Raw genomic sequence first — 72,089 nt, forward strand, 5'->3', positions numbered from 1 at the left:
GCCACTTTGGGGCCAGTGAGCCAGGCACTGGGCCCCACGCCTGCGATCACAAGTTCAACTATATCGGCAACAGTTGAAAGAACAGTTCAGACAGGGAGCGTCATACTCCTTCTCCCATCATTCCCCCTCTGCATCCGACATCACTGTCAGGGGACGCAATGACGTCATTACTTGGCGTTCGCTGTGCTGAGCTGAGGAGAGGTGAACATTTGTATTTTTTTTTAATGTTGGTGCATTATAATGTATTGAGGCCTATGAGGAGAGAATTATACTAGAGAGGCCTATGTGGGTATATTATTGTCATGATCTCAGTGCGGGTTTGACTCGCACACGTGGGGTTAATGTCTGGAACCAGTGCTGATGACTGGCATTTCTGGGGTTAAAGGTTGTGATCCCAGTGCACTCTCTTACCTGCACACCTGGGGCTATGATTGTGGCCTCTCCCTGGTTCTGGGGGAGGCTTCTTATAGCCTCAGGACGCTCCCATCCCTGTCAGTTATACTTTCGCCCTTGGCATTGTTTGGTGACCCCTGAGTGTGTTAGTGCTGTGTTTTGGTTGCTTGATTCTCTGTGTATGACTCGGTCTGTTCTCTGGATATTGCTTGTTGGATTCTGCTTGCTACCTTCTATGTCTGTTTGGTTTTGACTTCTGCTTGGCCCTGACTATCCGTTCTGTCTCATCCCTGGTACTTTACTGATATCTCTGTGTATGACCTCCGTTATGCCAGACTCTGAGTATTTCTGTATAGTGTCCTGCCATTTCTGAAAGCAGGACGCTAAGCCCCACCCCCTTGCAGTCACATGACCGTAGGTCCTGTGACTGCTTGCTAAACTTCAGCGTCCACAGGTCCTGTGTATCTGTACTTTCCGGCTGTACCTGACCCCGGGCCCCCCTACAGTGCGGGTGAGTCCCTGCTCAGCGGAGGCTGCACGCTGGCGCTGACAGGATCCTGACAATTATGCTATATAGAGTCTGCCTATGTGGAGTGCATTATGCTATATAGTCTGCCTACCGGGAATGCTTTATGCTATGTAGAGTCTGCATAAGGGGAGTGCATTACACTATAAAGGCCTATGGGAAGTGCATAATACTATATAGAGTGCCTATGGGGAGTGTATTATACTATAAAGACCTAAGGGGAGTGCATTATACTATATAAAGTCTGCCTATGGGAAATGAATAATACTATATAGAGTCTGCCTAAGGGGAGTGCATTATACTATATAGAGTCTGCCTATAGGGAGTGCATTATACTGTATACAGTCTACCTATGGGGGTGCATTATACTATAAAGTGTCTGACTATAGTGAGTGTATTATACTATATATATTCAGCCTATCCCCATAGTGCATTATACTATATATAGTCTGGCTATGGGTAGTGCATTATACTGTATAGAGTGCACTGTGTGAGATTCTGCAGTGTCCACTGCTAAGACAGGAAGCGCTTCCTATCTTAGCAGTGGCCATTGCAGAGTCTCACACAGTGTGCTTCCACAAAGATCTCCTCTATCCAGATGACTGATGAAGGTCAGGTATTGACCGAAACTTCTCATTTTCTGGAATTTCTTCATTCAATAAATAAGTTCTTGAACACACCTATATGAGTGCCAAGTATTTCTACATCACAGTTGACAGATTTGGTTATCCTACTTGTGCACCACCAGAATTCCAGAAGTCCCGTGTCTTTCTAATTACTTTATAGTGTATAGAGTCTGCCTATGGGGAGTCTATTATACTAGAGTCTGCCTATGGGGAGTGAATTATATTATGTATAATCTGCCTATGATGAGTGTATTATATTATAGAGGCCTATGGGGGTGCATTATACTATATAGAGTCTGCCTATAAGGGATCCATTATACTATAGAGGCCTATGGGGAGTGCATTATACTTTATAAAGTTTGGATATGAGGAGTGTATTACACTATATAGAGTCTGACTATTGGGAGTGTATTATACTATATAAAGTCTGACTATTGGGAGTGTATTATACTATATAGAGTCTGACTATTGGGAGTGTATTATACTATATAGAGTCTGACTATGGGGGGTGCATTATACAATATAGATCCTGCCTATGGGGAGTGCATTACACTGTATAGAATCTGCCTATGGGGCTGCATTATAATATATAGGAGTCTGCCTATTGGGAGTGTATTATACTATATAGAATCTCACTATGGGGAGTGCATTATACTATAGAGACTTATGGGGAGTGCATTATACTATATGAAGGCCTATGTGGAGTGCATTCTACTATATGGAGGTCTATGGGAAGTGCATTATACTATATATTGGCCTATGGGGTTTGCATTATACTATATGGAGGACTATGGGGAATGTATTATACTATTTAGGCTATTTAGGGGGCCACCCTACAGTGAGGAAGCTATCATACAGTGGGGTAGCTATTGTGGGGTCTTTGTACAATGTGGGAGCCATCATACAGTGTTGGAGCCATCAAACAGCTTGGGGTCTACTAAGGGGTCAATATACTGTGTGGGGGCTACTATACAGTGAGGGTACATTATACTATCTATAAGAGACCATCATACTGTGTATAGGGGAGCTGTACAGGGGGAGACTCGGGACATTAATAAATGTTAAGTGAGTACTTATTGTTATAGGGGAACTTAGGTTATTGTGAATATCCAAGGTGCACACAGGGGGCATTATAATTTTCTAGGGGGGGATGTGGGCACTGTTTTCTAGGGCACTTACACATGTCATTACTATAGTCTAGAGGTTTATCAGCTAGAGGGCACAGAGAACCACACAGCAGGTGCAGTAATAGGGACACATACGGCAGCAGTATTGGGGTATCAGCAGGATGAGGAGTTTGTGCCGGTTGGGGATAGATGGGGACGGTGCAGGAAATGTGAGAAGTTAGATATGTCTTTCTTGTATTCTCTGCAGATGAGTCCTGGCTGGAGAAGTCGTTATGCCAGTCTGGGCCAGATGGAAAAGACGTGAAAAAGTGAACGACTCCATCAGAAAGAGCATCAGCGGTAAGTCACCATCTATAACTGTGTAGTAATCCCTTACATGTTCTGCAGCACTGGTATCTACCATTATATGGTCACCATATGGCGGTAATATCAATGTTGGTCTTTGTATGGAGATTATTTACAGTAACAGCGTGGTCATCTGCTGAGGTTCTCCTGCATCCACTATTAGGGGGCATCACCATAGTTGCAATCAGGGTCACCTGGATAGGGGCCACTCAGACATCTTCCCCCTGAACCATAAACCCCTAGCTATGTCTCTTGTTCTGAACTATTCGACAAAATCTGCATATTTACAAGAAAATGAATGGGAATTCTGGAGAGTGCTAGGTTCTCTACTTGTATAGTATTTTTGTAATCACCATTTCTTATAGTGAAGAGTGACTAAAACTACAGTAGTTTCTTCTTGGCAGAGTTTGTCCACCTTTCCTGGCAATTTTTTTTTTCTCACTTAAGTGTATATATTTTTGTCTAAAAGTCATTTTTGCAATTGGTTTCCATTAAAAATGTACCGTTTGCCATCTGTAGCCTCCGTGTAGCACTGGTTTCTTTTTGGTTGCAGAATGAGTTAACTGAGAATCTATCAGTAAGCCCGCTATGACAATCTGATAGGGAGTTTGAAACTCTGTTTTGTCTTTTTCTGAGCTCTTTTCAGCTGATTTAGGAACACAGACCACATCAACATTGAATGTGCAGGGAAACCAAGAATGTGTAAAAGCCAAACTCTACAACATTTTTAACGAAACCCTTGAAGGTCAGAGTGGCCACACTTCCCATTTCCCATGGGCCATTTGTAAAACTGGTGTCTTCAGGTATCCTGGGGGGTCCCTCATGCACCAGGACCCTGTTTCGACCCAATACCTAAAAGCCATATCCGTCCCAAATAATCACTCACCATGTTAATATCCTGATAGTGGACGAGCGTCTCCTGCAGGCCGCAGTACAAGATGATAATGATGGGGTGGGTCAGATAACAAGCGTAGCTGATCTTAGATAGGAAGCTCCATGCCCCGCACGACAGCATTGTGTTTAAGTGACCTGGAGAGAGAACGTGATGCCTCACACCTCATTATGTGGACTCGGTGTTGTGCATTTGTCAAGAGGTCATAAGTCATAAAAATGTGTATTTGTAAAATCTCTACTCAGTAGTGGTCCCTGGATGTGCACATGTGGGCCGCAGGACTTAGGATTGCACTACTGTCATAATAATAGAACCATATACTTTATAATACCGCCATCCAGTGAGTGCGGTGTACTGCCTGCTCAATATCACTATCAAGTACAGGACCCATTTAATCCATCTGCTTAATGATCATCCACCAACTTTCTATCATAAAATCAGCTGTAAGTTTCTCAGTGATTTGTGCCTCTTCTGTGAGATGACAAATGGTTCAATGATTGTCTTTATTTGGACCACTTTTGATAAGAATTAACCACTGTTTACTGGGAACATCCAACAGACCTGCCATATACTAGAAACGCCCCACAACACCTGCCATATACCAAGAACACCCCACAAGACCTGCCGTATACCAAGAACACCCCACAAGACCTGCCATATACCAGGAACACAGCACAAGACCTGCCGCATACAGGGAACACCCCACAAGACCTGCCGTATACCAAGAACACCCCACAAGACCTGCCATATACCAGGAACACAGCACAAGACCTGCCGCATACAGGGAACACCCCACAAGACCTGCCGTATACCGGGAACACCCCACAGTACCTGCAGTATACCAGGAACACAGCACAAGACCTGCCGTATTCCAGAAACACCCCACAACACCTGCTGTATACCGGGAACACCCCACAACACCTGCCGTATACCGGGAACACCCCTGATAGGAACTGAAGGAGTTAAATTGAGTTCTGTCTATGTTGCATTCTCTTGTTTAAAACCTTATCTGTTCTTCGAGGAGATGTCTCAGACATCTCCCTTGTGAACCAAGGTCAAATACCTCTGCTTTTTCGCCTAAATGACTTTCTTTGTCTAAAACAAGTTGTAAAATCATTTGTACTGCGCATGTCTGTAAAATGTTTAAATTCTTTACTATAAAAGACGGAAGCCTAACTGATAAGCCAGAGGCGTCTTGGAGGCATCCTGAGTTGTACCATACAGCTGGTGTCTGTGTAGTTCTTCTCCACGGAGCTGATTTAATTAGAGACATATGATGCTTCACACCCAAGAACATCGGTCCTTCAGATGAAAGAGTAATCTGAGGGATCCCGACAGTTTCCTGGCGCCCGAAACAGGGACCTGATATAGGCACCTCTCCAAGACTACCCGATCTACAGACCACACCAGTTACTGATGAAATTGTGAACAGCAGACCTAAACACCTGGCCAGGTAAGAGATCAATTTTTCTCTTCTCTGCTCTTCATAATCTATCATTATAACTAAGGTCCGTATAAAGGGGAATCTAGTAGAGGAGGGGGCCGTAAAATCAGGTCCATATAAGAACTCTGAGGAAATCGGGTGTGACACGCATATGTAATTTCTGCTCGAATGAGAGGTTACTGTAGGTTCTGTGTGTGCACAGCTATTTTTAGAAAAAGAGCTGATGCAAATCAAAATGGGAGAGGTCTGACATTATGGAATATAAGGCTGGGTGAACAGTTCATACTGCGCAGCCCGGACGGACAAGTTTTTCACAATAGACGATTCCGCACTAGGAATAGAGGAGGTTGTTGAATGGCTACTTTGATTTGAAAGGTTGTGGAAAGTAGACAAATAAGCTGCACAGTAGGTATTCGTTCAAAGAGTGGTGATATTGCCTAACTGGGTCATGTGACAGCGTCCTTTCGGGGAGGTCACCGCCTAAGCTTAAATCAACACCCTTTACGAATAAACCTTGTGACAGATAAGAGTGTGACCGAATGAGCACAGGACCGTGAAATGAGCCTGTGACAGGATATGACTGAAGAACCCCGATAGATGGACACTTTATTTACAATCCTGTGTGTTGTGGGAGTATTTCTGTTCGGATGCTACATAGCATATAAGTACACGAAACACGTAGTACACCGAGGAACAGACACTCCATTTAGCCTGTTAGCACCTTAGGAAGAAGGTAACGAGGTATAGTAGAGCCTAGTCTTGAGCTTACCCAATACACCACCTAAGGCAGGGGACTAACAGGAAGACAACAAGAGAGACAGGATAAGAATAAAAGATAAGATGGGGAACAGTCAGGGAAAGACACCTGAAGAAGGAAATCGGTTATGTGATATAATTGAGGATAGATATGGAAGTAGTGTAGCAAAGAACCTGGAAAAAGTATTAATCAAATCCAAAGTGCAAGATAGGCAGGCTGTGTGAATCCTTGTATATATGTCTATGAGAACCTCTGAATAAGATGAGAGATGAGTAATTGAGTATAAAAAAAAAAAAAAAAAAAAAAATCAGTGAATGAGCACGTATGAATGAATCATCACACATCATTTTTGTGTCAAGAGATTTGTGACCTTTCTAGTTGTGGTGGAATCCCGGACAGATGCGTTATAGATATTTCAAATCTACATCTGAGACCGAATGAATTGAGTAATGATATAGTTCGTGTTATATGTGGCATTACATTGTAAAGTTTCCTGAATGCATGTGGCCAGAAAAAGGGCAAGGCATGGTTAATCTCATTATACAGTTATCTGCCCTTACAGTGAAATCCCGTGATTTTGAGTTTCTTTGTAGAAATTGATTTTGATAAGTCTAAAGAACTACAGAATTCTGTGAAGGACGACGCTGCATTCTGATGGGAGGGGGGAATGATACCGTTGCGTAGTTTTTCTTCTCCCTTCGCTCTTATCTCTGCTGAGTGTGAGCTGTGCTCAAAATTCTCTGTAATTCTATCCGTAAGGAACGCGCTGAAAGATTTGTGCATTTTAAAGCAACAGTACTTAATTGAAGATTGGAAGTTAAAAGTAAGATATGGTGCCTAATTTAGAAGGGAATTGTAAGTGATTGCTTGGTCATTAATGTGTTTGAACCTGCTTCTAGTTGTGTGATTGATTTGTATAGCAAATTGTGTCAAATTACAAGAGACAGAGAAGGAAGGAAGCAGTAAAACAAGTGGGACAAATATTGAAAAAGGCAAAAATACCAGAGTGTGAATGTTTGGATGTACAAAAAGGCACAGACAAGGGAAGAAAATAGCAAGTGAATAAATGATGCTTGAGAATGTGCAGCAGTGTGGAAGGTGTATTATGAATGTTTGATTGACAAAGTGTAACCAGAGACCCAGACAAAACAGATGGACTTGTAAACACTGTGGTCAGACTCAGACAAACCCAGACTGAATAGCTACTTGTGTGACCTGTGCTACTGACCTAAGCGAATTGCACTAAATCCTATCCAGACAAGATCATAAGAAGCTGACATAATAGTGTGGATAGTGGGTAGTGGGACATTGGCCCTTGAGGAGTAAGCTGACAGTAGACATCAGACGGCCAACCCCATCAGGACCTAGAAGTGTGACTAGAATAAGAAAGATGCAGGTGTATTATCCCTGGAGCCCCTCTGACCAGCTAGCTTTGCTGAAGCAGCTGCCTGCCCCTGAAGACCAACCATTCCCGTTTTACAGACACATAAAGGAAGTACAGCAGACATATAAGTGTACCTGGGCAGACCTAGAGAGGTTGATGAGTTTAAAGGCAGGTGACGCACTAGATCATATAATTAAGACACATACAGATGTGACAAAGAATCAGGCTTGGGGCATGGATGATAAATCTGCACAATCTGGGGAGACGTACTGTGAGTCACTAAGACAATGGGTTGCAGTGGAACAATCAGAGCAGTCTGTACTCCTGACTAATGTGACACAGCAAAGAGGAGAGAGTGTAGAGATGTACTTTGGACGGTTACAGCTGAAATGGGCAGACATGGGGTACATTTGCATAAACCCACTTGATGTTAGAATACTGGTGAATGCATTCATTGACGGTATGATCAAAGACTTACGAGACGCAGTACAGACAGCCAGACCTGAATGGAGACATGTAGATCCGAAAGACCTCCTTAAGGTAGCTAAAGAAATTGAGCAAACAAGGATAATAAAATGACCTGTCATGTATGCTGGAGCACAAGGAAAAAAGTGGATACGTAATAGGGAAGGCATGAGAGATGACACTGACGTTTCTTTTGACAATCTATTCCCCACATGACATCCATGCCATACTCCTACAAGTTCAACCAAAACATCTGTCTAGGGCCAGACAGCTCCGACTTGAGTGTGCTCTACTAATTCCTGAGTATGTCACTCCTCAAAAGATGTAACGTTCTGAATCCAGCCACCCTCCTGCCTATGGATTCAGAAAAGGGGGAATTGGTGACCGTATTAGCGAGTGAGGAAGGATACTTTGACATGACGCATGAACATGACTGCATAGAACTGATGAGTCAGGAGACAGTTGGGTTTGCACACATTCATGAAAAACCTGTTCCTAATGCAGACTTTGAGTTTCTTTTTTGTAGATGGCCCCAGATACCACCAGGATGGACGATTCTACACTGGATATGCAGTAGTATCCTCACATGAGGTAATCCGAGCGGAACCACTCTCTCCTCACATGTCGGCGCAGGAGGCAGAGTTGAAGGCACTCACTGAGGCGTGTAGAGCCGCTGCAGGTAAAGTCGCTAATATTTTCACAGATTCGAAGCCCATTAAAAATGCAGAGCTGGTGAAACAATTGATGGAGGCATTGATGTTACCAGTCCAGGTTGGCATTGTCAAGGTAAAAGCACACACAAAGGTGACTCCGTGGAGGTAGAGGGCAATAGAAGGGCGAACAAGGCTGCTAAAATAGCACAAGGCGGCCTAGAGAGAGCAGTGGACGGTGGCGGGGAGTCAGCGTATTCCAGCCACATTGGGTCTAGATGTCCTGAAATCCCTCCAGCAAAAGGCTGCCCAAACAGAGAAGGTACACCGGGGGAGACTGGGAGCTGAGCTGAACTCAAATGGAGTATGGGAGAATAAGGATAAAATGTGCCCACCAAAGTCCCTGTTCCCAATCATGGCGCAAGCAGCACATGGCCCCAATCACACCTCAAAAAGTCACATGTGTGCCATGGTAGATGCCTTCTGGATCGCTCCTGGCTTCAGTTGCGCAGCCGCGAAACTTGTACAATCATGCCTCATCTGTGCACAGCACAACCCAGGTAAAACAGTAAAAGTCCCTAAGAAAGCGACACCTAGGCCTCTCTACCCGTTTCAGAGACGGCAGATTGACGACATACAGCTACCAAGGTAGGAGTGTATGCAAATATCCTAGTATGTGTAGATCTCTTCTCTGGATGGCCAGAGGCCTACCCGGTGAAAACGGCTACAGCTCGAGCCACTGCAAAGAAACTGGTGATGGAACTAGTACCACGATTCGGTGTCCCTGAAACAATTGAATCAGACAGAGGTACACACTTTACTGCTGAGGTAATGCAAAATGTCATGCAAATGATAGGTGTAGAACAAGCATTTCATACACCCTACCACCCACAGAGTTCAGGGAAGGTAGAAAGAATGAACGGGACACTAAAATTGAAAATACAGAAAACCATGGAGCAGACCCATAAACTATGGCCAGAGTGTCTCCCATTAGCATTATTCTCAGTAAGGTACACACCCACGGGGAAAACTAAACTGTCACCCTTCGAGATACTGTTTGGAAGACCACCGAACACAGGGTTGTACTACCCACAGGTCTTAACACTCAATGTGGATAATTTGACAAGTTATGTAATCCAGTTGCAAAAGCATTTAACTCAAATGCATTCTCTAGTTTTCTCTTCCATTCCAGATCCAGATAGTGTGGAAGGAATCACTGTCTACAACCTGGTGATTACGTATATGTCAAGAAACACTCCAGAAAGACCCTTGAACCCCGATATCAAGGACCTTACCAAGTACTCCTAACAACGCCTACTTCTGTTAAGTTGGAAGGACGACCAACCTGGATCCACGCATCGCATTGCAAACTAGCCACAGGAGTTAACAAAGCATAAGAGTGCATAATGTTTTGGTTTGGTTTTGTTGCATTATCTGTAATAATGGTAGCTGCGTGGGACAATCTAAATTCTCCAATGTCCTTGAATAATAAGTTTATACAACATCATGAAAAATTACTGAATGATTGGTCAAATCATTTGCTGGATCTGCACACATTCACCAGTATCAGCCACTAGTATTCCGTTCCTTGTTATTCCTGTGCCACCCGAGGAATTATTTGCCTGGACCAGTTGTTCTGATACACTTGCTAATAATGCCACAAATAATGTGAAGTTATGGAACACAACTGTTGGTATACCTATTGTGGGATGGGTAGGATACCCTTGGTGGCAGGGTAATCTTTCAGGAAGTAATACATACCTTCAATATCTGGCATATAAAGGGGGGGCTTGGGTACCCAGGAATAGAACTCGATTAACCTACCTGGGGCAAATTCCAATGTATAGCCTACAAGTTAGTTTTAGTGTAACTTCTCACTCTACTGACGCCTTTAAGCCAATACTGCTAGAAAGAAGGTTGCATAATACGTCCTGGGAGTATTCCAATTTATTTCCCCAGGGCAATAATGAAACTTGTTTTAATATTTCAGGTAATATACCTTGCAACGAGTCATCTGGATATGAGAAAGGAACTCCCACCTGTGGAAATCCCGATGTAGGGTATTGTAGCCCTTTAGGACAACTTCCAAATTGGTGTATGCTTCAGAATGTATCTGCGTTCATAGATTTAGTTCATAGACTGGTATTACAACATTCAGCCCTATGGGACCTACCTAGTGACATGTACTGGATATGTGGAGACAATGCATATAAATGGTTGCCAGTAGGGGTAAGAGGTACTTGTACTCTGGGACGTTTGACTCCGGCTACCTTTATCGTTCCAAACCAACAATTAGATATGAAGGCAATACCCAAACATACATTATACAAAAGAGCTGCTGACAATACACCTCGCCTCTCTGGGAGACCACATATAGTGCAGATGAGTGTGGCCAATAAAATTGTCAGCTCTATTTTTATTTATCCTATGATCACTCAAATGTGGGATAAATTAGTCAGGGCTACAGATTACTTAGATGACCAAATATGGGATATATTGGATATATTGAACACCACCGTTGCTGTCCAAAATCATTGTTGTCTGTATCTTCGTAATATATGTGCTATTGAAACTTGTTTTTTGGTGTATCTCTGTATGCAAGAAAAGATGTAGAAATAGATAAGGAAGTTTGACTGTAAACAACAAGAATTTAACTATTATTCCTTTGAGTCCTAGATTGACATCTCATTTCTGGCATGAAGGAGCGTACTCTTGCAATGATGGACGTGGCTTCAGTATCTGGGGGATGGAGAAGGTAGAAGACCTGTCTCCCTTGGGCAACCCGTCGGCCTGGGATAGTACCTGGTGAACGAGCCACTATCCGCTGTCGTTGCAGGATCCAGTGTTCCAGATTGTGGAAAATGAAGATGTCAAAGGGGGGAATGATAGGAACTGAAGGAGTTAAATTGAGTTCTGTCTATGTTGCATTCTCTTGTTTAAAACCTTATCTGTTCTTCGAGGAGATGTCTCAGACATCTCCCTTGTGAACCAAGGTCAAATACCTCTGCTTTTTCGCCTAAATGACTTTCTTTGTCTAAAACAAGTTGTAAAATCATTTGTACTGCGCATGTCTGTAAAATGTTTAAATTCTTTACTATAAAAGACGGAAGCCTAACTGATAAGCCAGAGGCGTCTTGGAGGCATCCTGAGTTGTACCATACAGCTGGTGTCTGTGTAGTTCTTCTCCACGGAGCTGATTTAATTAGAGATATATGATGCTTCACACCCAAGAACATCGGTCCTTCAGATGAAAGAGTAATCTGAGGGATCCCGACACCCCACAACACCTGCCGTATACCGGGAACACCCCACAACACTTGCCATGTACCAGAAACACCCCACAAGACCTGCCGTATGCCAGGAACACCCCACAACACCTGCCGTATACCAGAAACACCCCACAAGACCTGCCGTATACCAGGAACACCCCACAACACCTGCCGTATACCAAGAACACCCCACAAGACCCGCCGTATACCGGGAACACCCCACAAGACCTGCCGCATACAGGAAACACCCCACAAGACCTGCCGTATACCTGGAACACCCCACAGCACCTGCAGTATACCAGGAACACAGCACAAGACCTGCCGTATTCCAGAAACACCCCACAAGACCTGCTGTATACCAAGAACACCCCACACAACCTACCATACACCGGGAACACCCCACAGGACCTGCCGTATACCAAGAACACCCCACACGACCTACCGTACACCGGGAACACCCCACAGGACCTGCCGTATACCAAGAACACCCCACACGACCTACCGTACACCGGGAACACCCCACAGGACCTGCCGTATACCAAGAACACCCCACACGACCAGCCGTACACTGGGAACACCCCACAGGACCTGCCGTATACCAAGAACACCCCACACGACCTGCCGTATACCGGGAACACCCCACAGCACCTGCAGTATACCGGGAACACAGCACAAGACCTGCCGTATTCCAGAAACACCCCACAAGACCTGCCGTATTCCAGAAACACCCCACAAGACCTGCCGTATACCAAGAACACCCCACACAACCTACCATACACCGGGAACACCCCACAGGACCTGCCGTATACCAAGAACACCCCACACGACCTACCGTACACCGGGAACACCCCACAGGACCTGCCGTATACCAAGAACACCCCACACGACCTACCGTACACCGGGAACACCCCACAGGACCTGCCGTATACCAAGAACACCCCACACGACCAGCCGTACACTGGGAACACCCCACAGGACCTGCCGTATACCAAGAACACCCCACACGACCTGCCGTATACCGGGAACACCCCACAGCACCTGCAGTATACCGGGAACACAGCACAAGACCTGCCGTATTCCAGAAACACCCCACAAGACCTGCCGTATTCCAGAAACACCCCACAAGACCTGCCGTATACCAAGAACACCCCACACAACCTACCATACACCGGGAACACCCCACAGGACCTGCCGTATACCAAGAACACCCCACACGACCTACCATACACCGGGAACACCCCACAGGACCTGCCGTATACCAAGAACACCCCACATGACCTACCGTACACCGGGAACACCCCACAGGACCTGCCGTATACCAAGAACACCCCACACGACCAGCCGTACACTGGGAACACCCCACAGGACCTGCCGTATACCAAGAACACCCCACACGACCTGCCGTATACCGGGAACACCCCACAGCACCTGCAGTATACCGGGAACACAGCACAAGACCTGCCGTATTCCAGAAACACCCCACAAGACCTGCCGTATACCAAGAACACCCCACACAACCTGCCGTATACCGGGAACACCCCACAGCACCTGCCGTATACCAAGAACACCCCACACGACCAGCCGTACACTGGGAACACCCCACAGGACCTGCCGTATACCAAGAACACCCCACACGACCTGCCGTATACCGGGAACACCCCACAGCACCTGCAGTATACCGGGAACACAGCACAAGACCTGCCGTATTCCAGAAACACCCCACAAGACCTGCCGTATACCAAGAACACCCCACACGACCTGCCGTATACCGGGAACACCCCACAGCACCTGCAGTATACCAGGAACACAGCACAAGACCTGCCGTATTCCAGAAACACCCCACAAGACCTGCCGTATACCAAGAACACCCCACACAACCTACCATACACCGGGAACACCCCACAGGACCTGCCGTATACCAAGAACACCCCACACGACCTACCGTACACCGGGAACACCCCACAGGACCTGCCGTATACCAAGAACACCCCACACGACCTACCGTACACCGGGAACACCCCACAGGACCTGCCGTATACCAAGAACACCCCACACGACCAGCCGTACACTGGGAACACCCCACAGGACCTGCCGTATACCAAGAACACCCCACACGACCTGCCGTATACCGGGAACACCCCACAGCACCTGCAGTATACCGGGAACACAGCACAAGACCTGCCGTATTCCAGAAACACCCCACAGGACCTGCCGTATACCAAGAACACTCCACAAGACCTGCCGTACACCGGGAACACCCCACAGGACCTGCTGTATATCAAGAACACCCCACACGACCTGCCGTATACCAGGAACACCACACAACACCTGCCGTATACGGGAAACACCCCTCAAGACCTGCCGTATACCGGGAACACCCCACAACACCTGCCATATACGGGGAACACCCCTCAAGACCTGCCGTGTACTCTCAAGAGCTGACATTTTCTGGGAACATGCCAACAAACCTACCATAGGGCAGTTGCCTCTTTTTCCCCAGTGATCATTATCCATCTCTCACCACACCATTACCGGTCACACCGGGGCCGTCACCCACCACTGAATAGACCGTGTTCCTCCTGGTGCAGGGATGCATCCTCCCAGTCTGTATATTTCCATAATCAGACAGTTTTATGAAGGAATCAGCTGAAAAGATTTTACAGTCTTAAATTCGCCTCCTTTACCTCCATATTCTTCATGGCATAGAACGAGGATCAAACCCAGAGCCACGGCCCATAAAGAGCGATGAAGACCCTGGTAAAGTGCAGCCATGATGGAGTAAGAACCAGGAGCGTCATCCAGAACAAAGGCCAGTGTTATAACTGTGAGCATGATGACCAGCGCAGATATCCATCCCAACACAGCCTGTGCCTATGGAAAAACATCATATAAGAGGACAAAAAGTAAGAATTGTGTCTCTTTATTAGATTGGTGTTCCCTAAGCCCACCAGGGACCCACACTCCAGATTTATGGTTCCCTAAGCCCACCAGGGACCCACACTCCAGATTTATGGTTCCCTAAGCCCAACAGGGACCCAAACTCCAGATTTATGGTTCCCTAAGCCCACCAGGGACCCACACTCCAGATTTGTGGTTCCCTAAGCCCACCAGGGACCCACACTCCAGATTTGTGGTTCCCTAAGCCCACCAGGGACCCACACTCCAGATTTATGGTTCCCTAAGCACACCAGGGACCCATACTCCAGATTTATGGTTCCCTAAGCCCACCAGGGACCCACACTCCAGATTTGTGGTTCCCTAAGCCCACCAGGGACCCACACTCCAGATTTATGGTTCCCTAAGCACACCAGGGACCCACACTCCAGATTTATGGTTCCCTAAGCCCACCAGGGACCCACACTCCAGATTTATGGTTTCCTAAGCCGACCAGGGACCCACACTCCAGATTTATGGTTCCCTAAGCCCACCAGGGGCCCACACTCCAGATCTATGGTGATGTCCATTTTGAGGGCATAATTAACATCCCCGGAGAATACAGTGCTGATGATTGGAGTCGTCACTGTGCGGAAAAGCAATGAAGGAATGAATGCAATGGCCCCTTCATTCTCAGGATCAGTGGGCACCGAGGGATTAGGGCCCCCCATGATCATAGTGATGGCATATCCTAACCATAACCCATCACATAATGAGATGCGAATGTGCCATAATAGCTAGGTTAATATCGGATCCGTCTTGTAAATCACAGCCTGTCCTTTCTGTGACAGCACACCAGGCAAAACTGAATTTTAAGTGCATCAAACAACAAATTGACAGATCGTGTAGAGCGGAAGATTGATGATGTCTCAATGTCGTCTTCTTAATAGTTTGAGAACTATTTTTCTGTGTATTTTATGCAAGATGTCACAGTGTGTAGGAGTTAGAAAAGTAAGTCCTTGAATAAAATTTGCAATAACGACTTACCCTGGTCTTAATATAAGGAGATTGTTTTTTGACAATCATAATAGCGAGAATCATTCCAACTAAGAAAGGTCCATATCTGCAGTAGGGTTTAGTGTAATATTCCACCCAATAATTCATCCGAGACTGGCTGCGAAGAAAGGCAAGAAGTATGTGATTAGATGAAGTCTCCTGTGAAAATATAGGAATCATCTATGGATCAGACTTCTAGATTTCTTTCTTATCTGTGTCATATATGTCTATAGTTCTACTGGTCTGTTTCAAATCTATTTATCATCTATCTCATATCTATCTGTAATCTTATATATATATATATATATATATATATATATATATATATATAGACAAAAAAGAGCACAGCAGCAGTGCGCATGAATCTAGGCCATGTGAAAACACAGAAAAACATTAAAAACATTACATTTAGATTATACTCCTCAAAAAGATTTTTTGAGGTATGCCCATCAACCATGGCAAGATGACCTCCCGCTGATGGGTCCCTGCAGGTGGCCGTAATCAGGTCTACCTTCCCATAAATTGTAGGTTTAGCCTGGGAGTGACAGGAGTGTCCATAATTGTAGGCTGGTAGCCCAAGCGAGGCATATACAGTAGAGCAGGGACCCATCAGAGGGAGGCCACCTTGCCATGGTTGATGGGCATACATGAATTGGCCAATTTGTGTGCTAAGAACCTTCATTTTCATCTATTACTGTAAGTTTAAAAAATTTTCTTTTTTTTTTTAAATCTTTTTGAGGAGTATAATCTAAATTGAATGTTTTAAATGTTTTTCTGTGTTTTCACATGGCCTAGATTCATGCACATGTGCTGCTGTGCTCTTTTTTGTCTATATAATGCAGTTTGGCAGCTTGCACTTGTTAAGAGGTGCTGGTCAGGTTTTTCTATATATACAGTACAGACCAAAGGTTTGGACACACCTTCTCATTCAAAGAGTTTTCTTTATTTTGATGACTATGAAAATTGTAGATTCTCTCTGAAGGCATCAAAACTATGAATTAACACATGTGAAATTATATAATTAACATAAAACTGGGAAACAACTGAAAATATGTCTTATATTCTAGGTTCTTCAAAGTAGCCACCTTTTGCTTTGATTACTGCTTTGCACACTCTTGGCATTCTCTTGATGAGCTTCAAGAGGTAGTCACCGGAAATGGTCTTCCAACAGTCTTGAAGGAGTTCCCAGAGATGCTTAGCACTTGTTGGCCCTTTTGCCTTCACTTTGCAGTCCAGCTCACCCCAAACCATCTCGATTGGGTTCAGGTCTGGTGACTGTGGAGGCCAGGTCATCTGGCGTAGCACCCCATCACTCTCCTTCTTGGTCAAATAGCCCTTACACAGCCTGGAGGTGTGTTTGAGGCCATTGTCCTGTTGAAAAATAAATGATGGTCCAACTAAACGCAAACCAGATGGAGTAGCATGCCGCTGCAAGATGCTGTGGTAGCCATGCTGGTTCAGTATGCCTTCAATTTTGAATAAATCCACAACAGTGTCACCAGCAAAGCACCATCACACCTCCTCCTCCTCCTCCATGCTTCACGGTGGGAACCAGGCATGTAGAGTCCATCCGTTCACCTTTTCTGTGCCTCACAAAGACACGGTGGTTGGAACCAAAGATCTCAAATTTTGACTCATCAGACCAAAGCACAGATTTCCACTGGTCTAATGTCCATTCCTTGTGTTCTTTAGCCCAAACAAGTCTCTTCTGCTTGTTGCCTGTCCTTAGCAGCTGTTTCCTAGCAGTTATTTCACCATGAAGGCCTGCTGCACAAAGTCTCCTCTTAACAGTTGTTGTAGAGATGTGTCTGCTGCTAGAACTCTGGGTGGCATTGACCTGGTCTCTAATCTGAGCTGCTGCTAACCTGCGATTTCTGAGGCTGGTGACTCGGATGAACTTATCCTCCGCAGAAGAGGTGACTTTTGGTCTTCCTTTCCTGGGGCGGTCCTCATGTGAGCCAGTTTCTTTGTAGCTCTTGATGGTTTTTGCCACTGCACTTGGGGACACTTTCAAAGTTTTCCCAATTTTTCAGACTGACTGACCTTCATTTCTTAAAGTAATGATGGCCACTCGTTTTTCTTTACTCAGCTGCTTTTTTCTTGCCATAATACAAATTCTAACAGTCTATTCAGTAGGACTATCAGCTGTGTATCCACCAGACTTCTGCACAACACAACTGATGGTCCCAGCCCCATTTATAAGGCAAGAAATCCCTTAAACTTATTAAACCTGACAGGGCACACCTGTGAAGTGAAAACCATTTCCGGTGACTACCTCTTGAAGCTCATCAAGAGAATGCCAAGAGTGTGCAAAGCAGTAATCAAAGCAAAAGGTGGCTACTTTGAATAATCTAGAATATAAGACATATTTTCAGTTGTTTCACACTTTTTTGTTAATTATATAATTCCACATGTGTTAATTCATAGTTTTGATGCCTTCAAAGTGAATCTACAAGTTTCATAGTCATGAAAATAAAGAAAACTCTTTGAATGAAAAGGTGTGCCCAAACTTTTGGTCTGTACTGTATCTATAGATACTATATATATCATATCTATTATCTATTACTGTATATACAGTAGAGGAAATAAGTATTTGATCCCTTCCTGATTTTGTACGTTTGCCCACTGACAAATACACGAACAGTCTATAATTTTAAGGGTAGGTTAATTTTAACATTAAGAGATAGAATATCAAAAATAAAATCCAGAAAATCACATTGTATAAATTATTTAAATTTATTTGCATTTTGCAGTGAGAAATAAGTATTTGATCCCCTACCAACCATTTAGCGTTCTGGCTCCTACAGAGCAGTTAAACGCTCCTAATCAACTCGTTACTTGCATTAAAGACGGCGTGTGCACATACCCTTAAACTACACAGGAGGGAACTTGTTAATGATCGCAAGGCAGCTGGGACAACAGTCACCAAGAAAACCATTGATAACACTTTACGCCATAAAGGTTAAAATCCTGCAGTGCCCGCAAGGTCCCCCTGCTCAAGAAGGCACATGTGCAGGCCCGTCTGAAGTTTGCCAGTGAACATCTGGATGATTCTGTGAGTGATTGGGAGAAGGTGCTGTGGTCAGATGAGACAAAAATTGAGCTCTTTGGCATTAACTCAACTCGCCGTGTTTGGAGGAAGAGAAATGCGGCCAATGACCCAAAGAACACCGTCCACACTGTCAAGCATGGAGGTGGAAACATTATGTTTTGGGTGTGTTTCTCTGCTAAGGGCACAGGACTACTTCACCTCATCAATGGGAGAATGGATGAAGCCACGTACCGAAAAATCCTGAGTGACAACCTCCTTTTCTCCGCCAGGACATTAAACATGGGTCATGGCTGTGTCTTCCAGCAAGACAATGACCCAAAACATACAGCCAAGGCAACAAAGGAGTGGCTCAAAAAGAAGCACATTAAGGTCATGGAGTGGCCTAGCCAGTCTCCAGACGTTAATCACATAGAAAACTTATGGAGGGAGTTGAAGCTCTGAGATGCCAAGCGACAGCCTCAAAATCTTAAAGATTTAGCGATGATCTTCAAAGTGGAGTGGACCAAAATTCCTCCTGACATGTGCGCAAACCTCATCATCAACTACAGGAAACCTCTGACTGCTGTGCTTGCCAACAAGGGTTTTGCCACCAAGTATTAAGTCTTGTTTGCCAGAGGGATCAAATACTTATTTCTCACTGCAAAATGCAAATAAATTTACTGTAATAGAATTTATACAATGTGATTTCCTGGATTTTATTTTGGATTTTCTATCTCTCAATGTTCAAATTAACCTACCCTTAAAATTATAGACTGTTCATGTCTGTCAGTGGGAAAACTTACAAAATCAGCAAGGGATCCAATACTTATTTACCCCACTGTATAAATTCATTCTATCTATCTATCTATCTATCTATCTATCTATCTATCAATCATCTTTTTAAGCTATCTCCTATCTATCTGTGTTCAGAGCAAATAATCTTTCGGCTAAGCTGACGCGGCTTTTATATTAAAATAAATATAAAAATTACTTTTACCTTTCACCTCTTGGGTAACGAATTGAAAGTTTTAAAAAGTATGATAGCAAAGTGGAGGTGATGATGCAGGCAGCAAAGATTAGAGTCACAGCAGCAAACATCAGGCGCTTAGCTCTGCACAGGAAGATAATGATTCTCAGTTTTGCAGGATACAATGTAACTCAGAAACATTTTACATTTTGTTGCTGGAACCAATACCATTATAGACCATTTAAAGGGGAACTGCACATACAATCCACGTACAACTCATGACAAAGATTTTATTGGTGGAGACCCCGGAACTGCAACATTTGAGCTCTGCTGGATCTGCAGTAGAGAAAACTGGGATTGTATCACAACTGCTGCACCCAGTGAGTGATATATAGTTGGAATCAGGGTCTCTGGCCCTACATTATGCTGCTCTTAGGTAGGGTGGTAAAAACCTGGTGATAGATTTCCTTTATAGGAAAAATGATCTAAAGATAAAATTTGATTTTTTTTTGTGTGAAGCATATTTTTATTCTGTTTTGGAGTTTTTATTTTTATCTTCCATTTCAATATTTTATAAAATGATAGTGGTCACAGGGAAAACTGAGTCTCATAATAGACTGGCGCTTACAATTTTGTAGTGGTCACTTTTGAGCAGTTTAGCATTATTATCAAAGAAAGAATAATACTGGAAGGTGTCACATATATATAGATAACACAGGATCCACCAATCAGAATAGGTGATGTCACAGCTCACCTCCTCCTTCTGTGAAATGACTGATTACACTTCTAAATACAGGAGATAACAGAGGATCCACCATTCACAATAGGTGATGTCACAGCTCACCCCCTCCTCCTGTACAATGACTGATAACACCTCTATATACAGTAGATAACACAGGATCCAACATTCACAATAGATGATGTCACAGCTCACCTCCCCCTCCTGTACAATGACTGCTAACACCTCCATATAAAGTAGATGGCACAGGATCCACCATTCACAATAGGTGATGTCAGAGTTCACCTCCTCCTACTGTATAATGACTGACAAAACGTCTATATACAGTAGATAACACAGGATCCATCATTCACAATAGGTGATGTCACAGCTCACCTCCTCACCCTCCCTGCACAGTCACAGAGTATGACCACAAAACCCTCCCACAGAAGACAATGAACAGGTACACTCTATTTTTTCCCTTGTTCCATGCAGCTGCTGTGAATTATATTCTTAATTTCCATTACCATAAGGCAAGATGTGCACCCACATGATCATGCTCACAAAATATAATAATATTAATAATAATAAAAAATAATAATGAAAAAAACAGATATCTCACCATCTGCTGGTGTTAAATAATAGAAATGTATGTATCGTATTGACACATTCCCTACATAAGATCATGTTCCATCTGAACCGCGGCCGTTCCCATTCCTACTTCCCCTATTCGAGGGAGGTGGAAGGAAGAATGCAAAAGAATCTCCCCCCCCCAACACTTCCAGAAATCCCTCCACCTTGCCCCTTTTGGGCAGTGGTCTTGCCATGACCCTTTCATGGCTGCATCTATGGGAACGTCTCAGCAAGTATCTAGCATATTGGATGCGAGGTTCTATAGCTCGGCTCTTCCGCAGCATATATCAAAAAGTTGATCCCCCCTCAACCCAATCTAAATCTCCATTTTTGTTTTAACCCCTTCGTATTAGGAAACAATTCTGGGGTTCCCCTTTAATTACTAAGATTAAGTCGCAGAAGTAAAATCTATGTGATATCTGTAAACCGTAATATTTCCACAATTAAGCAGCCCCCCCCGCAGTTATTAAGGGTCTCGTAAATTAGTCATGGGCCGCCGCCTGCTGTAAACACACCGCAAGGCATAAACCGAGCGCGGAGTCCTCAGACCTAGTGGCTAAAGCGGAGCTGACACCGCCATGCGCTCAATGATCTATGTTATTAATATCGGCCATCACCCGGGACCGCTGAACCCGAAAGCTCAGTAATGTCCTGATAATTACATGTGCCCGAAGACACACTTACCTGACGTAGAGGAAGATTACGAGCGGCGTCGTAAGATGGAACTGGAAATCAGCGGAGAGATACCAGGCCCATCCGGCGCACTGCAATAAATGACGAGGACACGGATGATTATCTCCGACTCGCGGTACAAACTTTTTCTTTTACATTTTATGGGCAGAAGTTTAAGCTTCACTCAGATTTCGGAGGACATCTGTGGGAATTTTTGCCCCTTCATCCAGAAGAGTATTTGTAAGTTCTGTCACTGATTCTGGGGGCGACCCGACACTGATTTTGGGGGAGTTGCGACACATTTTCAGGATGGTCCAAAGCTGATTTTGGGGGGAAGTCCGACTTCGATTTTGGGGGAGGTCTGACACTGATTTTGAGGGAGGTCTGATGTTGATTTTGGGGGAGGTCCACCTGATTTTGAGGGAGGTCCGACAGCGATTTTGGGGGAGGTCTGATGTTGATTTTGGGAGAGATGCAACACCAATTTGGGGAGGTCTGACACCGATTTGGGGGGAGGTCTGATGCCGATTTTGGGGGAGGTCTGACACCAATTTTGGGGGAGGTCTGACACCAATTTTGGGGGAGGTCCGACACCAATTTTGGGGGAGGTCCGACACCAATTTTGGGGGAGGTCCAACACCGATTTTGGGGGAGTTCCAACACCAATTTTGTGGGGGTTCGGCATTGATTTTGGGGCAGGTCTGACACCAATTTTGGGGGAGGTCCGACACTAATTTTGTGGGGGTTCGGCATTGATTTTGGGGCAGGTCTGACACCAATTTTGGGGGAGGTCCAACACCGATTTTGGGGGAGTTCCGACACTAATTTTGTGGGGGTTTGGCATTGATTTTGGGGGAGGTCCAACACTAATTTTGGGGGAGTTCCGACACTAATTTTGTGGGGGTTCGGCATTGATTTTGGGGCAGGTCTGACAACAATTTTGGGGGAGGTCCGACACCAATTTTGGGGGCGGTCCAACACCGATTTTGGGGGAGTTCCGACACTAATTTTGTGGGGGTTCGGCACGGATTTTGGAGGAGGTCTCACACCAATTTTGGGGGAGGTCCGACACTAATTTTGTGGGGGTTCGGCATTGATTTTGGGGCAGGTCTGACACCAATTTTGGGGGAGGTCCGACACCAATTTTGGGGGAGGTCCAACACCAATTTTGGGGGAGGTCCAACACCAATTTTGGGGGGGTTTGGCATTGATTTTGGGGGAGGTCCAACACCGATTTTGGGGGAGTTCCGACACTAATTTTGTGGGGGTTCGGCATTGATTTTGGGGCAGGTCTGACACCAATTTTGGGGGAGGTCCAACACCGATTTTGGGGGAGTTCTGACACTAATTTTGTGGGGGTTTGGCACGGATTTAGGGGCAGGTCTGACACCAATTTTGGGGGAGGTCCAACAGTAATTTTAGGGGAGGTCCGACATTAATTTTGGGGGAGGTCCGACACGGATTTTGGGAGTGGTCCAAGTTCCAACTTATCCCAAAGGTTTTGGATGGCATTGAGGTGCACACAAATTCCTTCACCAAACTTCAGGGTTAATGTGAGAGATGCGCTACTGCCATTCTTTCCACAAGAATTAGAGTTTAACGAGGATTGCGAAATCTGGCGCTCCATTGAGAACACATTTTCCATTTTTTACGTCATCCCCATACCGGACTGGATGTGTGACTTTTTAACCCTTTTGAAAAAGTAGCCATTTTTCTTTTCTTTTTTTTTGCTTTATTTTGTTTCCTCCTTGCCTCTCAATAGCCATATTTTTTTAAAATTTGTGCACCAACATAGCTACTTGAGGATTTGTTATTTTTTTGGCACCAGTCATTTTGCCAATGTACTAAAAAAAATTATAATTCCAAGTGAGGTCAAATAAATAAAAAAAAAAATGCTATTTTGCATTTGTTTTTTGAGGATTCGTTTTTATGACGTTCATATAATTATCTGAAAAAAATCATTTCTAAAGGTCAGTCAGGTTATGGTGCATAATTTTCTATTCTTTTACAATGTAAAATGAAAAAAAAAAAATATATATATATCATTAGGCAACATATTCTGAGAGCCATCACTTTTTTATTTATTGAGTAATTTGGTGAGGCTTATTTTTTGCGGGGCGAGCTGTAGGGTTTTTTGGGGGGTATCCGTGCAACTTTCTGATCTTTTTATTCATTTTTTGGGGTCATGTTTATATTTTTTTCCTTTTTCAGCGTTTATCATTTTGGACAATTGTCTTGATATTTTATCAGTTTGGACAACTGAGAACCTGTGATCACTTGATCGCTTGTACAGTGCAATACTATAGTAGTGCCGTGTACTGTAAAATTCAAGCTTTAACAAAGCCGAACCGTAGAAATAGCAACACGACAGACGGGGGGAGGGGGGCTTTCAGAAAGTTTCCCAAATAAAATTACAATACTAGTGGTACCCCACAGTTCTATGGAGGAGGAATTGATAGTTACACACACTCATTGTTAACCTCTTTAGTGCTGACTTTACGACTGACAGTTGACAGCATGTTAAAATCGAGGTTAGCAAACGTAATCGATGAAGATACTCACAGAGTCGGAAACGGATACGAAGTTGGTGATGAGCAGGGCGTTCGCCCACCACACTCGCCTACAACTGTCCCACTGATGCTTGGGCAGTTCCCAAAAAGCGCCCCATTTCACCAAAGAAATCAGACCAATAGATATCGGGATAGAAGCCAGGTGGAGCGGCTGTAATCTAAAGCGAGAATAAAGCCGTAAGTGATTTAAAAAAAAAAACAAAAAAACATTTTTCTGTTCATGGTTTGTAACTGTGTTTTTCTCAACTCCGCTGTGCTGATCTACAGTATGTGTTTTTCTGAACTCTGCCGTGCTGATCTATAACCACAGACCACATCAAAGGGAATTGAACTTTGATGTTGTCATAAATCAGATAAAAAGAGCCCACAAAAAGTAAAAAAAAAGAGAAGAGGAGCCCAGAAAATGTATATAAATAAAAGAGTTGTCTTAATGAGTTCACTGACGGATACTCGGTTAAATCGTTCTGAAGCCAGTGATGTGTGGGGAAACAAAGAACCTGTAAAAGCCAAATGGAAGATAATTTTTATGAAGCATTCACGTTAAATAAAAAATAAAATAAATACTGCCCTTGCAGGTGTTTGCATCCCTTAAATAGTAGCTGTATAATTCTGTCTTCACTATGCTCCCCCTAGTGGTAACTAAAGGTAGTCGGAATTATGTAATTTAGAGCTGCTGTCCCATGAGAAAGTTTTGGTTCCAAATGGCTTTTCCAACTTTTAGAAGAGCCGCTTTTAGATTTAGTAGATTTTTCCAAGTTCTGAAAAATGACATCAAAGTCTCACTTTTTTCATTACGCCGAGTGATAGAGGCGCTGACCTTCTTAACCTTTTGTAGATGTAACGGACGACCTTTGCCACAGTTACTTCCTGCCCAGAATTTTCAGTTAAAAGTAGAAATGTTTTCGCTCCCAGAAATCCACTAAAAAAAAGTTAAAAAGTTACAGTTTGTTAAAATGCAAGTTTAGTACGAAGCCCCCAATGTCGGCAGTCGTGTACCCCTGCATTATTATCAGTGCACCACGAGTAGGAGCACCGATGCCGGTAACGCTTTATCGGTGTGGATTATTTTATGGATTTCCTTGTACCTCTGTTACACATTTTAAAATCAAGCACTGAAGAAATTTGAATACACATTTACTGAGCCGGACCGTTTATCAATACGCGGCGTATCGCTTCACTGCGAGGAGCTGGGGCTTTAATATCGCCTTTTTTTAGAATGATAAATGTTAAGTGCGTATGATAGAAATACAGAAACATTCATGGTTGTTAAAAATCATGTTTGGTTAAAAGTTTACCCCAAAAAGAGGCTCAGACACAGGAGACCTCCTACTAATAAAAATATAAGATGTGCAGATCTTTCTACATACCAAGTACATCTGTACTGTAGGGAAGAGAAATCAGGAGGATCCACATCATTGAATTCAGGTTTTTCATTCTATTCTATTGCCCACGGTGTATAACATCCGGCCCTTCGCCCCCCCTCCCATTTTATAACATCCAGCCCCATTGCCCCCCCAATGTAGCCGCAAATCATGCAGCAGCGGGGACTCGAACATAATATACGAGCACGCCCAAGATACTCAGATAACACCCAAGCGTGCTCGGGTAAGATGGTATCCAAGCACGTTCGGCCATCATTAAATGGACAACTCTCATCAGCATTTGATCTTGGTAGAGGCACTAGACGGGAATGCCCCCTATCTCCTCTCCTTTTCGCACTGGCTATTGAGCCCCTTGCAGCATTTATTAGAACGCACCCAGACATAATTCGTTCTGTAGAGGAACCATGGAAAAGATCTAACATCTTAACCAGTGGCCATGAAGATCATTGAGAGATTCAGGAGATACTCAGGTCTAAAAATAAATTGGAGCAAATCAGCAATCTTTCCAGTATTTAATAAGGATAACTTGCCCTCCTATACTAGCTCCTGAAAAAGGCATTAACACCTCAAATAAGTGATTACGACAGACTAAACCTTACTCCAATTCTTATGAAATATAAACACAAAAAGAAAACTTGGTCCAAATTACCTTTATCGGTGGTGGGACGCACAAACCCAACTAAAATGATTTGGATGCCTCAGATATTCTACGCACTCCATAACTCCCCTATTTGGATGCCTCAAATATTTCTTTCAAACTAATCGCCTGTTTAGGGAAATAATTTGGAGGAGGCAATCTCCAATAATCAAAATGAAAATACTGCAAAGAGAGAAGGGCGATGGAGGTGTGGCTGTCCCAAATCCTTGGGCTTTTTCCACATCCTCGCGGTGGGGGGGGAGCCTCTTCTAGACTTTTTGAAGCTTTAGAGTCACACAAGCCAAAAGTCTCCCGACATATACTCCCTACAGTAGCACTAATTCATCGATTTTGGTGGAAAGTAAGAAAGATGCAGGACGTACAAGTTAGCTCAATACACCTCTCTATCAGAAACCCAATGACTACTGAATCTATCCGGATTACAAGGGTTTGGGAATTGGAGATAGAGAAGGATACTCTGACTATCTCACATAATAACAGACGATTCACTCAAGGAAGTTTATCATCTACAAATGGAGTCGGGACTACCTCATTCTGAATTGTATAAATATCTATAATTAAGAAGCGCATATCAAGCGGAAGGGCCAAGTCCAGACATACTGTATCCTAAAAAATATGACTATACACAGAATAACCACTTCATACAGTTCGGGAGGATTGATACCGGTATTATATAGTCCAATTCTGGATCCTAGTGAAATATCCCATACACCCTAAAGCAAGTTGGAAGGGCTTGTTAGGTCTTATTGAAGACGAGCACTGGCAAGACACCTACATAGGACTCCCCAATTATCCTTAAGTGAATCCCATAGACTACCCCAACTAAATTTAACACGTGAATTCTATAGAACGCCTAAATTCCTATATCACATTGGACTCAGACCACATCCAATGTGTACGAGATGTAAGGCAAATCCAGCAGATTTACTACATATGTTCTGGTCTTGCCCTAACTTGGATTACTTCTGGAAAGGCGTACTAGACATTATACGTAGAGCCTACTGTAGCTAGAACAAATAGACCCCAACCCTCTGGTATGCATATTGGGGTACACTGAAGACCTGAATACCAATGAATATGGTAAAACCGCTATTTCTGGAATGTTGTACATGGCTTGGAAATTAATATCTCAATATTGGATATCTGATCAGACACCTATAATCCAAAGATTCATAAATAAGATTAACTGGCTGCTGAACTTGGAAAAGGGCATTTATTTAAAGAGAAATGCAGCAACTAAATTTGAAACCTCTGGTCCTCTTGGATTGCTGGCTCCAGTTTTGCAACACAAGAACTGCAGAGAAGTCGATTGGGTATGTTTTTATATCCTAAATCCAGTAATATAAAAATGACTGTGGTTACATATGTACATGCAGCCTTTGCTACATCACAACGTAATGCAGGTGGATGGGATCACATTGTGACCTGTAGGACATTGTGACTGCGACAAGCCACTTGTAAAATATCCAGCTTCTTGCTGTTGCAATATGACCCCTTAGACTTAGAGGTGCGACATAGAGTGGTCTTTGGCTTTGCAATATTTGTAGCCCCAGCCTAAGGGTAATCAAGGAAAAGTCCATGCCAGACCTCTCTGACAATGGCTTATATCTAGTGTGGGTGAAAATCGATTTCTATTGACCGTGGTCTGTGCCCTTGGACAGGAGCTTGAAAACCAACTCTTAACTGACGGCATCTTCAGCTGTTCTTTTGATTAGATGCCGTCATGAAAAGAAGAGCCATGGATGTTGTCAGGTAAGAGGCGATTATCTCCCGCTCCAACCCAGTGGCCACGATCAATGTTGTGGTTAATGGACTAGGTCGTGCAAATCTAGGACTTCGATGTGATGGACTAGGTCATACAAATCTAGGACTTCGATGTGATGGACTAGGTCGTGCAAATCTAGGACTTCGATGTGATGGACTAGGTCATACAAATCTAGGACTTCGATGTGATGGACTAGGTCGTGCAAATCTAGGACTTCGATGTGATGGACTAGGTCGTGCTAATCTAGAACTTCGATGTGATGGACTAGGTCATGCTAATCTAGAACTTCGATGTGATGGACTAAGTCGTGCTAATCTAGAACTTCGATGTGATGGACTAGGTCATGCAAATCTAGGACTTTGATGTGATGGACTAGGTCATACAAATCTAGGACTTCGATGTGATGGACTAGGTCGTGCAAATCTAGGACTTCGATGTGATGGGCTAGGTCGTGCAAATCTAGGACTTTGATGTGATGGACAAGGTCGTAAAAATCTAGAACTTTGATATGATGGACGATATCGTGCAAGTCTAGGACTTTGATGTTATGGACAATGTCGTGCAAATCTAGGAGTTGGATGCGATGGACTAGATAGAGTTCATACCAACTTTACTTATCTCTTGTGGGAGTAAAGTAATGGGCATATTACAGTCCAACATGTCAGATCCTTCTTTCCTCAACATCAGCTCCTATAGCTTCGCTCTCATTGCTCCAACCCCAGTGATCCCCTAAGGGTAGCAATGCCAATAGGGCCCATAATGTCAGGTGATACGTCCCATGGACAGCCCTGACCATTATTGCCAACTCCACTCACGGTACAATCAGGGAATACTTACAAATTTCACCTCAGAAACTTGCAAAATTGTGTAAAAAGTATGATAGCAAATTAAATAATATCGGTATTGAAAAGTAAAATATTTCTCAACTTTTTGTTGGAGATTAGATCTATATGTAAACTGAAAAATAACATTAAAAGGGAAACTATGATTCACAAGGCTCAAGAATCGGAGACAATGGCTACAAGGAGATTTTTTTTTTCCAGTTGGTGAATACTTTTTATACAGCAATTAGTGGCCTCTAATACGACATTAACTTTCCAAGCTGCGTTTCTAGATTTATCAAAATGCCATCTTGACTCTAACAAGTGTTACCACCTGGGAGAAGGCTGCAATTAAATCCTCCTTCTCAACAGTAATCGCCCTCTTGCATTTGCTTCCCTAGAAGTCGCCGTGACCCCATTAAACTGACTCTTCACTGACATTTTAGGTTAGATATTATCATATCGCACGTCGTCATTTCCCCCCTCTGTAACAGCGGGACACATCGCGTTCGCTTTTCATCTTCCTTATCGAGGAAAGGAAGGAGTCCAGACACAGTCTCACCTTAGTAATTAGAAGTCTTAATACCAGGACGCTGAGGCGGTGGAGGGTCACTTGCTATTTTCCATTACCGTGAGATCATACGGGAAGGTGGGCGGCGGTAGCATTGCTTTTATACATGGCGGCCCAGAAATAATTACATTCGTCAGTCTTGAATGCTATGTGTACAGCTCATTTTAAGATTTGCAATGAAAAACATTGTGACGACTACACACCCGTTTTAAAGCGGAATTTATGGGGTAGACATTTTTGGCATTTCCTCTTTTTCTATTTCTTGCAAGTCTGTGCAGCAAGTTGGATTACTGACGTATGGCTTTACAGAAAAATTCCGGGTACCCAGAACTGTCTTCTTGATTACATGATCGGTTTGGGGTTGTAGCTGCATGAATTACATCCTATCCACCATTTTCCTGCTCTTTTATCATATTCTATACAGGGTCAGTTGCATTAACCCCTGTTTTCACCTTCCCTACCAAGCCAAATTTTTCAATTCTGACCAGTGTCACTGTGTGTGATCATATCTTTGTAACGCTTCCACATATCCAAGTGATTCTGATATTGTTTTTTCGTGACACATTGTACTTCACATTAGTGGTAAATTTAGGTCAATATGATTTACGTATATTTAGGAAAAAAATTGGAAATTTGCTGAAAATGTTGAAAAATTTGCAATTTTTGAACTTGATTTTTTTTTTTATTCCCTTAAAACCGACAGTCATACCAATAAAAATAATTAATAAATAACATTTGCCCCACTAACATCAATTTTGAAACCTTTTTTTGTGTTAAAAATGTAAAAGGGTTAAAAGTTTAGCAGCATTTTTTTTTTTTTCATTTTTCCAACAAAATTTGCAAAACCTGTTTTGTTTGGGACCACGTTACATTTGAAGTGACTTTTGTAGACCTATATGTAAAAAAAAAACACCCAAAAGAGACCTCATTTTAAAAACTACACCCTTCAAGGTATTCAAAATCTCATTTAGGAAGTTTGGTAATCCTTAAGGTGATTCACAGGAATTAAAATAAAGTGGAAGCAAAGATTGAAAAATTAGCTATTTTCCATAAAAATGTTGCTTTACCCCCAAATTTTTCATTTTCGCAATAGTAACAAGAGAATATGGATTGTACAATTTACTGAGCAATTTCTCCTGAATATTATAATATCCCAAATGTGGTCAAAAACTACTGTTTGGGCACACAGAAGGGGTCAGAAGGGAAGGAGCAGCATTTCATTTTTGGCTGGAATAGATTGTGGACGCTGTGTCGCATTTGCAGAATCACAGAGGTTCCAAAACAGTAAAAATCCTCAAAATCTAACACTATTTTGTAAACTACAAGCTTCAAGGAATTCAACAAGTTATGTGATGACAATCATAAACTTACTGGCGCTGCACAGAATTTTATGACATTGGGATGTGAAAATGAAAAATTTAATTTTTTCTACAAAAATTTTGCCTTAGCCGAAAAAGTTTAAATTCTCCCAAGAGTAGAAGAAGAAAATAGACTGCGCAATTTGTTGTGCATTTTCTCCCGATTATGACGATACCCCATATGTGGTTGCAAGATACTGTGAAACATCTGGTCCTGGCCAACCAGCAATATCGGTTACATGCTGCCTGCACGGGCGTAAGGCCCTCACAGCACAAGTCCACACACCCTGCCAGGACCCACACTTTCATGTAAAGTGCTGGAGCACCACAAACGAGTTCCGAGTTTCTGCGCTTGATCTCTGGTGAGCTGGCTATTTCTTTCTATTTGATCACCACAGACGAGTGCCTTGCCCATGGCTACCGCCTCCGACACGTTACACCTGCATGATTGCCATGATGTACAGGTACGTCCATTTGCTGGAACGCACTGCAAAATTACAGGTACATTCAATGTAGGGAAGGGATTAAAGATGTAAACAATTACAGAATCTAAGCCATTTTGTTCGGGCCATAACAAGATATTTCAATATAATCCACCGTCTCTTAGGCCTCTTTCACACATCCGGATTTTGCCGTCAGGCGCAATCCGGCATGTGTGTAAAGAAACAGATCCGGTTTTGTATTCAGCCGGATGCGGTTTTTTTGTCATTGAATAGCACATGCGCCGGATCGCGCCGCATGTGCTTCCGTTTGTTCCGGGTTTTTACCGGATCCGGCTGAAATCTGCTGTCCGGCGGCCGGACAGAACGCGTGCTGCAACATTTTTTTTCCGGCGAAAAAAGCCGGACCTGCACGCATGCGGCACTTCCGGCTCTGTGGGCCAATGAAAGGCAATGGTAACGTCCGGCAGCAGGATCAGGCTTTTACCTGTTCAGGCCACCGGTTGCAGTTTTCCTCCTCTGCGCATGCCCGGATATCTCCCTCACTCTCTCTCTTGAAAAGTGGTCTTCCCCCGTACTGCGGTGACGACTGCTGAGTCCGCCGTAAGTTGCGCTGCAGCTACTTCCGCTGCCTCCGCTTCCGGCCGTCGGGCTTTTCGCCGCACACCGCCGGAATCTCCCCGACGGATGTGTGAAAGTAGCCTTACCTGAGAAAGAAGAACGAGTCCACACCCAAGAACACCGGGCCGCTCAGAATGTAGAAGTACAGAGGTTTTTCTAATACTCTTGATTTCCATTCAAAGGAGTTATCTGCAGTGAGACACCATGAACACAATACATAAAAATCGTGTCCTCTACATACACTACAGTATATGGAAAAAAGTATGTGCCCCCTCCACATTCGCCCTCATTTCTGACCTCCCTTCCTACATCCATAGACATTATATGGAGTCTTCCCCTCTGCAGATATAACGGCTCCCGCTCATCTGGGAAGGATTTCTACAGGATTTTGGAGGCGTCTGTGGGAATTTCTGCCCCTTTATCCAGAAGAACATTCATGAGATCAGACCCTGATGTTGGGGGGAGGCCGGGATCACAATCTCCATTATAGGTGTTGGATGGCGTCAAGGTCCCGGCTCTGTGCGGCCGCTCATGTTCTACCACAAAACTCCCCCAACCATGTCTGTGCTGGATGTTATACACTTGGACAAAGGGATTTAAAGGAGTATTCCCATCTCCAAAATCCTATCCCAATTTGTAGTATATTTATTATTAATAATAATAATAATAATAATAATAATAATAATAATAGCAAATACCTCTAATTAGAAATATAGTATAGTTCTTCTGATTCGCTATGTCGCTTACCCCATGTGCAGGGCATTGCAGTACATTAGGTATCCATGGTAGCGACAACTAACAACTTGTTGTCACTATATGTGTAGTTGCAACCATAGATACCAAAGCTACTGCAATGCCCTGCACATGGGGTAAGCGACATAGCGAATCAGAATAACTATACTACATTTCTAATTGGAGGTATTTGCTAATATTACACCTACTATATATTGGGATAGAAATTCCTCATTTAATGCAAAACTTGAATTCAGTGTTTCAGACATGTGTCGCAATCCTTTTCTCCATATAGTGTGTTTTATTCAACAGAAACTAGGTGACAAACCCCCTTCATGACCCAGCCTATTTTGACCTTAATGACCAGGCCATTTTTTGCAATTCTGACCAGTGTCCCTTTATGAGGTAATAACTCAGGAACTCTTCAATGCATCCTAGCGATTCTGAGGTTGTTTTTTCGTGACATATTGGGCTTCATGTTAGTGGTAAATTTAGGTCAATAATTTGTGAAAAAATCAGAAATTTGGTGAAAATTTTGAAAATTTTGCAATTTTCAAATTTTGAATTTTTATTCTGTTAAACCAGAGAATTATGTGACACAAGGTAGTTACTAAATAACATTTCCCACATGTTTACGTTACATCAGCACAATTTTGGAAACAAATTTTTTTTTGTTAGGAAGTTATAAGGGTTAAAAGTTGACCAGTGATTTCTCATTTTTACAACAAAATTTACAAAACCATTTTTTTTACGGACCACATCACATTTGAAGTCGCTTTGAGGGGTCTATATGGCAGAAAATACCCAAAAGTGACACCATTCTAAAAACTGCACCCCTCAAGCTACTCAAAACTACTTCAAGAAGATTATTAACCCTTCAGGTGCTTCACAGGAACTAAAGCAATGTGGAAGGAAAAAATGGACATTTTAATTTTTCGAACAAAAATTTTATCTTATCATCAATTTTTCCATTTTCACATGGGCAACATGATAAAATAGATCCTAAAATTTGTTGGGTAATTTCTTCTGAGTACACGGATACCTCATATGTGGTCATAAACCACTATTTGGGCGCACGGCAGGGTTCAGAAGGGAAGGAGCGCCATTTGACTTTTTGAATGGAAAATATGCTTGAATATTTAGCGGTTGCCATGTCGAGTTTGGAGAGTCCCTGTGTGCCTAAACATTAAAGTTCCCCCACAAGTGACCCCATTTTGGAAACTAGACCCCCCCAAGGAACTTATCTAGATGCATAGTGATCACTTTGAACCCCCAGGTGCTTCACAAATTGATCCGTAAAAAAAAAAGTACTTTTTTTTTCACAAACATTTTCTTTTAGCCTCAGTTTTTTCATTTTCACATGGGAACAGGATAAAATGGATCCTAAAATTTGTGGGGCAATTTCTCCTGAGTACACCGATACCTCATATGTGGTCATAAACCACTGTTTGGGCGCACGGCAGGGTCTGGAAGGGAAGGAGCGCCATTTGACTTTTTGAATGGAAAATTAGCTCCAATCGTTATCGGACATCATGTCGCGTTTGGAGACCCCTGTGTGCCTAAGCATTGGAGTACCACTACAATTGACCCCATTTTCGAAACTAGACCCCTTAAGGAACTTATCTAGATGTGTAGTGAGCACTTTGAACCTCCAAGTGCTTCACAAAAGTTTATATGCAGAGCAGTGAAAATAAAATAATCATTTTTTTCCCTCAAAAATGATTTTTTAGCACGCTATTTTTTATTTTCACATGGCTAACAGGAGAAATTGGACCACAAAATTTGTTGGCCAGTTTGTCCTGAGTACGCTGGTACCCCATATGTGGGGGGGAACCACTGTTTGGGCACACGTTGGGGCTCAGAAAGGAAGGAGCGCCATTTGACTTTTTGAAAGGAAAATTAGCTCCAATAGTTAGCGGACACCATGTCGTGTTTGGAGAGCCCCTGTGTGCCTAAACTTTGGATCTCCCCCACAAATGACCCCATTTTGGAAACTAGACCCCCTAAGGAACTTATCTAGATGCAGAGTGAGCACTTTGAACCCCCAAGTGCTTCACAAAAGTTTATAACGCAGAGCCGTGAAAATAAAAAAAATATTTTTTTTCCTCAAAAAATTATATTTTAGTCCGCAATTTTTAATTTTCACAAGGGTACCAGGAGAAATTAGACCCCTAAAGTTGTTGTCCAGTTTGTCCTGAGTACGCTGGTACCCCATATGTTGGGGGGGGACCACTGTTTGGGCACACGTCGGGGCTCGGAAGGGAAGTAGTGACACTTTAAAATGCTGACTTTGATGGAATGGTCTGCGGGCATCATGTTACATTTGCAGAGCCCCTGATGTACCTAAACTGTGGCAACCCCCCACAAGTGACCCCATTTTGGAAACTAGACCCCCCCAAGGAACTTATCTAGATGTGTGGTGAGCACCTTGAACCCCCAAGTGGTTCACAGAAGTTTATAACGCAGAGCCGTGAATAAAAAATAATTTTTTTCCTCCAAGAAATTATTTTTAGCCTGCAATTTTTTTTTTTCATAAGGGTAACAGGATAAATTGTACCCCAAAGTTGTTGTGCAATTTTTCCTGAATACGCTGATACCCCATATGTTGGGGTAAACAACTGTTTGGGCACACGTCGGGGCTTGGAAGGGAGGGAGCACCGTTTGACTTTTTGAACGCAAAATTGGCTGGAATTAATGGTGGCACCATGTCACATTTGTAAACCCCCTGATGTGCCTAAACAGTGGAAACCCCTCAATTCTAACCCCAACACACCCCTAACCACAACCCTAACTCCAACACACCCCTAACCCTAATTCCAACCCTAACTATAACCATAACCACAAGCCTAACCCTAATCTTAACCCTAATTCCAACCCTAACCCTAATTCTAACCCTAATTCCACCCTAACCCTAACGCCAACCCTTACCCTAATTCCAACCCTAACCCTAATTCCAACCCTATCCCTAGCCCTAACCCTATCCCTAGCCCTAACCCTAGCCCTAACCCTAAAGAAAAATAAAAATAAAAATAAAAATATTTTCTTTATTTTATTATATGTTCCTACCTATGGGGGTGATAGAGGGGGGGATATTTACTTTTTATTTCATTTTGATCACTGTTAGAGTGATCAAAATGAATTAATCGAATCTGCAGCTGGCAGATTCGGGCGGGCGCACTGCGCATGTGCCCGCCATTTTCCAAGATGGCGGCGCCCATGATCCGGGACCGCGGGACATCGGGAGCGACAGCGGCACTCAGTAGGCATCGGGGGGTGGTTGGGGGGGTCATCAAACTGCAGGGGGGAGCGGAAGGAAGGCGGGGGGCAGATGATGACAGCGGCGGCACATCGCCGCTGTCATTCAGTGGCGGGGGCCGATCGCCCCCGCCAGCCGGTGTGTGGGGGGGTCAGGTAACTTTCTCCAGCCATGTCCGATGCTACTGCAGCATCAGTCATGGCTGGATTGTAATATTGCATCAATTTTCATTGATGAAATATTACTATCACTCTGATTGGCTGTTTCACTTTTAACAGCCAATCAGAGCAATCGTAGCCACGTGGGGGCGAAGCCATGCCCCCTGTGGTGAAGTTCAAAGCCCCCTTTATCTGCGGGTTGGGTGACCTTTCAGTGACCCCGGTCACCCGACCCGCAGGGTGGCTTTAAAGTCATGATGCCACATTGGCGTCACTGGTCATAATGGCACAGGCTTTCATGACGCCTATGTGGCGTAATTGTTCGGGAAGGGGTCAAAAGCAGCCACCCAGCTTTTTACAGATCCTGACTAGCAAAGCCATCACAGATGTTATTCCTCCTCTTCTGTTATTCCACCTAAAATGTGTGAATATATTAACAAGTGGGTGTTACCAGTTGGGTGGGGGGGGATCATTATAGACTAGACCTGAGCAAAGTGTGGACTGAGAAAGCCAAAGTGCAGAAACAATGGACCACAGGCCGCACCGTGCTCTCCACCACCCACTGATGCCTTCTTCTACCAATCAACGTGTAAGACAGCAGCAACGAAGAAGTCATTTCATCGCTTCAGCTGTGCACTGTGAAGAGTCAGTGCATCGGAGAGAGCAGAGCGCCAGGAGAACGGGAGCGAGGTGAGTATGTGTTGTTATTTTTTTAATGTGTGTGAGATGTTTGTATTTATATAGGAGGCTATGTGGGGCTCATAATGTATATAGGGAGGCTATGTGGGGCTCATGCTCTATATGAGAAGACTATGTGGGGCTCATACTGTATATAGGGAGGCTATGTGGGGCTCATACTCTATATAGGGAGGCTATGTGGGGATTACACTCTATATAAGAAGGCTATGTGGGGCTCATACTGTAGGGAGGCTATGTGGGACTCATACGTCATATAGAGAGGCTATGTGGGACTCATACTGTATATAGGGAGGCTATGTGGGACTCATACTGTATATAGGGAGGCTATGTGGGATTCATACTTCATATAGGGAGGCTATGTGGGATTCATACTTCATATAGGGAGGCCATGTGGGGCTCATACTATATATATTGTGACTGGTGGATCCTGTGTTATCTACTGTATATAGAGGTGTTATCAGTCATTGTACAGGAGGAGGAGGTGAGTTGTAACATCCCCTGTTGTGACTGATGGATCCTGTGTTATCTACTGTATATAGAGGTGTTATCTTATCAGTTATTGTACAGGAGAGGGAGGAGGTGAGTTGTGGCATCATCTATTGTGATTGGTGGATTGTGTGTTATCTACTGAATATAGAGGTGTTATTTGTCATTGTAATCCTGCTTCTGATGATAATGAGTCTGCTCCTTAAGGCCCCGTCACACTATGCGACTCACCAGCGATCCCGACACCGATATCAAGGTGTCAGGATCGCTGATAAGTCGCTACGTGATCGCTGGTGAGCTGTCACACAGACAGCTTCACCAGCGATCAGCACAGCGATGCCGAGCGCCCGGCATCGCTGGCCATCGCTGTAAAAAATAGAATCAAAATAAAAAATTGAGTTATTCTCACCTTCCGACGTCCCGTTCAGCCATCCTGCCTCTCTCCACGCTCCGGTCCCAGTGATCCTTTGCACGAATGACCGCGAGACTTTGTTATCCCTCGACACCGTGACATCTCGCGGTCATTCGTGCAAAGGATCACTGGGACCGGAGCGTGGAGAGAGGCGGGATGGCTGAACGGGACGTCGGAAGGTGAGAAAAACTCTATTTTTTATTTTTTTTTTATTATTTTTTACACCTGATCGCTGGTCTCCCGCCTGTCACACACAGCGATGCGTGCTGGCCAGCGGGAGACCAGCGACCAAAGAAATGTCCAGAGGTTTCTTCCAGCGATCAGCGATACCGGCAGGGGGGCCGCTCGCTGATCGCTGTCACACACAGCGATCTCGCTGGTGAGATCGCTGTTACGTCACAAAAGTTGTGACTCAGCAGCGATCTCGCTACCGAGATCGCTTAGGCTACTTTCACACATCAGGTTTTCGGCGTCAGGCGCGATCCGGCGTCGTGCCGGAATGCCGGATCCGGCAAATGTTTTGTAAAACCTGATGTGCCGGATCCAGTTTTCTGCCGGATCCGTCTTGTTCTTGACAGACAAAACCGGATCCGTCTCATCCGGTTCATCCGTTTTTCTATCCGTTTTTCGACGGATTACGCCTGATCCGGTTTTTAAAATTGACCCTTGTGGCCTTCCGAACGGGATTGGCTACTGGAAAACTATATATAGCATGTTCCTACAGCCCTTCTTTGACAGGTTGTAGAGAAGAAAGTGCAGGTTGGAGAGAAGAGCAAGTTACTGGCGAAGATGGATGTTGTCATTGGAAATATTACCACTAGAAGTTCTGTGACGGTTTCAGTAATGAGGGACAATTTTGCACTATACTTTATGTCACCTCAAGGCAGAGTACACTGGCAGGATGACAGAGTGTGAAAGATTTGTGCCCAACCAAACTTGTGTACCTTCTGGACCAACAGTATATACCTTTGCCAACCAAAGTTGGCTTCTTGTCATGGTCTTACTATTTTTAGCTTTAGGCCACAGGTGTGTACCTGGTTGTGTTTTATGCAAAGTATTTCACCTTTTAACAAAAGTTGTGTACATTGGTAGGAAATCACCAACAATAAACACAACTTTTTAGGTGAAATACTTTGCTTCAAACACAACCAGGAACACAACTGTGGCAAAAAGCTAAAATTTACCCACAGTTATATACCTGGTTTTGAATACCTTTTTACCTTTTAAATACCCTTTATTTAACCTTTTTTTTAAACATAGTTCGCCGCAGAAAGAAATGACAGACAACCATTGTGAAATGATAATTTAACTTTTATTTAAAATTTTTTTTTTTTTTGTAAAATGTTTTTAAAGTGCAAAAAACTTTTTTAATAAAGGTTTTAAACCCAATGGGCATTTTTATTAAAAAACACACATTACAAATCTGTGTAGTGTGGGGTGGAAATACTGCTGGAGGGGCTGCGGGACACTTCGACACTGGGTGTGTGGAGAGAGGACTGGGATCGTGGTGGGGAAGGAACAGTTAGAGGTGAAGGTGTGGAAAAAGCTACAGAATGGGTGGACATGTGGGAGGCAGAAGAGGTGGTGGGCGGTGGAGTGGAGGGTTGGGCAGGGACTGTAGGAGCAGATGATGTTGATGGAAAGTTGTATGAGGAAGGAGTTTGGTACGGGGAAGGAGTTTGGTACGGGGAAGGAGTTTGGTACGGGGCAGGTTGCTGGAAGTGGGGAGATGTCTGGTACTGGGGAGGTTGCTGGTACTGGTGAGGTTGCTGGTATGTAATAGGAGGGGGAGGATGGAAAGTGGCTGGAGGGGGTGCAGATGTAATAGGAGGGGGAGGATGGAAAGTGGCTGGAGGGGGTGCAGATGTAATAGGAGGGGGAGGATGGAAAGTGGCTGGAGGGGGTGCAGGTGGAGGAACTACAGTGGTGGGAGGTGGAGGTTGGGAGGTAACCTGCTGTAGAGCACCGTGGCACGAATGCATTACATACATCTGCTGGGTAGGAGATAGTGTTGCCATGCGCTCCACAACAGACCTGAAAAAGGTGTGGTTTGGTGAAGAACTTGCTTCTGAATGCATGGTTTGCAGAAGTGTCTTCACCTCCAGAATGCTGGAGTTGATCTGCTGAAAGCCTGCGGAGATTTGCTCTGACAAGACTTTTAGACAGTTCTGGAAAGATGCATTCAGATGCAAGAACTCTTGCGCATAACTCTTTTCCTGACCCCTCTGCCGCTGCCGCCCAGTACCCGCAGGTGTACTAGAGGTGGCAGGGGCAGAAGGGTGGGGTAAAGGGAAAGCGATCTCCTCACCAGCAGCTTCATGTAATGTAGGCGGCCACGATGCTCCTGTGCTGGTGGATGGGACAGATGGGTCGAATGTGTGGGAAGGCTGGGAAGGTGCAGATGTACCGGGGCGGTCGAAGTGTCCCTCGGTGCCGGTCTCCTCAGGGATCGCCTCAGAAGGGTCCAATCGTGCAGGCTCCCGAGTGCTGCTCACCGTGCTGTGGAATAAAGAGAAAAAAAAACAATTAAAATACTGACATGGTATGGCCCTGGCTGAAAAAAAAAAGTTACATCTAACATTTTTTTTCACATGTGGTGTGTAATATTTACCTTCTAGTAACCATTGTTTCCCGGAGGAACGACAGGGCTTGTGCGTACTTGTACTTGCTCCTGCGTCCTCCAGATCCACTCGGGGCCCGCATCTCTTTATTGAACTCCTTCTTGAAACGATCCCTCACAGACCGCCACCGATTCACAATTCTGTTCCCTGAAACGAGAAAGGAGTGGTTAGTATACAACATCAGTGTTTCCCAAACTCCAGTCCTCATGGTCCCCAGGGGTCATGTTTTCAGGATTTCCATAGTAAATAGAAATCCTGAACACATGATCCGTGGGGACCACGAGGACTGGAGTTCGGGAAACACTGGTTTACATCAAGCAACCGGTACTGTATATACTTACGCTCTTTAATCTGGGCCCGAACATCGAGGTCCTCCCAGCGGCCCACAAGGAGCGAACAGATTTCCTCCCAGAGTCGTCGGGTAACGATAAGGTCAGCGTGGCGGCGGTCAGCCATATTCCAGAGCGGCTCCCTTTCTCTGACGAGATCGATGAGGTGGTCCACATCGAGTCCTCCATCCTCACCGTCAGAGTCGGGAGCACGCTGTGAAGGCTGTTAAAGAAAAAGACAAAAATAACATAATTAGCCTCCACAAAAGAAATGAAATAAAAAGTGCAAAAAAACAAAGCAAAAATATTTATACTTACACGCTGGTGACCGCCGCGTTGCTGTCGCCGACGACCCTGGGAGGCACTGCGAGGACCTCTTGGCCGAGCACCAGATTGGGAAGACTAGAGAAGAAAACAAAAAATGTTATGTCTTTGGATTTGGGAAATTTGGCATTTGTTTGCTGCGTGTGGTCTGCAGAACATTGTTTTGTATGTGTTGTGTGTAGTGTGATGTTGTGTTTCTGCGTTTGATGCAAAAAACTTACCAATTGTGAGCCCACTCCAGGTGTCTGTCCACCCCTTCCTTCTTCTTCTGGGAGCTCCTCTTCATCTTGTGATTCCTGTTTTGAAATAAAAGGCAATGAATACACATATATTACAGAGATGATGGATTTTGGAAAAAAAAACTTACCGTCAAACGCTGACGATGCGAGGGAGGGCTCCCAGAAGAAGATGTGCTGTCCTGTTGATGGCCAGACTCCATGGCTGTGGGTATTGCTGCTGCTGTTGCTGCTGCCAGTGATGCCATTTCTGCTGCTGCTGCTGTTGCTGCTGCATCTCTTGGGCGGCTGTTGAATAAAGAGAAACAAAGGGCCAATGAATATCTTGATATTCCATGGCCCTAGTTTGGAGGAATGGGGGATTTGATAATTACCGTCTCTCATCTGCTGCTGGACTCCCCTCCTCAGCATGTTCCATTTGCTGCTCCATTTGGGGTGGTGGTGGTGCTGATGGTGCTGCAGTGGTCTCCTGCCTTCTCCTGCTGCGCTTGGTTGCTTTCTTGGGTGGCATGTTGGGTGTGGCTGTGGGTCCCATTGTCTTGCTTTTATATATGTCTTGTGGGCAGAGCTACTGAGCATGCTCAGACCAAAAAAAACGGATCCGGCCACCGGATCCGGCTTTCGCCGGATCAGGCGCATTGCGGCGCTCATAGGCTTTCATTGTGTGAAAAAGCCGGACGCGCCGGATCCGGCGTGTCCGGCTTTTTCGCCGGAGACAAAAAACGTTACAGTAGACGTTTTTTCCAGACGCCGGATCGCGACACATTGCCGGATCCGGCGAAAACCGGATGAAACGCATGGCCATCCGGCGCGATCCGGCGCAAATGCAAGTCAATGGGGGGGAAACCGGATCCGGCATTGCATTTCGCCGGATCCGGTTTCTGTCAAAAGCGCCGGATCGCGCCTGACGGCGAAAACCTGATGTGTGAAAGAGGCCTAAGTGAGACGGGGCCTTTAGTCTTCCAGAAAGGACAGGAAATAGAAGTTTCAAATAGCCCCGCTGGCCACTATGAAAATTACATTATTACTAATTTTGTTTTTTAATTAAAGGGGTTGTCCACTACTAGGACAACCTTTTCTTGATCAAAATGTTTGGCCCCATAAAATAATAAATACTAATAAAGACTACAGTCACCTCCCATGCCGGCACTGTGTAATAATATGAAAAAACATTTTTTAAAATTCATGTAACATAAAAACCTGATCTAAACAACTTTTACTAATTTTCTGATTTCACATTTCCAGCAATATTGAACTTTCCTCGTCCTGCCCAAGAGCAGCTTAGGATAATTGATTGAAAGGATTGTTTTTATTTTATGAAAATAAATACTAATAAATGTATAAGAAAAAGAAAGTGTTGGAACTTTGTGTTTCAATTTTTCACCATTTTCAAGACCATTTCTTGCTGCCAGTGAATAGAAACCGGAGCTCGGCTCCTCGCACTCACCGATGTTGAAGACGCTGGCCAGCTGACTTGTGTGTCCAGATATGATCCACAACAGGCTGAGGACTCGGATCCCGTTCAGAGTGGGGTACTCGGGATTCTGGGGTTTCACCGTCATCACAGCTGGGAAATTCTCTTGTATTGCAAAACTCTTCAGAACTCGATCAGTATAAGCTGGAGACGAGAGAGAAGCCATGAAAATACCCTGGGCTGCAACCTGCAACTCTCTAGCTGATGAGAAACTACAAGCACCAGCATGCACCGACAGCCAAAAGCTATCTAAATAGCTAATTAGCCCCTTATTATCACTGTGCAAGAACAATATTTGGGCCCTTTGCAGTCCAATAGCTCATCATAACGCACAATTCTACCTGTTTTGGAGGTGATAGTGGCCCTCTGAACTCTTGGGCCCCAGGTTGTCCCCCAATTAGTAATTAGTGGGATCAGATTAATCCTCTATCTTTTAGGGATTCTTGTGGGTTCCATTTCGTTTTCTTGTAACAAATGCCTTTGGGTCCCCTCACTTTTTCACAAGGGGGCACAAGCCCTGTCAGTGACATAATATGGCACCAGTATTATACTGTAGATGCAACATTTCAAATGGGGGTCCTGCTATAGATTTTATATTGTACCCCCGAAGCTTCAAGATTCATCTTACTTACCTTTACTAGATCCATCACTAAGCACTCCCTCCGCACCTGTTGGCTTTCTCTGCTCCTCTGTGCATCAGGGTGTCCTGGCGACCTGGCGACCCCTGGGACTTCACCCACCCGGACCATATAGTCCAGTAAGATGCTGCCTGAGAATTTAGGTCAATGGCCTCGACCACTACAAATGATCACCATAAATACTATGAACCATGATCCACCCTACTCAGCTATATTCCCAGAGTGCCTCCACACATTCCCAGCTACACTAAATCACTGGGCTCTGCTGAATTGTCATTGCATACCTCTGGACATTCCCCACTCTGCTACTTTGCTGGACTCTTCTCCATAATCCACCAAATGCCTTCTGACATAATTAGCTCTGCTAAATCACGGAGCTTTGATACATTGCCACAGTGTAACTGCTAACATATCTGGCTCTACTCCTTAAGGGTTATGCTACATTGTCACTGTGCACCGCTAGACCATTCCCAGCTCTACTACTTTGCAGGACTCTACTCCACAGCCACTAAGTACTTTCTGACATACCCAGCTCTGTTACATCATTGGGCTCTGCTACATTGCCACATTATGCCTTACTAGCTGAAGAGCCCAGCGCTGCCTGGGCATAGTAACTAACTACGGTTAGTTATAACAAAATCTAAGAATTATATATATATAAAGCTGTGTATAGCCCCTCACACTAAACATAGCCACATTCACTATAATATCCCACATCACCCCGACAGCCAGAGCCACTGGACTACTACCCCTAATATCCCACATCATCCCGTCAGCCAGAGCCACCGGACTACTACCACTAATATCCCACATCATCCCGTCAGCCAGAGCCACCGGACTACTACCCCTAATATCCCACATCATCCCGTCAGCCAGAGCTACCGGACTACTCCCCCTAATATCCCACATCATCCCATCAGCCAGAGCCACCGGACTACTACCCCTAATATCCCACATCATCCCGTCAGCCAGTGCTATCGGACTACTACCCCTTATATCCCACATCATCCTATCAGCCAGAGCCACCGGACTACTACCACTAATATCCCACATCATCCCGTCAGCCAGAGCCACTGGACTACTACCCCTTATATCCCACATCATCCCGTCAGCCAGAGCCACCGGACTACGACCCCTAATATCCCACATCATCCTATCAGCCAGAGCCACCGGACTACTACCCCTAATATCCCACATCATCCCGTCAGCCACCGGACTACTACCCCTAATATCCCACATCATCCCGTCAGCCAGAGCCACCGGACTACTACCCCTAATATCCCACATCATCCTGTCAGCCAGAGCCACCGGACTACTACCCCTAATATCCCACATCATCCCGTCAGCCATAGCCACCGGACAACTACCCCTAATATCCCACATCATCCCGTCAGCCAGAGCTACCGGACTACTACCCCTAATATCCCACATCATCCCGTCAGCCAGAGCCACCGGACTACTACCCCTAATATCCCACATCATACCGTCAGCCATAGCCACCGGACAACTACCCCCAATATCCCACATCATCCCGTCAGCCAGAGCTACCGGACTACTACCCCTAATATCCCACATCATCCCGTCAGCCAGAGCCACCGGACTACTACCCCTAATATCCCACATCATCCCGTCAGCCATAGCCACCGGACAACTACCCCTAATATCCCACATCATCCCTTCAGCCAGAGCCACCGGACTACTACCCCTAATATCCCACATCATACCGTCAGCCAGAGCCACCGGACTACTACCCCTAATATCCCACATCATCCCGTCAGCCAGAGCCACCGGACTACTACCCCTAATATCCCACATCATCCCGTCAGCCAGAGCCACCGGACTACAGCCACTAATATCCCACATCATCCCACCAGCCACAGCCACCGGACTACTACCCCTAATATCCCACATTATCCCGTCAGCCAGAGCCACCGAACTACTGCCACTAATATCCCACATCATCCCGTCAGCCAGAGCCACCGGACTACTACCTCTAATATCCCACATCATCCCGTCAGCCAGAGCCACCAGACTACTACCACTAATATCCCACATCATCCCATCAGCCTGGGGTCAGAACCAGAGCGCTGAGTGGATTTGCCCTGACTTCCATACCAATGATCCCTTTAATAGAAGCCTGGGGTGAGAATCAGAGTGCTGAGGGATTTACCCTAACTTCCATACCGGGGATCCTTTTCAGAGAGCTTGGGGTCAGAACGAAAGCACTGAGTGGAATGATCCTAACTTCCATACCGGGGATCCCTTTAGGAGAAGCCTGGCATCAGAACCAGAGCGCTGAGTGGATTTGTCCTGACTTGCATACCAATGATCCCTTTAATAGAACCCTGGGGTCAGATTCAGAGCGCTGAGGGATTTGCCCTAACTTCCATACAGGAGATCCCTTTAAGAGAGCCTGGGGTCATTACCAGAACGTTTAAAGGCAATTGCCCTGACTTCCATACCGGGGATCAATTTAAGAGAGGCCTGGGGTCAGAACCAAAGCACTGGATGGATTTTCCCTGACTTCCATACCGGGGATCCCTTTAATAGAGGCCTGGGGTCAGAACCAAAGCACTGGATGGATTTGCCCTGACTTCCATATCGGAGATCCCTTTAAGAAAGGCCTGGGGGTCAGTACCAAAGCACAGAGTGGATTTGCCCTAACTTCCATACCAATGATCCCTTTAAGAGACCCTGGGGTCAGAACCACAGCGCTGGATGGATTTGCTCTGACTTCCATACCAATGATCCTTTTAAGAGGGAAGATGTGCCTATTGGATGGAGGATGTGTGATGGGTATATGGGAACGGGAGGGGGGATTCATTTCTGTCATGTGCTCTCTGCTCCTTTTTGGGGCAGACAATGGCTGGGAGCTTATGTGGCGCCCCTGAGGCTCAGACGCCACAGAGGTACTGCACCTTCTCCTAAGGTGTAGTGCCCCACCAACTAGGTAAGTTGGGAACTCCATTCCACACTCCAACACCTGCATCCCACACACAGGATAGTTCAGTAGGTCCGCTTAGCAGCTTCAGGCTGGGGGTAGCAGAGCACCCTTTGTGGAACCCTGCTTCGTAACACGAGATGTGCTGGGAGGTGGGTGGAGTTAGTATAAAAGAAGGGGAAAGTAGAGAATAGTAGGTCAGTCTGACAGAAGGTCAGTCTGGGGTGAGTCCCAGAGAAGATCAGTTCTGAAGTTAAGTTTGAGTTCAGTTTAGAAAGAGTGCTGCAGCTGTCTCAGTGATCTGAGCCAGCTGGCACGGGAAAGAGAAGAGAAAGAGAAGGACGTAGACCTGCAACCTCAGCTTCCATAAGAGAGAGAAGGAACAGCGCGGAACGAAGGAGTAGGAGAACAGAGAGGAGTTGTGGGTTGAGAGAGTACCCTGCCTATAGGTTCTCAGCGCAAGGCCGGGGCCCGGTCCCCGAGGTTGTATGGACACTTATGGTTCTGCAGCAGACACCGGTGGAGTAGTTGGCTGTAAATGCACTACTCCCATCAAAGACTTGGGACACAACAGCAACTGGATAGAGAGCCAGGACTTCTGAGAGGGAATCCCCGATAGAGGCTACAGCTGTCTGTCATACAAGTGAGGTTCTAGGAACATCTGACAGAAGGAATTCCAGAGAACTACGGTACTGGAGTTCTTCACACTAAAAGGCACAATAGAGGAGTCGTTCAGGAAAGGCACATGTTGGCGGAGTGTTGGAGAGGAGAACCCTGACTTGCCCGGGAGGTTGATTGAGTCTCTACCCCAGAGGACACGGCACGGAGCCAGGCACCAGTGGGTACCACGAACTGTGAGTAAAGCTTTGAAACTGCAAGCCCTGGTGTCCTCCATTCATTCGCCGTTAACACCTTCAGCACCGCTACATCTGGGTACCAGCATCTATACCATTCTGCGCCTCTCCTCATCCATTGCACCTACACTGCCCTGGGACAACAGCTCCACCTGTGGGGAGCTATACCATCTTTGCTGCACCACACCATCAGTCCCAGAGGATCTGCATGCAGCGTTGGCTTACCATCTCCCTTGCCAAACACCACGGGTGGCGTCACGAACTATTCGAATAAACTAACACCATTAACATCACCGCCATTGATATTGGGCGCCCAGGGCCATGGACCGGGTCACTGCTGCTGTGACACCTTCCCCCCTGACACCGGCTTGGTACCGAGTATCCCGCTGCCCTGGGTGTGAGGGCGACCCACTTATGTTCCCGGGGATGCTAGATTTCTCCCACCATGTCAGTGTCTGCTGAGGTGTTGTCAAGTGGGAAAACTTGCTCATAGCGACCAATCACAGCTCAGCTTCTTTTAACCAGCTCTGGTGAAATGAGAGATGCTTAATGATTAGTTGCAAGGAAAACTGTTGCTCATAGCAACCAATCACAGCTCAGCTTCTTTTGAACAGCTCTGGTGAAATGAAAGATGCTTCGTGATTGGTTGCTGATATACACACACATACATACATACATACATACATACATACATACATTCAATTTATATATAGAGATGACATACCCAACTCTGTTCATCGCTGAACTCTGCTACATTGTCACTGTGTACCTCTGGACTTTCCCAGTTCTGCTAATTTGCTGGACTCTACTCCATAGCCACTGAGTATCTTCTGACCTACCCAGTTCTGCTACATCATTGGGCTCTGCTACTTTGCCACTGTGTACCTCTGGACAGTCCCAGTTCTGTTACTTTGCTGGACTATTCTCCATCGCCACTGATTACTCGGCACTGCTACATCACTGGGCTCAGCTACAAATCCTGATCAGCTCTGCTTTTCACTACTGCTTACTTCTCCAGATGCCATCCCATTAGTGCAACCTCCACAGTTCAAACTGGAGCACCCTGCTGTAACCACGTCGTCAGTCCGTGCTGCTTTGCTACATCTCTTCCGGGCTGAATGTTTTGAGGAGCCACCTTACCAGGTCAGACATAACAATACCCTTTTGGAAAAGCCCCATAAAGATGGCAGCCTTGGACGAGTAGATCACTTTTAGCAAATTACCATAGGTCTTCAGGTGAGAGGGGCCTATTTATTATTCATGGTCATCCTGTGAATGGATATAAGACTGTGGCCCTAATTTTGCCGCATAAAGCGACATCACAAGTGAGGGGCCCAACTACTGCATTGGGCCCTAAGCTGCACATCTGATGACACATGCTACCTTATAGCACAGTGCCAGGACCTATGCTCTGCGGGGGGATCTGTGCCCCCAATATTTGAGCATGCACCAGTAGACATATTGATCACCGGCATAGCAGTAGGGGGTGCAGCATCGCAGTCATCCCAGGTATGGAGTGGGGAGGTCCGTTGTGGTTGGGTACATAGAAGAAATTGTGACTCAATGCACGATGGGAGCGAAGAGAAAACCTAAACAGGATTTTAAAGTGGGGACCCGAAGCGACACATTTTTGGCGAGATATCATTAAGCACCCCCTACCGGAAGAGAATGCTAAAGAACTGCAATGTCTTAACCCAACTCAAGTCTACCCTTACTAGACTGCGTGTTATGAGTCCTTATGGGGTTTTTTTCTTGACTGACCATCCAATTCTTGGCATCACAGCAGCTAGTCTTGTGGCTCTCTGCCCTTTACCCCTCCCCGGCCCATTACCCCCATTGATCAGCATAGAGATATCCCAGCTCTGCTGCTTTATGCAGTTGTGGCCAAAAGTATTAACACCCCTGCAATTTTGTCAGATAATACTCAGTTTCTTCCTGAAAATGATTGCAAACACAAATTCTTTGGTATTATTATCTTCATTTAATTTGTCTTAAATGAAAAAACACAAAAAGAATTGTACTAAAGCCAAATTGGATATAATTCCACACCAAACATAAAAAAGAGGGTGGACAAAAGTATTGGCACTGTTCAAAAATCATGTGATGCTTCTCTAATTTGTGTAATTAACAGCACCTGTAACTTACCTGTGGCACCTAACAGGTGTTGGCAATAACTAAATCACACTTGCAGCCAGTTGACATGGATTAAAGTTGACTCAACCTCTGTCCTGTGTCCTCGTGTGTACCACATTGAGCATGGAGAAAAGAAAGAAGACCAAAGAACTGTCTGAGGACTTGAGAAACCAAATTGTGAGGAAGCATGAGCAATCTCAAGGCTACAAGTCCATCTCCAAAGACCTGAATGTTCCTGTGTCTACAGTGCGCAGTGTCATCAAGAAGTTTAAAGCCCATGGCACTGTGGCTAACCTCCCTAGATGTGGACGGAAAAGAAAAATTGACAAGAGATTTAAACGCAAGATTGTGCGGATGTTGGATAAAGAACCTCAACTAACAACCAAACAAGTTCAAGCTGCCCTGCAGTCCGAGGGTACAACAGTGTCAACCCGTACTATCCGTCGGCGTCTGAATGAAAAGGGACTGTATGGTAGGAGACCCTGGAAGACCCCACTTCTTACGCCGAGACATAAAAAAGCCAGGCTGGAGTTTGCCAAAACTTACCTGAAAAAGCCTAAAACGTTTTGGAAGAATGTTCTCTGGTCATATGAGACAAAAGTAGAGCTTTATGGGCAAAGGCATCAACATAGAGTTTACAGGAGAAAAAAAGAGGAATTCAAAGAAAAAAACACGGTCCCTACAGTCAAACATGGTGGAGGTTCCCTGATGTTTTGGGGTTGCTTTGCTGCCTCTGACACTGGACTGCTTGAAGTCTGAAGACTACCAACAAATTTTGCAGCATAATGTAGGGCCCAGTGTGAGAAAGCTGGGTCTCCCTCAGAGGTCATGGGTCTTCCAGCAGGACAATGACCCAAAACACACTTCAAAAAGCACTAGAAAATGGTTTGAGAGAAAGCACTGAAGACTTCTAAGGGGCCAGCAATGAGTCCAGACCTGAATCCCATAGAACACCTGTGGAGAGATCTAAAATTGGCAGTTTGGAGAAGGCACCCTTCAAATATCAGGGACCTGGAGCAGTTTGCCAAAGAAGAATGGTCTAAAATTCCAGCAGAGCATTGTAAGAAACTCATTGATGGTTACCGGAAGCGGTTGGTCGCAGTTATTTTGGCTAAAGGTTGTGCAACCAAGTATTAGGCTGAGGCTGCCAATACTTTTGTCTGGCCCATTTCTGGAGTTTGTGTGAAATGATCAATGTTTTGCTTTTTGCTTCATTCTCTTTTGTGTTTTTTCATTTAAGACAAATTAAATGAAGATAATAATACCAAAGAATTTGTGTTTGCAATCATTTTCAGGAAGAAACTGAGTATTATCTGACAAAATTGCAGGGGTGTCAGTACTTTTGGCCACAACTGTATATGACTTTCTCCTAATTAATTTTTTGAATTACTGATTGCTTGCACTTTGACACCTGTGCAGTCCCCGGATGAATCCGCCTGATATTAATTCATATCACGGCCAGCAGCGCGTCTCCCGAGGACATTTGTTACCGTCATTAACCTGCTAATTCTACATCTCCTCCGCCTGTTCTCCACATTACACAGACCGGAGGAGGTTTTATGCGGCTCCTCAGAGGAATTCTCTGCTTCTTACAATTTATCTTACTCTTTGTTCAGTTCTTTTTGAACAGTCGATGTCTATGGGGGTTATTCTTAGCAAAAGTAGAATTTACCCTTTCCAGTTTGCATACTTTTTAATGCACGGAGCAAACTTTGATGCGATTTTCCTGTTGGAATCATCTGTGATCAGAGAGCCAAAATGTTCTCTGTAGGTCCCAATGCAAAAAAAAAGAAAACAACTCAAAACATTGCAAAACCCGCAAATAAACCAATGGACGTGAAAGTGAGTCCACGCAAATGATCACTTTTCCACCAATGATGACCACTAGAACAAGGGACTTACATTTCGTGTTCTCCCCGGTTGCAAAATCTCAACCAGGAGGATGAATTTCGCACACCCCACTGTTCTGTTCAACGTCTATGGCACTTACAAAGCAAAATGACTTGAAACTCCTCCTGACTGTGGCCTCGCAGCTTGGAAACAACTGAGGACGCCCATTCAGGTGATCAGTGAGGGTCCCAAAGGTTGGACCACTACCAATCTAACGGTTGTCATCCACTTAGATAGGTGATAATTTGCGGAGACACCAGTACACTTTTAACTGTGCTCTGTGCCCTGAAGTCCGCCAAAAGTGTGTTTGGAGTAATAGAGGAAGTGGTGCCAAATATTGGACCCCACTTTGGCTCTTTTTACATCTCCTTATAATTCTGTGGTTCCATCACACAACGGAAACGAGAAGTGGCCTCTATGACTTATAATATGGTCCCATTGAGATTCCCAAAAGTGCGTCATGCTGTGCCCTATCATACATTACCAAATCGGCAATGGTAGCTCCAACACCCTCCAAAGTGACTGACAGACAACACTTTTAGTGTGGTCTATTCAAAAATTGGCAGCCTCTTCCCCTTCTGATCCTCATACGTTCCAACATTTCAAATAGAAAAGGTTCATCCACTTCCTTTATAGGGGTCTCTGTGTATACATATTGCCAGTGTATGTCAGCATTGCATGCCCCCAGAGTACTCCACTAAATGCATAAAATCCGGCACACAACCCTATCACCTCCTGGTAGTAGTATGGGTCGTACAGTCAGACTAACGTTAGTGATTTGTTAGATTTGATAAGTCAGGTGAAATTACTAGAATTGTGAAATTGAGGCCTCTAGTTGTACCAAGAATCTGGTAAACCACACAGAATCACAGAGCGCACTGCTGGAGCCTGTGCCAAACTGCCTGTGGAAGGGACATTAGCACAAGAACTGTGTCTCAGAAGCATCATGAAAGGGTTTTCTGCAAGCAAGCCTTACATCACCAAGCACGATGCCAAGTGTCGGAAAGAGTGGTGCAAGGCCTGTCTCTTCAGTGAGGAATCTACGCTCACTATCTGGTCTGCTGGAGAAGTCGGGGTTTGTCAGATGCCTGAAAAACTGTACTTATCAGGCTCCACCTGCTGTAATATTTAGTGGTGGAAGATGGGGAATAGTATGGGTTTTGTGTATTTTTTTAGGGTTTAGCTACTTTTATCCAGTGAAAGGTAAATGCTACAGCATACAAAACATATTACACTATTATCGATTCCAACATTGTGGAAACAGTTTGAGGAAGGCCCTTTTTCTATTCCCCATGACTATGCCCAGTGAATCATAGAATCATAGAATGTTAGAGTTGGAAGGGACCTCCAGGGTCATCGTGTCCAACCCCCTGCTCAATGCAGGAATCACTAAACCATCTCAGACAGATGTCTGTCCAGCCTCTGTTTGAAGACTTCCATTGATGGAGAACTCACCACCTCTTGTGGCAGCCTGTTCCACTCATTGATCATCCTCAAAGCAAAGTCCATAAAGAAATTAAGCCTAATTCAGCAAAGCTTCTATGCCAGATTTCTGCATGAGGTTGGGCTAAAATTTTGGACCTTATGACGTTCTCACGCCATTTTTGTCTGGCTCTGGCAAAGTGGGTGAAGCTGGGATGGGGCGTGACAATCCCCGCTCGTCAAATTCATGACGAGTGTCGGCGTTCCTACTCAACAAATCTTACTCCAGTTCCCATGCATGGAGGTGCATGCCACTTGTCTGACAATCCTGATTCATTATGAGGCGTGCATCTCTTAATCACGTGGGAGCGTCTGACTTTAGCACACCCACTCATCAAACACCAGCCTTCTTGAATTGAGGCCAGAAGGTGGCAAGTTTGGTGTGGAGGAACTAACGTCTTGATCTCAACTCAATCAACACATTTGTGATAAATTGGAACTTAGATTGCGATCCCGGTCTCTCCCCAAGATTAGGGCTGGACCTCACAGATATTCTTTAGGCTGAATTGGCACAAATTCTTATAGAAGCCCTCCAAAATCTAGTGCATCCTTCCCATTAGAGAGGAGACTTTGCACCCAGGAAAGAGGGCTCCCTCCATTCCAAGTCAACCCACATGTTTTTTTGGAATGGGATGTCCAACAAGCTCATAAAAGTGCAGTGGTCAGATGTACATCCGGCTTCTGGCTTTAGCTTGGAATTAGAGCTTGGAAACAATCACCGAATTTGACGTATTTGTGCCATTCTAACTTATTTGCTCAACTCTAGACCCATTGACTCCAATGACATTCGGCTCTGTTCGGATTACGATAGCCGGCAAATATTGCAAATACAATATTCGCCGGTGATCGTAATCCGAACCGAGTTTTTGCAAAATTTTCTAAACTCTACTTGGAATCCATTCTAGAAATATTTGGGCTGGACTTAAAAATCAAACTGAGCATGGCTTATTTATCAGTATTCCAAAACTTTCCGAATTGGAAAATCCCCGAAAACAATGTCAGGTCTGACCTGGAATTATTATTATTTTTTTTTATTTACAGAGCTGGTGCCTCTATTTGGAAATTCGAGTACTGGAGGGGACACAAGAGCGCGAATAATCTCTCCATAGTATGGAAGCACCATATGGTAGAAAATTTAATCCATACTAGTAAGTATGGGATTTTCTGTACCATTATGCCAGCTCTGTGGCCTCGGCTCAGCCATCTTCTTTCTAGTTGGTTTGTACCGGTGATATATTCTATATTCTACAGCCTCCAACTTCAGACCGTAAATGAAAGGTTTAATAAATTGCGCAATTTCAAGTGATGTCCTAAGCCGCATGTATAGTAATCTCGGGATATTACTGTGCTTCTTTTCGCTGCCGTATTCCTCCTCCGATGGGAAATTGGATTTTCCTGCAGGCTTATCGCGCTCCGGAGCCCGTTGTTTCCGATGTAAAATAATAGTCTTGCACTGCTCAAATGCCGATGAGGCTTTGAAGTTGAGAACGACGGTGTAAATTGAGCCAATTATAGGCAAGATGATGAACAAGCAGCTGAGGCACCTGCCAAAAGCAAAAGGTTATTAGGACAGAGTTATGGTCACCAAGTCGGAGTTTACAGAGCGCATGATGGACACGAGGCTCATGCTTACAGACAAATGATGGCAAACGTATCGGCAGGAAACAGACCGCGGGAACAGAACGTCTCCACCACAGTGGGAATAGTTTCATTCTGAATTACAAAACTAGGTAGAGGCTTCAAAAATGATGTCCCTCTAATATTTAAGGATAGCTGTTGAAATAAACATTAAAGGGATTATTCCAAACCCTGACACCACCTCCAGTATAATAAAATAATCAATGGTCAAATTAAGGCAAAATCTCTGAGATGGCGTCAGTGCAAAAGTTAAAGAGAAACAACTTTATTTAATTTTTATTTTGTTATGAACCAGCCTTTGCAAAGTTACACATCTTTGTAATATACTTCATTACCATATTTTGCTTCCTTCTCTACCAAATGGCATGCTGAAAATGCTGTTTCTACTGCTTTTTTTTACAAGCTGCTTTGAACTGCTGCTCCAGAAAGCATCTGTACTCAAGAACTGTTTACAAACTCTTTCCAGCTCCTCTCTTCCACACTCACACAGGGAGAGTGTTTGTAAATAGTGTCTGAGTGTGGATTCTTGCTAGAGCAGCAGTTAAAAGCATCTTGTAAAAGAGGATGAGCTAGGCAGTTAAAACAGCCCTTTCAGCATGGGGCTTGAGAAAGGGCGCAAAATAAGCGTAAAAGAAATATAAATTTGCAAAGGCTGATTAATATTTAAATTATAAAAAAAGACTCTGTAACCCAGTGACTAGCTGTTGATTCAGCTTTATATACCTCCAAAAATCACCTATGTTCAAATGAATATGTAGTTCATTTATGGCACTGGTTAACCACATTCGCAAGCTCTGGGTCACACATTGATGCCTCAATTGTGAGACAGTCTCATGATGTCTATGCACCCTGAGGATAATTAACAGTTTGACAGAGATATCGTTATGCTTTACATCTTACCCATAGAAGCCATTGCTGTAATATCTCTGCTGCTACAAGAATCTGGAACACATATCCCGATGACAAATTTTATGCCTTCCTTTAAAACAATTACAAAGGGGAAAAAGAAGAGTTGGGTTATCTAAAATCAAGAGGTAAAGATAGAGTGGACTCACATTGGGCATATTCAGTTTTGCTATTTCAGTAGCTTCATATTATACATATGGGAATTTACAAGCAATAATAATAATATCAGGAGCAGAAAAGATGTGAAGAATAATGGTTTTGGGAAGATATGGTAGATCTGATAGAAAAATGGCTCCCAAGTGCTATCATACAATTCAATGTAGGTCTGCTCTAGTGGGGAGCTCACATGCAGCCTAAATTACTGAGTCACACAGATCTCACAAGCAGCCTATATTACTGCGAGAGACATACAGACCTCACATCCATTCCATATTACAGAGATAAACACAGAGCTCACATCCACCCTTTATTACTGGAGGAGACATGCAGATCTCACATCCAGCCTATATTACTGGAAAAGAAGCGCACACCTCACATCCAGCCTTTATTACTGGGAGGAACACACAGACCTCACATCCAGCCTATATTACTGGGAGAGACTCACAGACCTCACATGTAGCCTATATTACTAGGAGAGACACCAGAGCTCACATCCAGCCTATATTACTAGGAGAGACACACAGACCTCACATCAAGTCTATATTACTGGGAGAGACACATAGGCTGGAAGTGAGCTCTACATTACTAGGGGAGACACAGAGACCTCACATCCAGCCTATATTACTGGGAGAGACACATAGAGCTCACATCCAGCCTATATTACAGAGAGGAACCCAGACCTTACATCCACCCTATATTACTGGGAGGGACAAAGAGCTCACATCCAGCCTATATTACTGGGAGAGACACGCAGACCTCACATCCAGCTTATATTACTGAAAGACACACAGACCTCACATCCAGCCTATATTACTGGTTTCAATAAACAGACCTCACATCTGCCCTATATTACTGGGAGAGACACACAGACCTCACATCCATTCTATATTACAGAGATGAACACAGAGCTCACATCCAGCCCATATTACTGAAGAAAACACACAGATCTCACATCCAGCCTATATTACTGAGAGAGAAATGCACACCTCACATCCAGCCTATATTACTGGGAGGAACAATGAGCTGACATCCAACTTATATTACTAGAAGGGACACAGAGAGCTCATATCCAGCCTTTATTACTGGGAGAGAAATGCACACCTCACATCCAGCCTATATTACTGGGAGGAACAATGAGCTAACATCCAGCCTATATTACTAGAAGGGACACACAGAGCTCACATCCAGCCTATATTACTGGGAGAGACACACAGACCTCACATCCAGCCTATATTACTGGGAGAGACACACAGACCTCACATCCAGCCTATATTACTGAGAGTGACACACAGAACTCACATCCAGTTTATATTACTGAGAGAGACACACAGACCTCACATCCAGCCTATATAACTGGGAGTGACACACAGAACTCACATCCAGTTTATATTACTGGTAGAGAAATAGACCTCACATCCAGCCTATATATAGCTAGGACAGAGACACAGAGATCACATCCAGTCTATATTATTGGGAGAGACACACAGCGGTCAAATCCTTCCTATACTACTGGGAAATACACTTCCACGAGAGAAACATCTGAAACTTGGATCTGACAGCAAAATTGCATATTAGGGAGTCTAAAAGCGAGTAAGAAATGAAAATTGCAGACATACTTTTGCAATTTTATTAACTTTAGGTAACTACTAACAAATGTAAAAATCACTTTTCTTTCATGTCAAAGGTCTCTATAGCCTTTAAGCTTCTACTACAATTGTGTCCGGAGAAAAAGACAGACATCAGCTGAAAGAAGGTCATAAAGAGTAGGGCGTTCTATGTTTCGGACTCATTTTGCCTAACTGAAGTCAGTGGCTCCGTTGGGGGCACCAATGAATCCAGTGTTTCGGGAATTCAGACAGAAAAAGGACACAGATGTGATGTGATCTCATCCTAGCTGAAAAATGTAATAACTGGATATTAAAAAAAAAAAAAGAACACCCTGAAGAACTACAATTATTGAACAATTCAGACCTGTTCCACGTGCATTTTGCAGTATTCTCCTTCAAACTTCCTCCCAGGAGCTTGAACAGAAAGACACTCACTGTAAGATCCGAGACGGTCTACATTCCCATGGATTATACCACTTCCTTGCTTTCCTAAAGCATCATACACTGTAAGAGAAGACAAGATAGATGTCTGGTCAACGATATTGTTCATAGTTGGCTGAGAACATCGTCTAGAAATCTGGTAGATCCTCCTGAGGGAAATCTTCAGAGGGATTTACGTTGTCGGTGTCGATAGTCTTAAGGCTTTAAGACATTATTTGGTCTGAGTAGTCATCTGCAAAGAATTATCAAATTATCACTCGTAGGAGAATGTGGTTTACGATTCCAAGAATGAGTAGCAATGCAAAGAATTATCACTCGAAGGAGAACGTGGTTTACGATTCCAAGAATGGTCTGCATGAGAAGCAGGAACAAGCCAAAATTAAGAGCACCAATTGAACCCTGGGCAAAGGTCTCTCCACCTCCATTATTAGGTCAAATTAAAAGAAAATTTTGTTGGAGGGGATACTGGATCTCAAGACAGTGGAAACAAAAGCATCTAAAAGAAAACTAACTAGATGTGTAGATACATGAAAAAAGAATAATACCTAAATAAATAGGGACAAGGTGAGAGGATTACTAAAAGGGTGCTCTACTGACGGCGTTGGAGAAGACCTCTTGGAGACTCATTGACCCACCGGAGAAGGGAAAGAAGATCTCAGCCAAACCATAACTATGAATAGACCTCCCCCACCAATCCCTTCCAGTTTAGGACAGGTGAAGTTTTGGTGGATTTTTGGTATTTGGTGGAGTTTTGTGGATTTTGTATAAAACATGAATTGTGTAAAGTTGATCTTAAAGGTCTCCATCATTTAATTGGATTTTCAATAACATAACAAAAACAGCAATGATGTAAATTGTTCCAGCCCTTTATTTTATAAAATCCTATTCTAATTAATTTTTATCTCTATATATTCAGAAATATTTTCTATTTAGATAGAAATGGTAAACATTCACTTTAAGGGGCATCTATCGGTAGGATTAACCCTCCTAAGCCGTCTATATACAGTTGTGGCCAAAAGTATTGACACCCCTGCAATTCTGTCAGATAATATTCAGTTTCTTCCTGAAAATTATTGCAAAAACAAATTCTTTGGTATTTTTATCTTCATTTAATTTGTCTTAACTCTTAAATGAAAAAACACAAAAAGAATTGTCCTAAAGCCAAATTGGATATAATTCCACACCAAAAACAAAAAAGAGGGTGGACAAAAGTGTTGGCACTGTTCGAAAAATCATGTGATGCTTCTCTAATTTGTGTAAGTAACAGCACCTGTAACTTACCTGTGGCACCTAACAGGTGTTGGCAATAACTAAATCACACTTGCAGCCAGTTGACATGGATTAAAGTTGACTCAACCTCTGTCCTGTGTCCTTGTGTGTACCACATTGAGCATGGAGAAAAGAAAGAAGACCAAAGAACTGTCTGAGGACTTGAGAAACCAAATTGAGAGGAAGCATGAGCAATCTCAAGGCTACAAGTCCATCTCCAAAGACCTGAATGTTCCTGTGTCTACTGTGCGCAGTGTCATCAAGAAGTTTAAAGCCCATGGCACTGTGGCTAACCTCCCTAGATGTGGACGGAAAACAAAAATTGACAAGAGATTTCAACGCAAGATTGTGCAGATGTTGGATAAAGAACCTCGACTAACATCCAAACAAGTTCAAGCTGCCCTGCAGTCCGAGGGTACAACAGTGTCAACCCGTACTATCCGTCGGCGTCTGAATGAAAAGGGACTGTATGGTAGGAGACCCAGGAAGACCCCACTTCTTACCACGAGACATAAAAAAGCCAGGCTGGAGTTTGCCAAAACTTACCTGAAAAAGCCTAAAACATTTTGGAAGAATGTTCTCTGGTCAGATGAGACAAAAGTAGAGCTTTTTGGGCAAAGGCATCAACATAGAGTTTACAGGAGAAAAAAAGAGGCATTCAAAGAAAAAACACGGTCTCTACAGTCAAACATGGTGGAGGTTCCCTGATGTTTTGGAGTTGCTTTGCTGCCTCTGGCACTGGACTGCTTGACCGTGTGCATGGCATTATGAAGTCAGAAGACTACCAACAAATTTTGCAGCTTAATGTAGGGCCCTGTTATGAGTTCATTTTCCCCTTCACCATTGAGGTATGATGAACTCCCTCTTCTGGTGAAGGAAGGTAGTGAGGCTGATTACCAAGCACCTGAGCTGGGAGAGGATGACTGGGCGATGGGGATCTCTGACTGGATATAAGGCAGCCGACGCCCTTCTGCCTCGCTTGTGATTTCTCTGTGGAATTCTAGGAGACCAGTCTGATTCCTGCTCCTCAAAAGCTAAGTTTTCTGCTTTGCCTTTTTGCATTTGTGTTTTGGTTTTAGTTTGCCTTGCTTTTCTGGATTCTGCCATTCCCTGCTGGGGTGAGCTGAATTCCTTTTTTGTCGGTTTGCTCTGTCTTCAGAAAATACCTGAGTACTGACATAGTCTTTTTGAAGCCTAGCGTCTTCAGGGCCTTTTTCCCTGTCAATCTGTTGGCTCTTATTTTGATAGGGTTTTTCGTGGATTGCAGACAGCAGCTTTCCTATCCTGTCCTATCTAGTTAGCTTGGGCCCCATCATTTGCTCAGTCTATCTTTCTATCTGTGTTAGTGTTTTTTCATCTTGCTTCACCGTCATTATATGTTGGGAGCTGCCTATTGCTTTGGGGTCTGCTTTGGGGCAGTTTAGATTTCCCTTTCTGTCTTTAGGCTAGGCAGTTCTCAGGCTGTGATCGAGGGGTCTAGGGCATTGTAGGAACCCCCCACGGCTACTGCTAGTTGTTGTTGATAGGTTCAGGGGTCTGCAATCCGATAGCTGCCAACTTCTCTGGTTTTCTGGACTTAGCTAGCATTTCTGTTTTTGCCTCCTACGGTGACTCATTCATAACAGGGCCCAGTGTGAGAAAGCTGGGTCTCCCTCAGAGGTCATGGGTCTTCCAGCAGGACAATGACCCAAAACACACTTCAAAAAGCACTAGAAAATGGTTTGAGAGAAAGCACTGGAGACTTCTAAGGTGGCCAGTAATGAGTCCATACCTGAATCCCATAGAACACCTGTGGAGAGATCTAAAAATGGCAGTTTGGAGAAGGCACCCTTCTAATATCAGGGACCTGGAGCAGTTTGCCAGAGAAGAATGGGCTAAAATTCCAGCAGAGCATTGTAAGAAACTCATTGATGGTTACCGGAAGCGGTTGGTCACAGTTATTTTGGCTAAAGGTTGTGCAACCAAGTATTAGGCTGAGGGTGCCAATACTTTTGTCTGGCCCATTTTGGAGTTTTGTGTGAAATGATCAATGTTTTGCTTTTTGCTTCATTCTCTCTTGTGTTTTTTCATTTAAGACAAATTAAATGAAGATAATAATACCAAAGAATTTGTGATTGCAATCATTTTCAGGAAGAAACTGAGTATTATCTGACAAAATTGCAGGGGTGTCAATACTTTTGTCCACAACTGTAGGCATGTCGGTCATAGGAAACTGAATAAAATGATACCTTGATATCTGCGATCAGATGTCTTATTCCAGATAAATCAATGTTTTTCTTATATGTAAATGAGCTGTTAAGATCTATGGGCTGGTCATAGATCTCCCTGAGAATTTACCTCCAGAGCTTCATTGAAAGAAAGCGTTACCAGTGTGAGACATGTAATGACTGACAGTCTGCTCTCCTTATCTACATGTCTCGCACTGATAAAGCTCCCTTTCACATAAAATAAGCTCTGGAGGCGGGTTCTCAGGGAAATCTATGTCCGGAACATAGAGCTTAACAGCTCATTTACTTATTAAGAAAAACATGGATTTCTTGGGAATAAGTCATCGGATCATAGATATCAATTTTATTGAGGCAATATTTTACTCAACTTTCTGTGACATACATGCCCATATAGACAGTTTAGGAGGGTTGTTCCTACTGACAGATTTCCTTTATCAATTTCGTAAAACAAATTGAACACTTTTTTTAATGATCCTAATGAGACTGATGTACTCACATTGAAAATCAATTGAAAAGTTGCTGTGAAGACAAAGGGGGTCAGCGGGGGCCCTAGTCCACCTGCTGAAACCGCATGGACCAGGGCACATCCCATCGAATGCTCGCTCTCGTTTTACCATGGAGGTAATACTACTCAGATAACACAAGGTGAGGGTAAAACAGTGTGGCAATACTTTATTGAAACACAAAACAGGCAAATAACACATAGACCAGTCCAAGCACAATACTCAAGATGGTGCACCCTTCCGCTGACTCACCAGGATAAGAGCAGCTGTGACTTCAGAGCCTCCACGGCAGACTACCCCTACCTGTGGCACGCACAGACAGGAGGTAATGACAAGCTTTTCTAAACATTTCCATGGAGCCAGGAGACCGGGTGAGTCCCAATCCTGGCTTTCCAAAACGTATCCATGGGGCTCAGGTGGCCGGTGGGTCTACATCATGACCTCCCCAAATGTTCCCATGGATTCAGTGATGGTCAATGGAGCAGATCTGATTTCTATCAACCAGAGCCGTGGTCCCCTAAGCTGGCATCCTGTAGAATGTCAAATTTGAGTCCCTGGTGATGGAGTCACGATCTGGTAGCTATCCTGCAGAGTGTTCCTGGCAGTGGTATTTTAAAGAGTCTCTGGTTCTTTGGATCTCTGGATCTCTTGGCTGTCTGGATGTCTATTGTTAGAGGCATATCCCACTTATGTAGCTCACAAATGTTGATCTTCAAGCTAGCTGTCACGCACAGTGTAGGAAAGGCTAAGTGCAACACGAAGGGATAAGGGAAAGAGAACCAAACACTAGGGAAAGGGAAGTGAAGACTCCTAAACAGATCTAACTTCACCCTGTCTGCCTTATTGTCCCTATATAGGTTCTGCACCTATCGTCGAGCAGGATATCTAATCCCTGCCTGACCCTGGCGATAAGCCCTTCACTGGGAAGGACAGGATTTTGCTAGTCAGTCCCCACTACCACTAAAGACAGATGGGATACACAAACAAGGGAGAACACTTAGCTTGAGTAGACTCAGAGAGAAACATTGACATTCTCAAAACGCCAGAGAGGAAAGATAGCCAAGTACTATAGCTCCAAGCCACAACAGGGAACTGGAAATATAAATATCGCCTTCCAGCAGCAAGCTGGGAGTTACATACACCCTGGTCCAAGTGTATCAATTAGAGCCGGGGGAGGTTGCCACTGGGTCCTAAAGTCAGAAGGCCTGGGAAGAAGTCTGCAAAGCAAACTGCTGAGACCTTTTGGAGTCAGATGCAAAGTTTTTACTCCTCTGTTTTGCAAGTCAACAAGCTAGCTGGCCTTGACAATGTGAAATCAACATATCAGCCCACATCATTATTCAATTACCCTGCGTCTCTAGTCATCCATGATAAAAGAACAATATGTTACCACAAACGTCAACTTAAAAGTCAATATTACAGGCTTATACAAACAAAGTTTGTCTTTTCTTGACCAACCAATGAAAAATATATCCAAGTAGAGATGAAATCGCACTCAACGAGCTGGTGAAGATATTGCTTGATTTATTGGCACATGTTACACATGTCGGGCTGGGGGAGTGACATCAGGAGTGCAGAGGGAGCTGACAACGATCGTTTCGCGCTATCCAAGCGCTTCGACGGGTCGGCGTTGACCCGTCGAAGCGCTTGGATAGCGCGAAACGATCGTAGTCAGCTCCCTCTGCACTCTTGATGTCACTCCCCCGGCCCGACATGTGTAACATGTGCCAATACATCAAGCAATATCTTCACCAGCTCGTTGAGTGCGACCTCATTTCTACTTGGATATACAGAGCATTGTGAATTCTCAGGTCTAGCACCCGAAGCTGCCAGTTATCAGCGCTCCGAATGCCGCACACCAGCTGAGGATATACGGTAATAGCGGTGCCGTCTGCGTTTTTTCTTTCATTTTATGCAACCAATGAAAAAACACATAAATTAAAAAGTCATCATATACATAATAGTCTATTCCACCTGCCTTACTGAAAATAGTCCTGTATTAATAATCTGCTGATAAAACACTGATTTTATTAAAACCTACTACAACACACAGCCTAATAAGTGACACATCGCTGGAATCAGGGTTTCAGCCCGTATATCACATGCTGTGCTCAGATTACACAGGAAAAAACCTGCTGACAGATTCTCTTTAAGAGATCTGTTTGATAATGTATGCAGTGTATATTGTGAAATTTGGTGACAGACCAGCTGTAAAGTTTTTTATGTTGCTGTGCACATACTGTGTGTATCCCTTGTGATAACTGACTCATAGATGGATGCACCCTAGAATAAATAAATAAAAATTATATGTGTGTATTCCTGAAGAAACACTACCGTCATTTTCCCACATTGTCATGTAGTAAAACAAATTGAGTGAAACATGGAGTTTTAACACAAGGATATCTTGGTCTAAACTGTTTGCCGGCGGCTATAATTCTGGGAATCCCAATGAGACTCGTACAAACTCCTACGACTGATTCTACTTTTCTTTGAAAACGTTGTAAAAGAGATGATAAAAAGACGACTGCCGGTTATATGTAATTTCTAGGAGGAAACAGAGAAAGGGAAATATTACTACAGCTCAGATAGATGATAGAAATCACTGAGAGCTTGTAATCCGGGGACCCAAAATGACCTGGAAATGGAAGTGATCCTGTATGACAAGCCGACAGTGATGACTCCATAATAGTCGGGGGTCTAAATATTTACACATTTTTGCATACATTCTTATCAGAAAGGCTGGCAAAAAAAAACAATGGTGAAGAGAACCAGAAGTCAGGAATTATTACTAATTTAGGGCAAAAATACATTTTTTTTGCTTTTTCCCCAGTAATAAAAGTGCAAACTGTGGATGTTTTTTTAAAGGCGCAGGTGATCTGAGCGAATGAGTGATGGGATAAAGGAGACGGAAAGACGAGTCAAATATGTAAGATGGAAATATTAACTCCTTTCCCCAAGGGTGCTTGCACGTCAATGACCGGGCCAATTTTTACAATTCTGACCGGTGTCACTTTGTGAGGTTATAGCTCTGGAACGCTTTAACGGATCCCACTGATTCTGAGATTTATTTTCTCGCGACATATGTTACTTCATGATAGTGGTAAAATTTCATTGATATAACTTGGGTTTATTTGTGGGGAAAAAAACAGAAATTTGGTGAAAATTTTGCAATTTTCAAGCTTAGAATTTTCATGCCCTTAAATCACAGAGATATGTCACACAAAATCTAATATATAAAGCTCAAGTGTGTACAGTATGTGTGTATGTCCTGGATAGGCATCCGCACCGTCGCAGCTACAGCCACAAAATTTGGCACAGTCACACGTCTGGACCCTGAGAGTGTCCTAGGCTATGTTGTGAGGCGAAATTTTAACCGCGCGCCTTACAATTTACCAAACAATTTTGCCCCTATCTACATACTGGGGAAAAAGTGTGTGTGTATCAAGCCCCGCCCCTCATTATGATGTCATAATGGTTGCCATTGTGATGATGATGTCATCATAGGTTGCAAGCCCTGCCGCTCATTATGATGTCAAAATGGTTGACTATGGGATGGAGGATGTGATGGGTATATGGGCACTGGACTATTGGATGGAGGATATGTATGACGAGTATATAGGCATGGGACTATGGGATGGAGGATGTGTGATGGGTATATGGGCATGGGACTATGGGATGGAGGATATGTATGACGGACTATGGGATGGAGGATATGTATGACGGACTATGGGATGGAGGATATGTATGATGGGTATACGGGCACGGGCCTATGGGATCGTGGATATGTATGATGGGTATATGGGCATGGGACTATGGGATGGAGGATATGTATGACGGACTATGGGATGGAGGATATGTATGACGGACTATGGGATGGAGGATATGTATGATGGGTATACGGGCACGGGCCTATGGGATCGTGGATATGTATGATGGGTATATGGGCACGGGCCAATGGGATGGAGGATGTGTGATGGGTATATGGGCACGGGACTTTAGGATGGAGGATATGTATGACGGGTATATGGGCATGGGACTATGGGATGGAGGATATGTATTATGGGTATATGGGCACTCGACTATGGGATGGAGGATATGTATGATGGGTATACGGGCACGGGCCAATGGGATGGAGGATGTGTGATGGGTATATGGGCACGGGACTATAGAATGGAGGATATGTATTATGGGTATATGGGCACTCGACTATGGGATGGTGGATATGTATGATGGGTATATGGGCATGGGACTATGGGATGGAGGATATGTATTATGGGTATATGGGCACTCGACTATGGGATGGTGGATATGTATGATGGGTATATGGGCACGGGACTATGGGATGGAGGATAACTATAATTTGCTATAACTAACCACAGTTAGTTACTATGCCCGGGCAGCGCCGGGCTCTTCAGCTAGTAGCTAATAAATAAGATTTCTCACATGTCTACTTGACACCAGCACAATTTTTTAAACAGAATTTTTTCTTTGTTAGGAAGATATAAGGGTTAAAAACTTGAACAGCGATTTCTCCTTTTTTCAACAAAAATTACCAAACCATTTTTTTTTAGGGACCACCTCACATTTGAAGTGACTTTAAGGGGTCTATATGATAGAAAATACCCAAAAGTGACACGATTCTAAAAACTGCACCCCTCAAGGTGCTCAAAACCACATTCAAGAACTTTATTAACCCTTCAGGTGCTTCACAGGAAATTTTAGAACGTGGAAAAAAAATGAACATTTTACCTTTTTTTCACAAAAAATTAACTTTAGATCCAGTTTTTTTTAATTTTCACAAGGGTAACAGGAAAAATGGACCCCAAAATGTGTTATATAATTTTTCTTGAGCATGCCGATACTCCATAGTCAGTGGGAAAATCAGTGTTTGGGTGCACGGCAGAGCTCGGAATGGAGGGAGTGCCATTTGACTTTTTGAATATAAAGTTTGCTGGAACAATTAGCAGACATCTTGTCACGTTTGGAGAACCTCTGACGTGCCTAAACAGTGAAAATCACCCATGTGACACCATTTTGGAAACTAGACATCTCAAGGAATGTATTTAGATGTGTGGTGTGAACAATGAATCCCCAGGTGCTTCACAGAAGTTTATAACATTGAGCCATGAAAATTAAAAAAAAAAAAAAAAAAAAAATCACATTTTCCCCATAAAAATGTTATTTTATCCCCAAATTATGCATTTTCATAAGGGTAACAGGAGAAATTGAACCATACAATTTGTTGGCAACTTCTTCTGAGTACGCCAATACCTCATATGTGGGAGAAAATCACTGTTTGGAGGCACAGCAGAGCTCAGAAGGTAAGGCGCGTCATTTGATTTTTTGGATTTTAAATTTGCTGGAACAATTAGCAGAAGTCATGTCCTGTTTGGATAGCCCCTGATGTGCCTAAACGGTGAAAATCACCCACAAGTGGCACCATTTTGGAAACTAGACCCCTCAAGGAATGTATTTAAATGTATGGTGAGCACATTGAACCCTCAGGAGTTTCGCAGAAGTTTATAATGTTGAGCCGTGAAAATAAAACGATCAAATTTTCCCAGCAAAAATGTTATTTTAGCCCCAAATTTTGCACTATCATGAGGGCAATAGGAGAAATTGCACCATTAAATTTGTTGAGTACGCCAATGCCTCATATGTGGGAAAAAACTACTGTTTGGGCGCACAGCAGGGCTTGGAAGGGAAGATGCGTCATTTGACTTTTTGAATGTAAAATTTGCTGTAATCGTTAGCAGTGCCATGCCCCTGATGTTCCAAAACAAATAAAAACCTCCCCACATGTAATCCCATTTTGGAAACTAGACCCCTCAATGAATGTATTTAGATGTGCGGGGGGCACCATGAAACCCCAGGTGCTTCACAGAAATAAATTAAGTTGAGCCTTGAAAATGTTATTTTAGCCCCAATTTTGTTATTTGCACAAGAGTAACCAGAGAAATTGGACCATACAATTTGCTGTGCAATTTGTCATGAGTAAGCTGCTACTTTTGAAGCACAGTGCATAGCTCAGAAGGGAAGAAGCACCATACTGGAGTTCAAATTTTGCTGGAATGGATTGAGGGTGCCATAACAAAGGAAATTTGTGAACTCAATTTACAAAGTATACTGTCCAATGAATTCATCTAGGGGTGCAGTGATCATATTGACATGACAGGTGCCTCACAGAATTTTATACCATTGAGCGATGAAGAAAGAATAAATTACATTTTTACCACTAAACTGTTGTTTTGGCCCCAAGTTTTTCATTTTTATAAAGGCTAATAGGACTTTTTTTTTTTTACAAAAAACTGAGGTCCATTTTTTCCTGAGTGCGCCAATACCCTACATGTAAGAGGGAAATATTTTTCAGGCACTGTGCAAAGCTCAGAAGGCAAGGAGCACCATACTATAGTGCAGATTATACTGTTATAGTTTGCGGGAGCCATCACAAACTAGGAGAGCCAATGAGTTGCCAGAATAGCAGAACCCACCATAAGCGACCCCAATTTACAAACTGCACCTCTCAACAAATTTTATCTAAGCATGCAGTGATCGTATTAACACCATGGGTGTGTCACAGACATTTATACTATTGGACAGTGATGAAAAATAATTACATTTTTACCACCAAAATTTTGTTTTAGCCCCAGATTTTACATTTTTCACACAAGAAGGGGGTCAAAATGACACCATAATTTGTACCACAATTTCTATTGAACGTGGCAATACCCCATATGTGGCGCGACTGAGCTCTATTTGATTCCTGGAGCACAGATTTTCCTAGAATAATTGGCGGAGTCCATACACAGAGCCCCTAATTGCTAGAAGAGCAGTATTCCCCCTCAAGTGACCCATTTTGAAAATTATACCCCTTTGGGAATTTATAGGTGTAATGACGATTTTGACTCCATGGGTGTTTTCCAGAAACAAGCAGCAATGGATGTTGGTTGCAGAATGAAAATTGCAAACTGCCGTTGTTGTGACTAGTACGTTATAGTAACCAGTATGTTGTAGTGACCAGTACAGTATGCCCTGCTCATACTTATAGAGACATGCACTGTAAGTTAGGCAGGCTCTCATCACTACAGAAATGGACGCTCTATGTGGTTTAGGCACACTGGGGTTTTTTCTGCAAATGGAGAAGAAGCAGCCTGCTATAGATGCTGCACAGATAGAGACACACAATTGATTTATTCCTGATCTTTTAGGGTATGTGCACACATTGCGGATCCGCACCGGATTTGCCCCTGCGGATCTGATGAAGATCCTCAAGTGATTTACAGTACAATGCTAATCTATGGGGGAAAAAAACGCTGCATGTCAATTCTTTGTGTGGATTCCGCAGCGTTTTTACACCCATTCCATTATAGGAATCCGCAGGAGTAAAAATGCAGGTGAAATCCGCACAAAATCCGCAGGAAATCCGCATAAAAAATGCGTGGATTTTGACCTTCAGATTCTGCCAAAAAAAGCAGATTCCGAGCGGAAAATTCAGCATATGAATCCGCAACGTGCGCACATACCCTTAAGCTTATCATATATTGTTCCGGAATAAAGAAACTCTGTTGTCACGCGCTTGGAGATTATCCTGAATAATCCACTGCCAACAATAGGTCATAGCTCATATGGAGTTTTATTTGTGGCTTTACCAGGCACTCTGTTTCGAAGATAGCAAGCTGTCATGATGGCTTCTCCCCAATATGTTGTAGGTAGATTCGCATCAAACAACATACTTATTCCACTTTCACAGAGAGTACGGTTCCATTTTGTTCTGGGTTGTATATTACCACTTGTATAATTCGGTTCCAATTTCTGCACGCAGGGCTTTTGGCATTCTTCCAAATTTGCTAACACTGCAGCTAGGGTGAGCGAGCATGCTCGTGAGAAATCGGTACTCGGCGATTAATGCGGTATGCGCGGTACTCGAATCCTCGCGAGTATTTCACTACTCGCCTCGCAATATTCGGCACAGCCCACACAGTCCCCGCACATCCCAGCACAGCCCAGCACAGTACCTGCAAAGCCCTGCACAGTCTTCGCACAGCCCGACACAGTCCCCGCACAGGCCAGCACAGTACCGCACAGCCCACACAGTCTCCGCACAGCCCAGCACAGTACCTGCAAAGCCCTGCACAGTCTTCGCCCAGCCCGGCACAGTCCCCGCACAGGCCAGCACAGTACCGCATAGCCCACACAGTCCCCGCACAGCCCAGAACAGTCCAGAACAGTCCCCGCACAGTCCCCGCACAGGCCAGCACAGTACCGCACAGCCCACACAGTCCCCGCACAGTCCAGCACAGTCCCCGCACAGTCCTGCACAGCCCGGCACAGTCCCGCACAGCCCGGCACAGTCCCCGCACAGCCCGGCACAGTCCCCGCACAGCCCGGCACAGTCCCCGCACAGCCCGGCACAGTACCGCACAGCCCACACAGTCCCCTTACAGCCCAGCACAGTCCCCTTACAGCCCAGCACAGTCCCCGCACAGGCCAGCACAGTCCCCGCACAGCCCGGCACAGTCCCCACACAGCCCAGCACAGTCCCCGCACAGCCCAGCACAGTCCCCGCACAGCCCAGCACAGTCCCCGCACAGCCCAGCACAGTCCCCGCACAGCCCAGCACAGTCCCCGCGCAGCCCGGCACAGTTCCCACCCAGCCCAGCACAGTCCCCGCCCATTAATTGCATTTCCCATAGACTTACATTGGACTCGTTACGAGTACCCGAGTATTAGGAGGTACTCGTAACGAGTAGAATGAGTCTGAATACTTCACTACCTACTCATCCCTAGCTACAGCAAGATATTCTTAAAGTTTCTGTGGAACTTCATCCTTACTGTGAAGCAGTAGTCATCAATAAATGTGAGAAAATATCTCTTGTTGCTAGGAGTTTGAACACTCATTGGACCGCATACATCTGTATGTATCAGATCCAGTGGCTGTGCAGATCTAGTGGTGCTTATCTTAGGTAAGGATTTTCTGGACGTTTTTTGCTTTAAGACAGCTAGTGCACTTCATCATTTGACTACACTGGTTGATTTCAATACCATTTGCTTGTTAGGTTAGCTTCCTTACTGCTTCTGGGTCTCTGTGCCCAAGATGTCTGTGCCATACATGGATACAGTTCTTATGTAGATCTTGTCTAGCACTGCACACTCTTTCTTTGAATTTTAGCTAATAAAGTTCATCTTGGATTTTTCCTTCTGCAAGAGTGTGACCCTTCTTTGAGATGATGCAGCTGGTATCTCTAAAAGTAACTACATTCCCCTTTTGCTTGAGCTTCTTTACTGACAGAAGATTGCTTTCAAGACTGGGAACATAGAGAACATCCTTTATTGGGATCTTTCTGCTTTGTGCTGAGGAAACTGGACAGTGGAGGTAACATCTCCTACTCCTTCTGAAGTCATATAGTGACCATTAGCTAAGATGACCTTTTCTGACTTGCTTTCATTAAGGTCAGTGAAGAAGTCCTTGCTATTTGTCACATGACTGCTTGCACCACAATCTATACACCATTTATGCTTTGCAGATGGGCCTGTGCTGGCATTAAATGCAGCTTCAGCACATGCAGAATCTTCCTTTACAGCTGTTTTAACCCTTTGATGACTGTTCTGCTTTTTAAGCTGACTCATTCTTGCTTTCCAAATACTGCAATCTGCTTTAAGGTGGCCTGGCTTTTTACAGACAAAACATTCATGAGTTTGTCTTAGATTGCTCTTATATTTAGGGAAATCCTGTGCCTTTAATGCTGTTTCTGCTCTGGATTCATTACTGCTGCTTACATGCAGCATTTTTCTCTTGAATTCATCCAGAAGTTTGCCTTTAACATACTCTAGTGTCAGCTCATCATCTGGCCGTGCATCTAGTGCAGTCACGAGTGTGTCATAACTCTCTGGAAGACCACTTAATAGAAGTGCAGCAACATGAAAATCTTTAATTTCTTATCCAATACCCCTGAGACACTCCACAATCTCTCAGATGTTTCTTATATAGTCCTGCATATTCTGTCCATCACTTAGCTTAGACTGATACAGATTTCTCATGAGATAAAGCTTATTGCTAAGATTTGATCTTTCATGCACTTTCTGTAACATCCCACATCTCCTTTGCAGTTGCACACTTGCATATATGCACAATCTGATTATCATTTACACTGAGGGAGACCATGCTTTGTGCTTTCTGTTCCTTCTCTAGCCAATCATCTGGTAATGGATGAGGCACTTGTTTCTGAGTATATTTCCACATACCTTCTCTGATGAGCAGCATCTTCACCTTGAATTTCCAGGACTGGTAGTTCTGGTTAGTGAGGCTTGGCACTGAGAACTTGACAGGATTGCAACTAGTAGACATCTTTTCTGTTGCTCTGTGCTGCTTTTGCTCTGGGCTTCTGTTGCTGTGTTACTCTGGGGTTCTGTGTCACTCTGGGCCCATAACCTGTTGCCAATGGATTATTCAGGATACTCTCCAAGCATGTGACAACAGAGCTTCTTTATTCAGTAACAAACAGGAACAATATATGATAAGCTTAATAGATCAGGAATAAATCATTTGTGTGTCTATCTGTGCAGCATCTACAGCAGGCTTCTTCTCTCATACACAGGCACAGGAAAACAGGAAATACAGTCACATGCTCTCCCTGTGTGAACCTTTTTTTTTTTGTTCT

At 44.1% G+C, this 72,089-nt stretch overlaps 1 protein-coding gene and 1 long non-coding RNA gene across 2 annotated transcripts; both read right to left on the reverse strand.

The window, feature by feature from the left end:
- Positions 1-3,564: 3,564 nt before the first annotated feature.
- LOC141097588 (O-acyltransferase like protein-like) lies at positions 3,565-57,540 on the reverse strand. Its single transcript, XM_073584842.1, has 13 exons — positions 57,355-57,540; positions 55,212-55,297; positions 54,314-54,436; positions 54,025-54,224; positions 42,716-42,886; positions 32,102-32,204; positions 25,217-25,318; positions 24,392-24,557; positions 21,842-21,921; positions 19,837-19,950; positions 15,800-15,926; positions 14,563-14,749; positions 3,565-4,046 (listed from the first exon to the last, which is right to left on the reverse strand). The coding sequence occupies exons 1-13, from the start codon at positions 57,538-57,540 to the stop codon at positions 3,838-3,840; spliced, it is 1,854 nt and encodes a 617-aa protein (XP_073440943.1). The 3' UTR covers positions 3,565-3,837.
- On the reverse strand, positions 39,027-41,136 carry LOC141097586 (uncharacterized). The gene is made up of 3 exons (XR_012234004.1): positions 41,027-41,136; positions 40,721-40,931; positions 39,027-40,526 (listed from the first exon to the last, which is right to left on the reverse strand). It is a non-coding gene; the product is annotated as an uncharacterized lncRNA (long non-coding RNA).
- Positions 57,541-72,089: the final 14,549 nt, after the last annotated feature.

Source organism: Dendrobates tinctorius, unplaced genomic scaffold, assembly GCF_039654945.1.
Source record: "Dendrobates tinctorius isolate UK_male_01 unplaced genomic scaffold, ASM3965494v1 ptg000085l, whole genome shotgun sequence".
Lineage (NCBI taxonomy): Eukaryota > Metazoa > Chordata > Amphibia > Anura > Dendrobatidae > Dendrobates > Dendrobates tinctorius.

Coding starts and splice junctions, on each gene's coding strand:
- LOC141097588 (XM_073584842.1), bottom strand. CDS start 57,540: ATGAACAATATCGTTGACCAGACATCTATCTTGTCTTCTCTTACAGTG. Junction 54,225..54,313: donor ACGTTTGCCATCATTTGTCT/GTAAGCATGAGC, acceptor TGCTTTTGGCAG/GTGCCTCAGCTGCTTGTTCA. Junction 15,927..19,836: donor CGTTACCCAAGAGGTGAAAG/GTAAAAGTAATT, acceptor CTTTCTTCGCAG/CCAGTCTCGGATGAATTATT.